This window comes from Hyperoodon ampullatus (assembly GCF_949752795.1).
Source record: "Hyperoodon ampullatus genome assembly, chromosome: 1".
Classification (NCBI taxonomy): Eukaryota; Metazoa; Chordata; class Mammalia; order Artiodactyla; family Ziphiidae; genus Hyperoodon; species Hyperoodon ampullatus.
In genome coordinates this window covers 94147830-94208777 of record NC_136914.1, presented here as the reverse complement: position 1 = coordinate 94208777, position 60948 = coordinate 94147830, and the positions used below count along the sequence as shown (strand labels likewise).

The 60948-nt window shown below is 41.4% G+C and overlaps 1 protein-coding gene across 2 annotated transcripts; it reads right to left on the bottom strand.

Annotated features, from left to right (window-relative positions):
* Window positions 1-7277: 7277 nt before the first annotated feature.
* On the bottom strand, window positions 7278-22567 carry SRD5A3 (steroid 5 alpha-reductase 3; the record flags this gene model as incomplete). 2 transcript variants are annotated; one of them, XM_079703966.1, is made up of 5 exons in its annotated part: window positions 7278-7855; window positions 8951-9085; window positions 12460-12657; window positions 14900-15042; window positions 22347-22567. In XM_079703966.1, 5 exons carry the CDS (start codon window positions 22565-22567, stop codon window positions 7596-7598), a joined length of 957 nt encoding a protein of 318 aa, XP_079560092.1. In that variant the 3' UTR covers window positions 7278-7595. The 2 variants fall into 2 exon arrangements, with proteins under 2 accessions (XP_079560092.1, XP_079560093.1); XM_079703967.1 differs by lacking the exon at window positions 8951-9085.
* Window positions 22568-60948: the final 38381 nt, after the last annotated feature.

Below are 60948 nucleotides of genomic sequence, written 5' to 3'. Positions count from 1 at the left end.
TTCAATTACCAAACACGAGTTCAAAAATAAAATTATTAAGAAGTTCAAGACAGAAACAGCAGAGGATTAAACCATGCATGGGGTCCTTCTGAGAGAAGGGCCCTGTGAGACTGCACAGCTCATATGCTCATGAAGCTGCATATGGTTGCATAGTCTGTCAAGTGTCAGGATTTGAACTGGAAGGAGAACATGAGGTGGCAGGGAAATGATGAAACTGACGGATTCCCTCCATGACTTTAACTTAAGGAAATAGGTTGTTGATAAATCTGTCATCCTCATACTGAAATGCGTGCTTATTGAGAGCAAGAATCGTGTCTTATATAACCCGGTACACACCACAGAGCCTACCTCCATGCTTTGGATATAGCAGATGTTAAATGAATTTGGTTGAACAGATAAATTGCTATTCTTCTGTTTTCAGAGGGGTAACATCTAAAGACCTGGTCACAGATAGATGATCTTTTTATGTAAGTCACTAAACTGATCAAAGTCGGTGTAAAAAAACTCTGATCTGATTGTCTGATCCAGGAGGAGGAATACTGTTAGTAAGCATTGTGTTTCCTGTACCGATTCTCTAAATGTGCCTGTATGTAAACTTCCTGAGTTTGGTGGGAACCTTTCTGCCTTTCCCTGGACTTAAAGAGAATCTCATAATTGATTTCCACTTTTTTTCTCCTTTGCTTCCTGAGGGGACTTAATTCTTTTCCAGACCCAAGATTAGGATGGCATTATTCTTTACCCAGAGTTTCCAAAGGTGGTTTTGTAAATATTGTCTTACACCTAACAATGAAAGACTGCTGACTAGGGAAACCTAATCAGCAAGTGGGAGATGAAGGGAAGGAGCAAAGTCTATAATTCTGCCTGTAACTTTTTATTAAAAATTGTCTTCTATAGTAGGCAAATCAGGGTGCTGCTCCATCAAGTAGCACAAGTACTTGGCTTGGGGGCTTCCTTGTTTCACTTACTGTATAAAAGTTTGAATTTAGGGTAATAAAAACAGACCTCGTTGAGGCATGAAAATGGAAGATAGGCCTGGATTCTGCCAGGCAGTTGCAATAAGTGCTCAGTCTACAGGCAGCCAGGCCCTTTGCCAATCTCTACTAACCAGTGTTAAGGTCTATCCACAGCACAAAATTCCTGTCGATCTTGATAAGTCTACACTCTATGAATAAGCAAAATTTATTAGTATGCATGCCAAAATGGCATACTCAGATGTTACTTATTCATACTGACACACCCTGATACTATCAGGCACTTCCAATTCTAAATTACCACACATTCCAGAGCATGCGCTCCAGGGAGTACAAATAACATTCATCTGGGTTAATAAAAGCCTATGTCCCTCTTATATAAAACAACAAGAACAACAATAAAACTTACTGATGGGACCTCAGCCCTGGTGACATCTTGGCTGCAGTGAATTCTTGAGGCAGAGGCACCCAGCTAAGTTGTACCTGAAATCCTGACCCACAGAAACTACGAGAGATGTTTGCTGTTTTATGCTGCTAAGATTTGGAGTACGTCATTACACAGCAGTAGATGATACAACTTAAAGGAGGTGCGGGAGTCAGCCACGTGGCTCTCTGGAGGAGAAGCACTCTAGGCAGAAGAAACGGCCAGTGCAAAGGCCCTAAAATAGGAGCACGACGGATATGTATACGAACAGCAAGGAGGCCAGTGTGTAGGAAGAGGGAATGAGGGTAAGAATAGGAGATGAGGTAAGGGAGATGACTGGGGGTCAGATCATATGGGAAGCTAGTAGGTTATCAGAGTAACTTGGGCCTTAATCTGAGAGAAATTAGGAGCTGTTGCAGGGTTTTGAGAGTAGTGGCATGATCTACGTTTTTGAAAGATCACTCTGGCTTGTGCTGAGAAGCAGCCATAGAGAATAAGGGAGAAAGCTAGGACACCAATTATGAGTCTGGGCAGTAAATTAGGCAAGAAATGATGGCGGCTAAAATCAAGATGGTAGCTCATAGAGTTAATGTAACAGGGATGACTTCTGGATGTAGAACCACTGATTGGTCTGCGGGGCATGAGAGAAAGAGAAGAGTCAAGGAAGACCTCATCATTTTCAGTCTGAGTAATAAAGAAATGGGAAGACTGTAGGAGGATCAGGTGTGGGGATGAGGAAAATCAGAAATTCACATTTAATCACATCTATCAAGGTATCTACTACACACCAAGTAGAGACATTAAGCAGGAAATTGGACATGTGAGTCTAGAGTTCGGGAATGATGTTTAGGCTGGATATATATATTTAGAAGTTGTCAGTATACAAAGAGTATTTAAAGTCATGAGACTGTATGAGATCACCATCTAAAGATAGAGGCGCCAAGGGACCAAGAACTGGGAATTGGCAAATTCCTACATTCAGAAGTCAGGATAGAGAGAAGGAATCGTAGAGAAATCTGGGAAGGAATAGCCAGAGAGGTAGGGGGGAAAACAGTGTGTGTGGAGTCTTGGAGTCAATTAAAGGAAGTGTATCAAGGTGAAGTGGCAGACCACCACTGCTGTGCTGGTATGAATACTGAGAAGTGACCGCTGGATTTAGCTTGGACTTTCAAGAGCAGTGTCAGTTGAGTCGTGAGGTCTGGAGAGTGACCGGAATGGGTTTAGCAGTGAGAGAAAAAGAACTGGAGCTAGTAAGAACAAAGTAACTCTTTCTAGTTTTGCTGCAAAGCCACCAGAAAAATCAGGTGGTATCTGGTGAGGGCAATGGGGTTAGGTTTTAAAAAGGTATTTTTCTGTTGATGGGAAAGTTGAGAAATGGCAAAACTTTGCTGATTTAGTAGGAGGAAGAATGGCTAACCAATGTCCTTAGGTAGACTCTAGTGCCCAAGTAGAGGGCCTAGCTTTGAGTAGAAACCCAGAGATTGTTTAGTCTCAGGAAAAAACTGTAAATGACTTTGAAATGAGCAAAAAATATTACTGGTGCCCTGTCTAGCACACTCCTCAGGTTATCTGCACCTCGTCTTTGAGCTATTTTGCAACTTTGTAACAAAGTTGCAAAGTCTTACAAAGTCAACTTTGTAAGACTCTCGGTACTGGTTCTAACATCTTACTAGTTCCTTCATTATGAGTTCAATAAAATCTTTGGCACGCATTCATTTTATATTTGTGTGAGAATCATGATTACACACCCTCTTTTAAAAAGAAAGTATCCTTCAATAGTAACGAGGGCAGACAACATAAATGCGCAAATGCTTAGGTGGGTGGGTGTAGTGGTGGTAACGGTGGAAGCTGTCTTCCAGCAGCTTCATTTTCCTGAGGACAGGGATGTGACAGTCAGCAGAGTGGGAGAGTGAATGGACTGGGGAAGTTTAGTATGACTGCAGCAGTGAACACCACTTGAGGTTAACGGCCATGAATTCGAAGGGGGATGTTGGTGGACAGGACAGTATTTCTCCAGCCACAGTTCGGTTGCATAGGTGCACACACCAAGGAGGGAGGGTTGAATTTAACCAGGGGTGTGCCTTGGTTAAACCACCAGGAAGAAGCAAAATGTGGGGAGGCAAGAGAGTTGGGAATATATACAAAGAATGATTAGAGTGATTCACTTAAGCAGGGTAAGGAGATATGACTTAGAAAAGGTGAAGGACGACGTTCTATCGACAGACTGGAGGTCCCAATGGGGTGGAAAGACTTGGAGCTGCTGTACTAGAACAATAAGCTGGGAAGACAGGAGCTGGTAATCAGAGAAGCAAAATGGTCTCTCTACTTGGGGCCAGCATCCTAGCATCTGGACATTCTACTGTTTGAGGGTCACTTACCTGTTAACCACCAGACTCCTCTTTTAGTGTGTGGAAGCAGAGATGTTTTGCATGGAGTGCTTACTTCCCCTTCTCCTAGTTTAATTCTTATGGTCTTTCTCAGTGAGATGATTCCATGAAATCAAGTTTTGTTTTCTTCAAGAGTGAACAGAATCTGCAGACAGACAGGCAGCACAATGAGCAGGGTCTCTCTGGAAGGTTGTGCAGTCTGTGCACTGCACAAAGGACCACAGGCTGAAGGGTGAGTGGGCTGAGATCCAGCTCAAGCTCTGCTCACTGAGCTGCAGCCCTAACATCAGCTGCCTTTTGTGTCCACAAAGGTTCATGCTCTGCTCTTGTGGGGATGTTCTAGAGTAACGACTTATCTAATTCACAGGAAGATGCTATGTAGACCAAGGAGCCCTGATAAAAACTGCACATGTGCTATGAGGCTTTACCCAGAGGGCTAGGCTCAGGAGGCAGATTTGTCTTTCTGTAGAGAATCTCGTGTTCTTTTGTCCTCTAAGCATTTCAAGTGTTCAGAGTCTTTTTGAAGGAAGAGACCTGATGATATGGGCATAGAGTAGCTCTCTGTTTCCCCAAAACCAATATATGGCTTTCTAGATCATTGGTACTTGAGAAGAATGATGAAGTATGCATCACGTGAATTACTTAGGGGTCACTGCCACCTCCACTGTTTCTTGTCCATTTATCAGAAAAATCTTAGAAAGTTAGACTAATGTAAGACACTGATAAAAATCAGCTGAATATTTTTTTTTCTGATAAGCAATGTAAGCAAGTGGACAGAAATTGCTTACATAGGTGTAAAAAATTTCTACTTGCTTATTTACTATTTTTCTTTTTTTTTTTTTTGCGGTACGCGGGCCTCTCACTCTTGTGGCCTTTCCCGTTGCGGAGCACAGGCTCCGGACGCGCAGGCTCAGCAGCCATGGCTCACGGGCCCAGCCGCTCCGCGGCATCTGGGATCTTCCCGGACCGGGGCACGAACCTGTGTCCCCTGCATTGGCAGGCGGACTCTCAACCACTGTGCCACCAGGGAAGCCCTCTACTTGCTCATTTACTATTTTAAGACCTTTAATACAAGTTCATTTTGAGATATGTTACTTATCAATGGTCTTTGAATTTTCAGGTAACTTCAGTTATGCAAATGTTTACAGTCTCCTTAAACTATCCATTAAGCTTCATATAAAAGTACCAGCAAAGGCTTTTTTTTGGGATAGGAATTCTAGCAATAACCACTCATTGAATTAAAAACATAATACAGAACAAAGCTTTGTGGAGACAAAATAATCCATGCTACTGAAAGCAAATGTAGTATAGAGGATGAGCTACAACTTGGAGACTTAAAAATAAAGGCTATTTTCAGCACACTTTTTTTTTTTTTTTTTGCGGTACGCAAGCCTCTCACTGTTGTGGCCTCTCCCGTTGCAGGGCACAGGCTCTTGACGCGCAGGCTTAGTGGCCGTGGCTCATGGGCCCAGCTGCTCTGAGGCATGTGGGATCTTCCCGGACCAGGGCACGAACCCGCGTCCCCTGCATTGGCAGGTGGACTCTCAACCACTGTGCCACCAGGGAAGCCCTCAGCACACTTTTACAGTCAGTAGCTAATCCAGAGAATGCTGTCATGAGGTAGTTCAGTATCATTTTCCCGAACTTAATAGTAACAGAGAATTAAAGGGTAAAGCTATTCAACTAAGCCAATAGGAAAATCAAGAATCTCCAGCCCCAAGCTATTTCTGGATTATCCATGTGAAGAATCTGCAGACTCTCTCTGGTGTTCTCCCTTTAGGCACATGGGCTATTTTTACCAGCACAAAGAGCAACGTTGACGGTGATCTTGCAAGCACAATTCTCAATTATTCTCCACGGCTGAGCTTTCTTCAAAGACCACACAACTTTGTTCGGAGACCCGCTGAGGACATCACTACTTCCTTTTCTGTCTTCACCTAGAAATGCAATGTTTGGGCAAGGAAGGGGGAGGGAGAGTAGAAGACAGGAGAAGCATGAGAAGGATGGCAAGAACATGGGGAGCACAGAGCTGACTGGGAACCCTCTCTCATGGCCCGACAGGCTTCTTCACAGGGAATACTCATTATTTTACTTAAAAGTACAATGAAATTTCAGAAGAGCAGACAAATTCCTAGTCTAACCCAGTATAAAACCATATGCTAAAGCAAAATACATTTTTCTCCCCAAATAATATGCTAAAATTATTTATGCCATTTGTGTGGAAATTAAGACCAAAATGCAATATGCTTTACATTTCTGGTGTAGAAAGTTTTGTTCCCGAGTCCCGGTCCTGAGGATGGCAAATCTAAATGATAAATGAAATGAATATGTCATTTATTAGATGGAACAGCTGATGGAAGTAGTATTTGACTATTGGGGAGAAAATGCTACTTCAGAAATCTAAGAACTTTAGAAAATGTGCTGATATACATATATTGAAAGTTGGGTTAAAAAGAATCTGTTTACCAGCTTCGGTTTACTACTTCAGAGATGCAGGTGGGGAGGATATTCTTAGACTGTGCCTTCCATGCGTGTCTGGTTAATAATGAGGTGCTTTCCCCCATAGCATGGTACATCTTAGTGCAAAACTTTAGTACCTAGTAGACTATAAGAAGATATCTGTATAGAAGGAAAAAAGTTAATACCTCAGCCAATAAGCCAGTAAATCTGACGCTGCATGAATGTGCAGTTTTTTACTGCGTTGCTCAGGCTATAGTATTTTTTTCTACTTTCACACCATGCAGTTATAGCCACTTGATTTAATCATGGATATTTTCTTTAACATAAGCTATCTTAAGTGTAAACTTCATTTTTAAATATCTTCAGATTCATTCTATTAGTTAAAATACACTCAGGCAGACATTAATCCAATTTGAATAACTACATATGAATGAGGCTACAGCACTATCCAATACCGAGTGTAAGTCAGTTCCATTCATGAAGGCTTTTTATGCACAAATATAAAAATATTTTATTTCACATGCTTACACTTTTAAGGTACTCCCTATAAAAGGATGTCAAAAAATATTAAATAAAAGAGGTTTCAAACTTTGTTAGGCTATGATTTGAGAGGGAAATGACTATTGATGGTTACATAGCCGGAAATCTTTGTGGTAATAAGTATAAGCTAACTTCAATAAACTCACTTTTCCCAGAATCCATTGGTGTGAAATTATACATTGTTGTTATTTTCAGAGGCTATTCAGCTTGGACTGATATGCAACAAGCAGTTACTGAGAATCTGCTATATTGCTTATTGTGTAGTCTAGTTCATTTGTCTGTAGCAAAAACAAAGCCACAGATGACCTTATCTCTTCCATTGTGTGTGTAAGTGTTTGTTTGAAGCTGTTTGTATATTCTTGATTAGTTTGTTTCTGAAGCAGCTTGGAAAAGTCTCATCTACTTTTTAGCACTTGGTTGCTTTTATATAGCATCTTAGAAAGCAGACATAGCACTCCCAGGTCTGCCAGAAGTATTTCTTCTCTGAAGACTCAATTTCTTCCATCGTTTAAAAAAATTTTATTTATTTTGCCATGCTGAGCAGCAAGTGAGATCTTAGTTCCCCAACCAGGGATCGAACCCATGCCCCCCACAGTGGAAGTGCAGAGCCTTAACCATTGGACTGCCAGGGAAGTCCCAAGACTCATTTTCTTGAGCGTATTGCTTTGCTCATGCACTGAAGACTTCTGGTAACAGAAATGGACCAGAGAGTTTCAAACAGTTCTACAGAAATTGTACTTTGGTTCCTAGACTTCACTGTCCTTGGGAATTGGAACTGTCACCTGGTGTGCATTCCTCATAACTGAGATTATCTTAAAACAGAAATGGAAGGAAAGCTTTCCTGTGCTTCGGGTAGGAGACGAATTTGCTTTTGTAGAATTTGTGGCTGAGGAAAGCAGACAGAGCCTGGTTGAAGAAGACGTATGTTACCACGAGCCACCAAGTTAAGTTGTGGAAACCAAAGGTGACAGCCATGGAAATGTAGATCATCAGCTCTGCCAAGTAGTTAGGGGAAGAAACATATTCAAACCAGTCTCCAAAAGGGATTCGGTGGTTACAGTGAATGACCATTCCTGAAATGGAAAAAGAAGATACCCTGAACATTTGAAGTTGCCAAAACAAAGTTTTATCACTTCACCCTCCAAATAATTTATAAAACTTATTTAGGAAAAGGTGTCACAGACCTGTACAAACCACCATCCTGTCACACCTCCATTGTCATTCTACTACATATTAAAAAGTCACATGCTGAGGTTATACTAACAACTGTAAATAAGTTTCTCCAACAATCCTCCAAGCTATTAAGAGCTCAGACTCCAGAGTCAGACTGCATGAGTTCAAATCCTAGCTCTGCCACTTACAAGCTGTGTAACTTTAGATAAGTTGCTTAACCTCTCTGTGCCTCTCTTTCCTCATCTATAAAATGAGGATAAGACTGTACCTGCCTAAAGCGAGTACTGTGAAGTTACATATAAAGCACTCAGAACAGGGCCGGCACAAAGTAAGCACTTGATAAATGGTGCATAGTACTATTCCATTTTTAATATTTCAAAAAGTCTAATAAAAACTGTACCTGTGATAAGTCAACACAAGTTAACTAAAGAGTCAAGGTTTTTTTGCTTTAGCTGGAATGATACTGACTTGGCACAGTAATACTAGGGCTCACATACTGGTTAGACACATATATGCAGTGTAGGCCCCAAAACGTGGGCACAGAATAGAGTCATAGAATGTCAGGGCTAGATGGTGCCAGGGAGGTCTTTCAGTAAAATGCTCTCATTTTACAGATGGGAAGATCAAGACCCAGAGAGTCTTGTCAAAAATGAGCATTTGAGGGCTTCCCTGGTGGCGCAGTGGTTGAGAGTCCGCCTGCTGATGCAGGGCACACGGGTTCGTGCCCCGGTCTGGGAAGATCCCACATGCCACGGAGCGGCTAGGCCCGTGAGCCATGGCCGCTGACCCTGTGCGTCCAGAGCCTGTGCTCCACAACGGGAGAGGCCACAATGGTGAGAGGCCCGTGTACCGCAAGAAAAAAAAAGAAAAAAAAAAAAAGAGCATTTGATACATTAGTCAACTAATTAGGGCAGGAAAGAAAAGAGAGAAGGAATATGTACACCTAACTTCTGAGGGCTAAAATGCACATGCAGTGGTTCTAAAAGGTATCTCACCTGCTTTATTTTTCCTGAGATTGCCGAGAATGACATGACACTTATACTGATGGACAGATGACCAGATGAACATCATCATTCCGAGGATATGGAACCACCGAGCTTGCATCAAGAGATTTTTCCCTATCACATAGACTACAGAAATAAGAATTATCTTATTAGCCAACTCTGCAAAATTTCAGAGGCTCAGAGCATTAAAAAAATCATATAATCAGTAGAACACCATTACCTACTTATTCTGTTCTTCACGACTAGAAAATCATCCTGCTATAATTTCCCAAGTACAGAGGGGAGAACAGCATCCCTGTGGATGAGGGAGGTGTGCTGCTCAGCCAGGGGCAGATTCAGGGGCCCCTGGCAGAGAATTCCATATCAACACATTCTCCTGCTCCTTCTTCAAGTGCTTCAAGCACAGGGGTCAGCTCTGTCTCCCACTCTTGTGATGTACTCTTGTGTAGTGAGACTACTTCACATTTTTATTTCTAAGCCTAGTTTTATGTCCTCTTTCTTACAGTCTGTCAGAAAAACACTTCCTAAAGGATCTCATCCCGAGCCATTTCTAAGGAAACCTTTAATGCTGACTTGACTGGCTCTGGCCAATGAAGAAAATCACTGGAAGTAAAGGCTAACAGTGGAACTTCTCAAAAAGAGGAGAAATGGAAACTGCAAGATAAAGACCAAAACAGTATCCCTTTCTGATTAGAGAGAACCTAGTCAGAGAGATTCCGTTTCAGGAGTAGAAACACTCAAAAGTTTCATCTTCTTTCTTCTCCAGCTACCAAGAAGACGGGAAGAATGCAGGTTTTCTAAGGACTGGCATTAGAAAAACAAATTAAGGACTTCTCTATGTTGAGCAGGAAGCAGTGAGGCTAGTCAGGGATTTGACTCTAAAAACAAAGCTGTCCACTGACAACGGGGAAGAGCCGGAGGCTCTGCAGCCAAGAGGGAGCCCCTACAAATTTGATTCAGGTAGGAGAACCAAGGATCAAGCTATTCCATATGGGTACCTGGAGGCAGGACTCAGCTGATGACAGCTAATGACTAATGACAATCCACCAAAATCTAATTGTGTTAATTTCTTTTAAAAATTTGCTTTCTCTAAATAATCTACCATAGTCTCTTAATGTTGACTAAGTTTAGCCATTTAACTAAGTAGCTATAATTTTATAAGTTAAAAATAAACAGAATATGAAAAATAGTTTTAAATCAGAGGGCTATAAGAGCAAGTCACCACAGGATTAAAAGTTGAAGCAAGTGTCTGAGAGTTCATGTTACAGCCAAGTCACCTACTCTAAAGGCAGAGAAAAAAAAATTTTAAGAGTAAGTTATGATACAGGAAAGGGGAGGCAGGAGGAAGGCTTTTTACTGAGGGTCTAATCTGTGTAGTATTTAATTATTCATTTATTCATTCGTTCCTTATTGAGTGTCTACTGAGCGTGGCATCTCTCACGAGGGATAAAGCAGTGGGTAAGTCAGGTCAGATGCCAGTCCTCATGAACTCACACTCTAGTAGCAAGAGATGAAACAAGTAAAAAAATCAATAACCAAGATAATTTAAGGTACAGATGGTACTCTGAAGAAAAAACAACAGAACAATGTAATGGAGAGGGACTGCGGGTGGACCCTCTAGATTCTGAAGGCAAGGAGATGTGAAGATCTGGGTAGTTTACAGATACACTTTCTTTCCACTTTCACAAGAACCCTCTGAAATCAGTATATGTCCCTAATTCCAGATGAAGGTTCTGAGGCTCTGAGAAGTTAATAAGCCGGAATTCAGACTCAGGCCCATCTGAAGCCAAAGCCCCTGTCATTTCTATCAGACTCTGCAGCTGGCAAATGCCCCAGTGCGTTCTCTTCCAATGAATTCCTGAAACAAGCCCTCCCCATACTGTCCCAGATGACCTCTTGAAGGACAGGTAGGTGAAACACAAGTTTCAGAAAACTTCAGAAAGGAGTGTCCAGAAGCTATTTTGTGGGTGTCTCAGCAGCCTTTCCTTGACTTATACAGGAAGGAAGGTGGAAGTTGGGGTCCAGCCAGCAGAGGAAACTCCAGGAGAGATATGTAATGCTAACAGACTGCAATCTAATGGGTTACCAAAGTGCTTTGGAAAGCTCCTTTGGGTAAAAACCTCGGACTGTTCTCCAGGAATGACGGCTCAAACCGTGACATGGGATGCACAAGGATGCCACAGCCGAAAGCTCAGGGAGGAAAAACTGACTTACGTTCAGAAAAATTAGATGGAGAGATGCTAACTGAGTGGCTGGAGCCAATAAACAACTCAGGAATTGAGAAAGAGTGTCAATAAGTCATACTTTAAAATCGTTCCTTGCGCCATGGAGGCCACGGGCTGTCCTACAGCAACAGAGAGGCAGGCCAATCAAGGGGCACTTGACACTGAAATCAAACCTGAGGAGAGAGCTCACTCACTGAGTACTGGAAATATCCAGACCATGGGCTCAATTTACAAGGAGGGATAGGGCAGCTTTAGGAAACAGGGAGACTTGGGCTTAGAGAAAACAGCTGTGAAGGACCTACTCTAGAGCGTGTGGGCTGACGGATACCAAGGGTGCGAGATGAAGTTAAGCTCAGCACTAGAAAACTCATTTCCATCACCCAAAATGACTTGAATTCTTTATGATAAGCATGCACTGTTTTTACAAAAACGATGGTCAGATATGTCAGATATCCAATCCTCCCTCTCCCCCATCCCCCAAATCACATTTCATTTCCTCCTCATAAACAAAGTCATGATTTTGCTTCCCTCTTCCTGGCTAGTGAGAGCTCAGAAGTGTTAAGGCACAATTTTGATTTACCACAGTACTCTTTTGTCCTCTCCGCTCAGGCTGCCTCACTTGAAATAAGCTTTGTTACAACGGGAACAATCACAAGAACAAAATGGCAACAAAATGGCTCCCTACCTCTTCTTCAAATCCCAACTACTCACCATGAGCTCAGGCCACCCTTTCCTCCTCTGGTATGCCATGATTTCACCCTGCACAACAACTTTCCCTTCCCCACCCTCATCCCTCACCCCTCCACCCCTGGATGATGAGGCTTTGGTGAGGCAGCTTGGCTTGCTGACCCTTTCTCCTGTTCCAGTGTGTTCCCCTGCTTCCTGTTCTACTCTTGACCACACTGCCTCTTTCCCGACTAACTCCGCAGAAGTTCACTGACTTCAATCCCATTGATGGAAACCCCACATCCCACTTCTTCATCCCTAAACCAGGCCTCCTGAAGACTTTGCACTTTCTTCTCTTTACTGAAGGCATTGCTGCTTATGTTGGTATCTCTCAGGTTTTAGCAGTTATGGTTAATGTGATGTGCATCTCCTAGACACCCTTGGGCATGTTGACTTTTTAAAGCTACAATCAGAGCCCAAACTCCTCAAATGCAAAGTGAACTGGGCAGGCCTCCTACTTTCTAACTTCCATAATGCTTGGTGGAATGCTTCACCCAGAGTTCCTCATATACCCAGTGACTCAGCTGACAGACCCCAGCAACCACTCACCATTCCTGCCGTCCATTGGCACTTGGCTCAACACAGTTAGGCCAACAAGGACATAGTAGACAAGTCCAAAACAGTATTGCACGACGTGAATCATGGCATTGGAGAAGACACTGACATAGAAGCACTCGAAGAGTCTTCGTAGGCTGTGTAGCCACAGAAATACTAGTACTAAGAACGCAGACAGCACGAGCTCATCCCCTACAATTCAGAATGGAACACACTCAGCATCTCTCTCTCCAGGACTAATCCAAAGTTATGATTTCCCCTACTGTTAAACAGGGTATTAAACAAGATCAGAGCTAGGAAAGGGCCGTAGATATCATCCAGTCTAACACCTCCTTTTTTCTGGCAATGAGGGAGTGAGCCAGGTGAAGTCAAGGCATTTGGCTCAAAGTTACACAGTAAGCTAGTGACAGAGCTGAGACAGACTCAGGTCTCCTGACTCTACTCTGTGATGTGAAAGCCTTCTGGGTTACGTGGCTGTGAAGGGATCCGTGCTCTCAGAACCCAAACTCCATGGTCTCTGGTCCCTGGCACTAATTTCCATTTGAAGATAGTCAGGAAGAGTTCCTGGATGACCTCTGAGCAAGGACTCCTGGTGGGATCCCTGAGGTCGGCAGGGGAGAAGAGACACAGGCATATACAGAAGCAGAAAGGGGGATGGGAACAGAGACAGGAAGAGTTATCCATTTCTTTCCATATTAAAAAAAAAAAGAGAGATTATGGGGCTTCCCTGGTGGCGCAGAGGTTGGGAGTCCGCCTGCCGATGCAGGGGACACGGGTTCGTGCCCCGGTCTGGGAGGCACGCGGCTGGGCCCGTGAGCCATGGCCGCTAAGCCTGCGCGTCCGGAGCCTGTGCTCCGCAACGGGAGAGGCCACAACAGTGAGAGGCCCGCGTACCGCAAAAAAAAAAAAAAAAAAAAAAAAAAAAGAGAGATTATACTTTTGGGGGACTGTGAGCCTTGAGATCTATCTTCCTATCTGCCTCTCACCCCTCTGCCTCAAGAGAAGTCAGAAGAAATGCTGGTTTTTAAAATGACATAAAATCTAGAATTTTTAAAAAAATGTTATCACACACATCATAAAAATACAGTAAGGACACAGCCTAATGAATTTTTGCAAAGTACACCGGCCCATCCCACCCGTACGACCAGCCCCTACATCAAGAAACGGAGCACAACCAGCACCTCGTGCTCCCCTCTAGGCACTGCCCCTCCCCGCACCCTCCCACGGGTACGCTCTATGGAGACTTCTATCACACAGATTGGCTTTGCCTGCTTTTCTCTTTTAAATATAGTGAAACCTAGTTCTAACTCTTCAGGAATAGGATAAAACAAACAACCAAATACAACTCCTCACAACCACCCTTCAAATATTAGAACCCCAGCCAGCCCCCCAGTAAGCAAATGAAGAGGTAAAGCTTTAATGGGTGAAGTGGGATTCGCCGAGGTATCTTCCCCTCCCAAGTAGGATCTGCATAGCTTTTTCTTTCTGTCATCTTTTGCAACAAGTTCCTCTGGTTATACAGAAAAGGACTGTTCCTAGGAAGCCAGCGGTTTGGCTGCTGGAACGAAGGACAGAGATAGCACCAGAACAATTTGTTTCTAATCCTGCCCCTCTGCTGATGCCTGACATTAACTGAGGCCACCTTATGGGTTTCACCTTCAATTCCTTACCTTTTAAATTGTTCTATGTATCCTTTATTCAAGGCACAGTAAGGCAAATTTAAATGCTATTTTGTAATCATCTGATCAACAGCTATTTACAGTCAATTTTTTTATATAACCAAAGCCTCACAGCCTAACAAACATTTTTAACCTGTGATCAAAAAGTAATTTTCTGGGCTTCCCTGGTGGCGCAGTGGTTGAGAGTCCGCCTGCCGATGCAGGGGACACGGGTTCGTGCCCCGGTCCGGGAAGATCCCACATGCCGCGGAGCGGCTGGGCCCGTGAGCCATGGCTGCTGGGCCTGCGCGTCCGGAGTCTGTGCTCCGCAACGGGAGAGGCCACAACAATGAGAGGCCCACGTACCACCAAAAAAAAAAAAAAAAAAAAGTAATTTTCTATCAAATTTCTGGAGTCCAGAGGCATGATTGTGGTTGGAACTATATATATGATAAATGTTTCAAGGCAAACCTGAGGGATCCTAAAGTACTAAAAATATCAGAGGGAGAACAGCCAGTCCTGTTCAGCACAGCACTAGCTGGGAAATCAGGGATGAAGCGCTGACTCTCAGCTCTGCCATGATCTCAGTGAAGGGCCTGGGGCCTTCCCCTTGGCCATCTGGCTGTGATCCACGCGGAACCCTTTCTGCCCCACCCTTCACTTCCCAGTCCCGCCAAGAAGCTGAGAGTGGCTATGAAATACCGAGAACACCTTCCCGCAGGCAGGACAGACAGGAACAGGACGCAATGGTTGGTATTAGCCAGAGGAGCTGTTACCTCGGAATTGCGCAGCCCCAAGAATTCTGAGTAAATGATGAAGCCAGTTTGGAAAAGGTGCTCCCACAAACAGAGACCGAGTAAGGCTCCAGAGCAGGAAGCCATTCCACAGCACTGAGATGATATAGAAGTGAGAAAAATACCTGCGAAGGGAAAACAAGTTAGGTAATGATCAGAGTGGATCCACTTTAAGCCTTTATACAGGAAGACTATTTTTAGTTTCCCTATCCTCTTTCCTCCATCCCGCAAGTATAGCTTTGCTTTTTTAATAGAACCTGAATCCTACAGATGTTCAGATTTTTGAAATTTCCTTTCAAATGATGGGACTGGTTAACTAATAAGAAAAAGAGGCTTCCTAAGGTTAACAAGAACATGAATGACCTTGTTAAACTTAGATGTAGGGTTAATTAGCTCTCTCTCTTATCTCCAGGTAGCAGGATTGGGCTCAAACTCAAAAATAGGGGGCCCCAGGGCCTGGCAGAGACAGCCTAGGTTGTGCTAACACTAGCCAAATCTGTGGAAGATTTCTAAATCTCGAGTGATATTGCTGCAATAGCCATACAACCGTTACATAAGATTTGCACAGTCACAGGCTCTCAGGGTTGCAAGAAACCTTAAAGGTCTTCTGATTCAGTGTTTTCTTAAATTATGTTGACCTAAATTACTTTTATAATAACATGACAAATATTAACTCATAAAACTAGCTATCAACTCCTGATGGTTACCGCTCTCACACAAATACAATACATATTTTGCAATCAACATAGTAATGGATGAAATTAATAAAACCACAAAACCAATAAAAGTTGAAATTAGCAATTAGCAATGTCAATTTAACGTGAAAGATTATGCTGGTTTGCTGCAAAGGAATCACCTAATATGGCACCAGGGCCTAACATGTTTTTTGAGGTCTCTTTACCTATACCTCTACAATTTTTCTCTAATCAAATCGATGCAAAATCTTTCTGACTCTGCAGGGTGCCTGGAGGTCACCTGGCCTTCCCTGGTCTTCAATGCATCACATCTATATTAAGCCCTCCTTGTCTCATTAATCTGTGATGCAGTAAGACAGCCTGGAGTCAATAGGATTACACGTAGATTCAGGGACTCTTCCAGTTGATTCAGAATATGCTTGTATGTACCAGACCCCACAGTCCCCCAGACTATGCCCACAACCCGTCTGACAAACACCGATCTAAGCTGACCATTCCACAGCAACCCACTTATTCTCCCCACTACTGTTACAAATTCTATCACCGGATCTGTCCTCTCTGAGATGTCCTGTTATTCTGGATTCATCTTCTCTAGGCTCAAGAGCTTAGTTTCCTACAAAGTTCATGCATGAGTGTCAAGTCTACCCCCTTGTCCCCACCCCCGGGCCCCTGGCCTTTGGTTGCCTCCCAGGGTCTTCCGTAAGACACACTTCCTAGAACTGAGCCCAGTTCTGGTCTGAGCCAGCAGAGCAGAATGGCAGCTGCAAGGTGCTCTGCAGGCTCCCATGGAAAGAGGAGGGGCCAGCTTCTGAGGAGCAACTTTAAGCCGCTTTACCTACTTCATGTTTTCAAAAAAATTTACTGCGCACTTAGAACGTGCTAGGTGATGTTCTTGGAGCTGGAGACGCAGCAGGGAGCAAACCGAGCAGGTGACTGCCATGATGAAGTTTATCTTTCGGCAGACAGTCAGCAAATGAACCTGTAGACATCTAGCCCAGTGCTGGGTGAGGGGGCAGAGACGGTGCAGAGGGGAGGCCATTCTGGGTGAGTGGTCAAGGATGGCCTCTCTGGAAGTGACACCTGGCTAGAATGAGTAACCTTTGTGAATTTCTGAGGAAAGAATGTTCTAGGCAGAGGAAACAACCACCACGAAGGCCCTGAGGCACAACAAAGGACACGTGTGTGGAGGGTGCTAAGGCATGAAAAGGAAGGGCAGACCCTACAGGGCCCTGTAAGGACACTGGCTTTTAAGTGGGATGGGAAGGCATCTGAACACAGCAACCTGAAGTAATACTTTATGTTTTAAAAATCCTTCTGGCTGATGGAAAAGTTCTGGAGATGATGACGGTGGTGATGGTTGCACAACAATGTGAATGTACTTAAAGCCACTGAGCTGTACACGCAAAAAGGGTTAAAGTGGAAAATGGTATGTCATGTATTTGATTTTATCACAATCAAAAAAAAAAAAGAGAGAGAGAGCATTGTTCATTCATTTTGGTCTTTTTTAAGTTAAAAGAAAATCCCCCTGGTAAGGAAAGAGAATCGTCCAGTTGTGGGGAGACCAGTTAAAGAGTATTTCATTTCATCTTCCCAACAATACTGTCAAGTTTGCATTATATTTACATGCGGCAGCTGAGAAAACTAAGGCTCAGAGGGTTAAGTTACTTATCCAAGGTCATGCAGTAAGTGGTAGTGTTTGGCTCCACACTCAGCCCTGATGACTCTGAAGTTAAATCACATGGCTGTGCTCCTATTCATGTGATCTAAACTTGCCTGAACCTGCTTTTCCAGCCCTATGTTACATGTATCAATTTATACCAAACCATAAATCAACCAAATTACTCAAGAATGTTTGATATAAGATGCTAAGCCACATTTTGCTGTGCGATGGGGTTTTGATTCACAGGCAGATTGTTTTTCTTATTCCTACATTTTGCACATTCTATCTCTTGTTTTGCTTGCCTGATTTCCTGCTACAGGAAACGTGTCCTACTCTTTATTCGTGGTTATATCTGTTTTTTGAAAAGACCCAGCTCTAGCCTCAAAAGCAGATCTGAAAACTCTACTTCCTTCTCTTCTAGACGCTCTCCCTCTTTTTCCTCCCTTGGCACTTTGCTTAACTGAAGTGAACCCCCGGGAGCAGGGATATGGGGACCCTTATGGTAGCTCAGGGCTGGGCACCGAGCAAGCACTCCTCTGACTTAACAAACATTTTGGTGCTTAGTATAAGCCAGGGACTGCTCTAGGCTCTGGGGATATAGCAATGAACACAAAAGACAACAGTTCCTGTCCCCATGGAGCTTATACTCACAGTTACACACAGAAGTAAAATTTACACCATGTCAGTAGGTGATAATTGCTAACAAGAAAACGAAAGCTGGGAAGAGATGAAGGAGTGCTGGGGATGGTAGTAGTATACTTTTCAACAGGGTGGATAGGGCAGGCCTCGTTGAGGAGGTTATACCTGAGCAGAATTATAGGAACTGAGGGCATAAACCATCTAGCTATTTGGGGGAAGAGCTTTCCAGGTAGAGGAAAGGCCTCTACAGGGCGAAGGCCCTGAGGGGACAGAAAACAAGCAGAGAGACCCAGAAAACTGGATTGGAGCCACAAAAGGGGCAAACGATAGGATCCCAGTGAGGTGGTGGGGACAAGACTGTACAGGGTCTTGGGCTCTTCCTGGGAGTGAGCTGGAAGCCACTAGATGGTTCTGAGACAGGAGATATCTGATCTAACACTACTTGCTGATTGCAAGAACTGATCCCAGGACCAGTAAGGGGAGTTATAGGTTTTAACTAAGGAAGGAAACCAATGGTTCCTGAGTTCTGACGAGGGGCCTGGCCCTGTGCCAAGTGCTTTAATGTCATCACCACCTGTATGAGGAACAGGTGCTATTATGCTAACACTCTAATCCATACCACCACCTCTTGCCTGGAGCACCATTAACGGCCTCTTACCCAGTCTTCTCCACACAATGCCTAGTCATCCTCTCAAACATAAATCACATAATGCCATGCCCCCTTCCCCATCCTAAAGCTGCTTTCCATACACTCAGAATAAAATCTAACCCCCACTATGGTCTGTAAGGCCCGCTGTCTGTCCTGGCCTCCCAAAATGAACTCATCTCCTGCCCTGCCCCTTTCTGATCATCCTTTCCAGTGTTGTCATTGGCTACCCCATCTTGCTCATGATCAAGTAACCAGGCTGGATTTCCTCTGAAGCACTTATTACCATCTGAAATTATTTTGCTTGTTTTACAAGATTTGTTTACATATTTATCTTTTTACAAAAACAAAGGCTCCAAGGAACCTAGAATAGCTCCTGGCAATAGTAAGTACTCTATAAACAATGGTTAAATAAATGAATGAAAGAGAAGGTACCACATCCAAAGTTACTCTCAGAGAAAGCAGTCAAGTTAATCAACAAACCAATTAAACCTAAAACCTTTTTTTTTTGATTCATTCAAAACATTGATCGAGGACCTTATTATTATCAGGCATTGAGCCCAGGATATGGCAACAAACAAGACAAATGTAAACATATGGAGTTTACAGTCTAGAGCAGGGATTCCTGACATTTTTCTTCCATGGACTCCTTTGGCAGTCTGGTGAAGGCTACATGCCTAAAAAACATAGGGATAAACGAAACCAATTATGCTGAAATATAGGTAACACAACCACTAAGAAACATTTGTGATATATGTGCTTCTTAATTAATGTATTAAATAACAAGATAGAGTGGAGGATAATACAGTATTCTTATAGTGATGAAAATAATGTTTTGAGGTCTCCTCAATATTTTTAATATAACATTAAAAAACTTGCCACAAAATTGAAGGAATTGCTAATTCTACTGTGGCTTGTTGATTACATTCATCATTAAGAAAGTGCCGAATTTCAGCTAGAGGTTAGTGAAATAGACGTAATTTTTTCCAATCCAATTTGCCCCAAATTCTATCCACAGATCCCCTGGACTGCTGGTTAGGACCCCTGAACCCTAGTAGGGAAAGTCTGGATGGTTCTCTCTGTCTCTACAGCTCAATTCAACTGCAATGTTTCTATAACATTTTGAAATATTAGAAACAGAAGTACTTCCGTATACACTATGCAAGTCAAGAGCATTGTGACTCACGTTCGAGGTCATGTATTTATTCAGACTTACTGGGAAATCAAAACTCCAGGAAGGGCTTCCTTGCTAGCACAGGGGTTAAGAATCCACCTGCCAATGCAGGGAACATGGGTTCAAGCCCTGGTCCGGGAAGATTCCACATGCCACGGAGCAACTAAGCCCGTATGCCACAACTACTGAGCCTGTGCTCTAGAGCCTGCAAGCGACAACTACTGAACCCGCGTGCCACAACTACTGAAGCCCGCAGGCCTAGAGACCGTGCTCCGCAACGAGAAGCCATCGCAGTGAGAAGCCTGTGCACCTCAACGAAGAGTAGCCGCAACTAGAGAAAGCCCGCCCACAGCAACGAAGACCCAATGCAGCAAAAAATAATTTAAAAAATGAATTTTTAAAAAAAATTAAAACAAAAAACAAAACTCCAGGAACCAAAAGAAAACGAGAAAAGCAACTATCACCTTAATTAAAAAAAAAAAAGAAATCTACCAGGCAGAGGTAATGGAATCAAACATTCCATGAACTCAATAAAGGTTTAATTCTTTCCTCTTTAGGAAAAAATAATCCCAAACAAATTCACCTAAGCTCTTGGGTGCAGAAACGTGATATACAGCTGCCTATTTCTAAGTGTAAAAATTACAGGTTATTTTCACCTTTAAGAATACTACTGAATTCTGAACAAGGAAAAATATTTAAATATAGCATCTAGACATTTTTGCCTTTCATGACTGGTCTGGATTTGCTTCACCTCTAGTATGAAAAGAAATTTTAGCTTAAATTTAGAAAAAAGACCAAACAAAACACCATGGGAGGGTCCGTTCTAGAATTCTGGAAGAAGAAAAACACATAAATTATTTCATAATATAGTAGAAATTACAAGGAGCCCAAAGAGTACCAATTTTGTAGTAAAGAGTAAGGGAAAGGTACAAAATCTGTTTCTTGGCTGTCAAATATAATGACAGACCGGAGTAGTAACAGCTAGTGTATGGGAGCCAAAGAAACAGGTAAGTGCAGGGAATGATTTGGAATGTGCCCTCTACTCCAGAAACCTGTTTTAAAATTTAGAAAATAAATTGTTAGAACTCACACTCTCAAAAGAATTTTTTTCTTCACCTTGTAACACTAAAAAAATGACAATCTGGGGCTTCCCTGGTGGCGCAGTGGTTGAGAGTCCGCCTGCCGATGCAGGGGACACGGGTTCGTGCCCCGGTCCGGGAAGATCCCACATGCCGTGGAGCGGCTGGGCCCGTGAGCCATGGTCGCTGACCCTGTGCGTCCGGAGCCTGTGCTCCACAACGGGAGAGGCCACAACAGTGAGAGGCCCGTGTACCGCAAAAAAAAAAAAAAAAAATCTAGGAATGTCCCTGCTATGAATTAGAAAAGTACTACACTCAAAACCTGATTAAAAATAGGATGACCAGAAATTTTAGCTTACAAAGAGCTTCTAAGAAATAGGAGGCTTAATCACTGTGTGTGAATCGTCTACTTCTTCCCAGAGCCTCATTCCCGTTACCTCTCCTCAGAATGACCTAGTGCTCGCTTCTCAGTGTTAATACCTGATGAATATTTCTCCAACAGTCAAAAGTGGGAAGCCAAGTTTATTTAGACCCTTTCTTGTCTGCAGACCTGGGGCACCGCCTATGCGAGGTTTGAGAACCAAGGTGTTTTAATACATCAGAAACCCTATCACATTTCTCCAGATTCCTTCCTAAACGCCAACTTAGGCTATATCTCCAAGAAAAGCCACTGCTATATTCCTACCGTCTAGCAGTGTTTGGCTGACTCTTCCCGGTAATGTTCTGAATTTAAAGAAAAGCAAACAAAAAAACGAAACTATAACAAGCCTTACAATTTCTGAAAGAATTCTATTGAAGTCCTAACGATTTAATATCTCGTTGAACTTAGTTATGAAATCTGCTGAAAGTCAAATGGGGCTTAGGGACCAAGCTTGCCTAAAATGTGCCATCTTGGGCAACATTTCTCCAGGGGCACCTGCCGAGATGCGGGTAAGGAGCGTCAGTGCGATCGAAGGAGGTGGGCGCCAGTTGGTGACCCGCGTCTCACCCTTCATCCTAACTGTTGAGAGTTGGGAAACAAACAGGGGACACAGAGGCGCGAAAGGAGGGCCTGCCTTCATTTCTAGTGAGTTCCGGCGACCTCAAGTTAGCTTATGAGCCCCTAGAGTGCAGGAGAGGGGAAGGAGGAGAATTTTGGGACAAAGGAAACTTTAATTTACCGCCTGGTGACCGGGCCTAAACTGGGAAGCGCTGCCATTTCCCCCGAAGGAAAGGCTACGTGCGGCCAGAAGTTCACGTTCCTGGGGCGAGAAGTTCACGTTTCTGCGCCCCCGAAGGTGCGCGAGGCTCAGCACCCTCGGTGTCGGCGGACACTCGCGGCATTCAGCCCCCAGGGCCACGCAGCGGACGCGGGCAGAGCCGGAGGGCTGGCCGGCGTTGCGCCGCGTCGAGGAACCCGCCTGGGCCTCCCGGGCCGGTCCGCGCCGGCCCCGCCGGCCCCGCGCCCGCCTCTGCTGCCCCCTGCCGGCTGCACGAGCGGGGCGCCCCCGGCTCTCCGCGCCTAGGCAGCCAGGACTCGCGCCCGGGCGCGGTTACCTCTTGGGGACATCAAAGGCCCGACAGGCGGCCGGTCGCGACGGCCCCCCTTCCTTGGTTTTTCCATAGCGGATCAGGTCCTGGAAGAGCGCGCAGCCCGGAAGCAGGCCGGACGGCACGAGCTGCAGCAGTAGGGTCAGCAAGAAGGCCGCGGCCAGCGTGAGCCACACGGCACGCAGCGGATTCAGCGCCGAGAGTTCGGCCTCCGCCCAGGGAGCCATGGCCGGCGCGCCCGGCGTCCGCGATCCCCGGGCCCTCGGCACCCGCCGGCGGAGGAACGGCCGCTCGAGCGCGGCGCGCCGGGCTCAGCCGGGCGGGACGTGCGTGACGTGCGTGACGCAGCGCAGGGCTGGGACGCGCTCGGCCCCGCCCAGGACACGCCTCCCGGGAGGAGGCACCGCTTCGCCGCGCGGGATTCTTGGTCTGGGTCTTGCTGGAGCTTGGTGGTCGCTCTATCACTAGTCTGGGTCGGGGGTTCCTATATGGAACCCCAGAAATACGACTCAACAGTATGATTCAAGCAGCGGAACGAGCAAGACCATGTCTGCAAGTCTTCACTGCAGCACTGTTTTCATTGGAAAAGTGGAAACGATCCAGAATGTTCCACGTTAAGGTATCTAGCTAAATTATGGTACAATAACATTGGAGTATCATGAATCCATTAACATAATTATGAAGACGGTCGAAACACGGAAAACTGTTTATGATAACTGAAACTGTAGGTTAAGCGAAAAAAAACACTAAAATATATAGCTATGATTGCGAACAACTATATTAATATGAATGTATGAATATATGGATGAAGAAGGCGGGTCATACAAGAAAATGAATAGTTGTATTAGGATGTTAGGAATGTGTATGATTTAAACACGTAAAGTAGAAAGTCAAGGCAATTGCACATACAAAAATGAAAGTGGTAAGAATTCTATTTTAAAAACTGCAGTCCTCTCCCTACTAGAGTTCCACTTCTTAGAGGCAAAGTTTTTAACACCATCTGCCGTTTCTTTGATATTTACTCCGTGTAGTGACTGCTATTTTTATTGACTCATCAATTTTAAACAACATTGGTGTTCAGTTAGGACAAATGTAAATTTAACTCTTTTAGGTAATTTTTTTTAAAGCCTTGAAAATGTCAGTGCCAGAAAATATTGTATGCCTATTATATGATAGGCATTGTTTTGCACACCGAGGACAGAGACGTTTACAGGACAATGTCCCTGCCCTTCTGGAGCTTGGGTTCTTGAGGTTGGGTGGCAGGTGAGGGGTAGGAGAGGGGAGAGGTCGTCCTTACCCCAGTGTGATACCCTACATTTGTGTTGAATGAGCCACAGGGAACTGGGTGGGAAGGTTACTGAGGTTGAACAGTCCTTTGGAATGTTAAATGTGCCAGCTTCTTAAGAGTTTTGGTTCTTTGTTCAAGGACACTTCAGCCTTTACCAGTGACTTGAGAAACACATGATAAAGGTTAGTCAAATTGGCCTTCCAGCTGGGACAGTGAGGTCTCTTTGTATGACCCAGGGTTTCATCTGCAGGGGTCACCTCTTCATTGTCTCTTCACTGTTCTTAGGTTAACCCCATAGAAATGGTGCTGGACTTTCTAGAACATCTTTCCAGACAAGCTATCTGGAAGTTCATTGCAGGGATCTTCCTGAGTGGGAGGTTCTCTTCTAGTTACCTGATCTGGGGAAGGATCACAAAACAAGATGTGGTGTGTGTGTGTGTGTGTGTGTGTGTGTGTAGTGGAAACAGGAAAGACTGAAGCTGGAGGGAAAAATTATCCCATAATTTCTGGCTTAAATTTTAGTTAGAGTTCACAGCTCATATTCAGACAAGCCCCCTGTAGAGGGCAGTGGCTGAACAGGAAGCCACAAGTCAAACCCGACTGTAAGCATTTGTAAATGTTTAAATCCTTACTGGAGTGAGTTATTTCAAAAGTGGAAAACCAGGCTAAAGCCTGTTAGATCATCGCCAAGAAGTATCAATCAGTTTTTGTCTTTCTTCATTTAATTACCTGCACTGTATAATCAACAAACCTCTGGCTTGGCCTGCAGTAAATGACAATGCTGTTTTTCCAGTTGTTCAGGCCAAAAACCTTGAACTCAGCCTTGATTCCTCTCTTGCTAAATACAATCTGTCAGTAAATCCTGTTGGCTCTACCTTCAAAATATGAAACCAAAATTCAATCACCTTTGGAGTCAGTGCTTTCCTGAAGGCCCTAGCTAGCTCAATAAATAGGAGAAAGAGATAACAGGTCTACAGACTACAAAGTAAGAAACGAGCTGTTATTATTTGAAGGTAATATGAAACTCCAAGAGAGTCTGCAGATAACATATTAGAACTAATAGAGTTTGGTAAGGTTGGATACAAAAATCAGTTTCTAAATATTGATCATTTCTATTTCTGAGCAACAAACAGAAAATAAATGCTTTAAAGATAACATTTTCAGTGACATAAACTTATGTGTCTAGGAATAAATCTAATAAAAGGTATATAAATCTTCAAAGAAAATAAAATGTTACTGGTATTAAAGAAGACATATTTAAAGGGAGAGATATACTAAACTCACAGATCAGAAGACTCAGTATAGTTAAAATGACAATTCTCCCCAAGCTGATTATGGAATAAATGTAGTACCAATCAGACCCCAGCTTTTTATGGAACTTAAGAAGCTGATTCTAAAATTTACATGAAAGTAGGAAGGGCTAAAGATAGCTAAGGTACTCTCGAAAATAAAAAGAGGACTTGCTTCATGAGATAACAAGACTAATACAGAGTTGTAGTAATTATGTCAGTGTGGTGTGGAAGCAGGGATAGACAAAAAGACAGTGGAGCATATTGGAGTGTCCAGAAACAGAACCTCCCCCCGCTTCCCACGCTCCCTTTATATTTCTCCATAGCCTTTGCCATGCCATGCCATGCCATGCTATATGCATTCATTTCTTAATTTAGGAAGCACATTTGTACCTCCTGGTACATAGGGTATGCTCAGTAATTATCTGTGGAATGATTGAATGAATGAACAAACTTACTGAGCCTCCACCATGCATAACGTTTTATACAGTAAACTATGGGGTGGGGTGCACAGGGCCATGATCATAGGCTCCTTGAACCGCATATCAGAGTGAAAACCTGGGGGCTTTGGAGCAGACACACTTGCATTAGACTGACTGCTCCATTACTTACAATCAGCTGTGTAACTTACAGTCACCTCTAAAATAGAAGCACAGGGTTGTTGTGCAGGTTGAGTGAAATTATGTATGGAAAGCTTTGTACACAGAATAGGTCCTCAACAAGCGTTAACACCTCTCTGCATTCTCCTCATCTGTACGTTGGGCACGATTCAATCTTCCTTAAGGAGATCCAATAAGATTCTTCCAAATGAAAACACCCCACGCACCACCTGTCACACAGATGTTCAAAAATGCTAATTTCACATACATTTGAAAAAATAACCACAATGAAGAAGAGAAAAAGGGCTAAATGGGTGGAGGGGTCATTTCTAACTGCTGTGGTCAGTGAAGTCTTCCTGAAGGAAGCTAGATCTTGAAGAATGGTGAGAGTTCCTAATAATTGAAGAGCCAAAAGGGAAAGAGAACCTTTTAGACTAAGGAAATGGCATCAACAAAGTCCTGTTTTGGTGGTGGTGGTGCATCAAATCCCAGTGAAAAAAGTTACCTTTTTGTTCAACCTTTGCAAGCAGATGCAGTGTTGACATCAGCTGCAAGTGTCTCTGATTTGGTGCCACCGCTTCTTTGACTACATGATTTGGCTTCCCCTGCTGAACAGAAGACCTAGGTGTACAGCACACTATGTCTGCTGTATTTAGTCAGCGGACAGTGACTGAATTTTAAACAAAGGAGTTACATGATTAGACCTTTCAGTTCATTCTGGCAGCAGGGTGGAGAATGGATGGGGATAGGCTAGGGGCAAGGGTGGGTGAGATGAAAGGCAGGAGAGCAGGTAGAAGCCTTTGTAAAAGTTTTGTTGTGGCCTAAAGGAAAACTGTGCCCGTGGGGTGTGAGGAGTGAATGCTTCTGAGACATGTATGCTTTGCTGCTTTTCCTTCCTAGCCTGAATTCATGCTCTATTGGTGCTTTTTTCTTTTTTTAAAAATAAATTTATTTATTTTATGTGTTTATTTTTGGCCGTGTTGGGTCTTCACTGCTGCACGCGGCCCTCTCCAGTTGCGCAGAACGGGGATGACTACTCGCTGTGGTGCGCGGGCCTCTCACCATGGTGGCCTCTCCCGTTGCGGAGCCCGGGCTCCAGGCACGCAGGCCTCAGCAGTCGTGGCACGTGAGCTCTAGAGCTCAGGCTCAGTAGCTGTGGCGCACGGACTTGGCTGCTCCGCGGCATGTGGGATCCTCCCGGACCAGGGCTTGAACCCCGTGTCCCCTGCATTGGCAGGTGGATTCTTAACCATTGCACCACCAGGGAAGCCCCTATTGGTGCTTTTTTTCTACTTCGTATTACACACACACACACACACACACACATCAGTTCTCATTCCTGTTCTCTTGCAGTGGCCCTGCAAATCCCCAACCCTGTGTGGACCCAATCACCCACTTTGTATCAGAGCTACTGAGCAGGATAGGCTCATTATAGGATTATGACCTGAACTCATGGGACAACCTGAGCCACCTGACGGTCCTTTCATTTGCTTTTTGTCAAATTCCAAGCCCATCATCCTGCACTGAGTCTTCACAACCTTCTCCATCCAAATCACCTGGCACTTTGCCGTATCACCCTTTACTCTCAGAAGGTTATCTGAATACCTACTTCACAAAAAAGGTCTTTGGGTTGCACTTTATGCACCTGTGGTTATATTGATGGCCACACCTGTCTTTACCTCCTTTCTGCCAATCGGGCCTGAGCAGGTGACTATAATCTGACTGCCTGAATCGTGGCACAGCTGCTGGGCTTGCTCCTTTACCTCTTATCAGCATTCTGCCAGAGTCTTGAAGGTCTCTGGCTTTATTTCCCAGTAACTGAGCCTGGGGCCCATGGCTTCCCATTCCCTCAGCCTGTTTGCTCTCAGCTGTTCTAGGTCAATGCCTTTCCTGCCCTAATGTCCAGTTTTGTCTTATGCCTTCCATTCCATCCCATGTTATGGGTTGAATTGTGTCCCACAAAAAATTTGTATGTTGAAGTCCTAGCCTTCAGTACCTCAGAATGTAACATTATTTGGAGATCATATTTATTCATTCAATATATTTTTCAAGCACAAGCACTTTTTGTTACCATATGCCCTCTTCCCCATCCATTAAGAATAATCTTCTTCTCCCCACCCTTCCGTGCTCAACCCTGCTAATGGGACATGCCTCAGGGTTTTTTTTCTTAATTAATAGACTTGACTTTAGAGCAGTTTTAGGTTTATAGAGTAATGAGCAAAGTATAGACAACTCCCGTATACTCCTTTATTATCCTTTTAATGTCCATGGGATCTGTAGTGATGTCCCCTCTTTAATTTCTGATATTAGTAATTTGTGTTCTCTTTCTTCTTTTCTTAGTTAGCCTGGATAGAGGCTTATCAGTTTTATTAATTTTTTCAAAGAACCAGCTTTCGATTTTGTTAATTTTCTCTATTGATTTCCTGTTTTCAATTTCATTGATTTCTGCTTTAATTCTTATTATTTCTTTTCTTCTGCTTACTTTGGGCTTAATTTGCTATTCTTTTTCTAGTTTCCTAAGGTTGGAACTTAGATTATTGATTTAATTTTTTAATTTTTTAATTTTTTTTTTTTTTTTTTTTTTTTTTTTGCGGTACGTGGGCCTCTCACTGTTGTGGCCTCTCCCGCTGCGGAGCACAGGCTCCGGACGCGCAGGCTCAGCTGCCATGGCTCACGGGCCCAGCCGCTCCGCGGCATGTGGGATCTTCCCGGTCCGGGGCACGAACCCGTGTCCCCTGCATCGGCAGGCGGACTCTCAACCACTGCGCCACCAGGGAAGCCCTAATTTTTTAATTTTTTAATAAATTTATTTATTTAATTTTGGCTGCACTGGGTCTTCATTGCTGCACGGGGGCTTTCTCTAGTTGCGGAGAGCAGGGGCTACTCATCGTCGCGGTGTGTGGGCTTCTCATTGTGGTGGCTTCTCTTGTTGCAGAACATGGGCTCTAAGTGCATGGGCTTCAGTAGTTGTGGCTCGCTGGCTCTAGAGTGCAAGCTCAGTAGTTGTGGCGCATGGGTTTAGTTGCTCCACAGCATGTGGGATCTTCCCAGACCAGGGCTCAAACCCATGTCCCCTGCATTGGCAGGTGGATTCTTAACCACTGCACCACCAGGGGAGTCCTGATTATTGATTTTAGATCTTTCTTTTTTTCTAATATATGCATTCAATGCTATAAATTTCCTTCTAAGTACTGCTTTTGCTGCTTCCAACAAATTTTGATAAGTTGTGTTTTCATTTTTGTTTAGTTCAAAATATTTTTAAACTTCCCTTGAGATTTCATGTTTGACCCATGTATTATTTAGAAGTGTGTTGTTTAATATCCATGTATTTTGAAATTTTCCAGTTTTCTTTCTGTTATTGACTGCTAGCTTAATTCCATTGTGATCTGAGAGCAGACATTATATAATTCCTATTTTTAAAAATTTGTTAAGGGGTGTTTTATGGCCCAGAATGCAGTTTATTTTAGTGAATGTTCCATGTGAGCTTGAGATAAACAAATATGACATGATAAATGGAGAGATAGATCATGTTCCTGTTTTTGAAGATTCAGTGTTGTTAAGATGTTAATTCTTCCTTTATTGATCTAATTATTCAACATAACTACAATTGAAATCCCAGCAAGAATTTTGCGGAAACTGACAAGATGAATCTAAAATGTCTATGGAAAACAAAGGATCTAAAATAGTCCAAGATAAGATCAAAGAAGAAAAAAGGTAGAGGATTTAAGTGATCATATTTCAAGACTTAATATAAAGCTATAGTAATTAAGATAGTGTAGTATTGGTGTAAGGATACATAGATTTATGTAATAAAAATTATTCCATAAATAGACCAACATATATTGGTTACTTGATTTATGATGAAGGCCGCTTGCAATACAGTGAAGAAAAAGGTCTTTTCAGTAAATGGTGCTGGAGCAATTGGCCATCCACATAGGAAAACATATACTCTTGACCTTTACCTAATAACCATACACAAAATTTCATTCAAATGATTCATGGACTTATTGTTCAAGAGTAAGGGGAAATAAAGACTTTCTGGGACAAACAAAAATGGAGAGAATTCGCCACCAGTAGACCTACCTGGCAAGAAATGTTAAAAAAATTCTTTAAAAAGAAGGAAAACAATGTAAGTCAGAAACTTGGATCTACATAAAGAAGTGAAGAGCATCTAAAAAGGATTAAGCGAAGGTAAAATAAAAACTTTTGTTCTTGCAAAACTTAGTTATTCCAAGAGTTTGTAGCTACCTTAGAATTTTCCATTTGTGTTATCTGTGAATGAGGAGAGTTTTACTTCTTCCTTTCTCATCTGGTTGCTCTTATTTATTTTTATTGCCTTATGCACTGGGTGAAGCCTCTAGTATGTTGAATAGAAGTGGTGAGAGGAAACATCTTTGTCTTGTTGCCAGACATTCTTGCCTTATTCCTGACTTTAAGGGCAAAGGATTCAGTCTTGCATCATTAAACATGATGTTAATAGTAGGTTTTACATAAATACCTTTTGTTAGGTTGAAAAAGTTCCTTTTATTTCAAGTTTTATTAGAATTTTTTTAAGTCATGAAAGGTGCTGAATATTATATAATTTTTAAGCACTTATTGAGATAATCATATGTTTTTTCCATTTACAGTTGACCCTTGAACAACACGGGGGATTAGGGATGCCAACCCTCTGTGAGGTTGAAAATCCACGTATAATTTATAGTCAACCCATCTGTATTCAGGGTTCCTCTGTATCTGCTGTTCCTCCATATCAGAGGATTCAACCAATCGCAGATTGTGTAGTACTGTACTGTTTGCTGTTGAAAACTATCTGAGTATAAGTGGACCCTTGCAGTTCAAACCCATGTTTGAAGGTCAATTGTATTCTCTTAATGTAATTAATGTCACTGATTTATGAAAAATATAGCAACTTCACATACTTGGGATAAATCTTGCTTGGTTACAATTTGGCATACTTTTATATTTAATTGGATTTGATTTGTTAATATTTTGAAAAGGATTTTTTTTGATGTCTTTTCTCATGAGGGATACTAGTCCACAAATTTCTTTTCTTGTAATGTCCTTGCCAAATTTTAGTACCAGTGTCCTGTTAGTTCATAAAACAAGTTGGAAATCGTTCCTTCTTCCTCTTTTCTCTAAAAGAATTTGTATAGGAATGGTTTATTTTTTCATTAAATGTTAACAGAATTTACCAGTGACACCATCTGGGCCTGGAGTTTTCCTTGGGACTGAGAATTATGTTTATTTTTGTATCAGTTTAGGAAATAAATTTGTCCATGTCTTCTAAGTTGTATAGTTATTCAGAATAATTATATTTACTAATTATAATTATTTATAATAATCTTGTATTCTTTTTAACATCAATAGGGATCTATAGTGATGTCCTCTTTTTCTTTTCTAATATTGATAATTTGTATTTTCTTTCTTTACCAGTCTTGTTAGAGTTTTATCAATTTTAGTAATGTTTTCAAAGAATGAACTGTTGGGTTTGTTGATTTTCCCTATTTTATGCTTGTCTTCTATTTCATTGATTTTTTTTTTTACATCTTTATTGGAGTATAATTGCTTTACAATGGTGTGTTAGTTTCTGCTTTATAACAAAGTGAATCAGTTATACATATACATATGTTCCCATATCTCTTCCCTCTTGCATCTCCCTCCCTCCCACCCTCCCTATCCCACCCCTCTAGGTGGTCACAAAGCACCAAGCTGATCTCCCTGTGCTATGCGGCTGCTTCCCACTAGCTATCTATTTTACATTTGGTAGTGTATATATGTCCATGCCACTCTCTCACTTTGTCACAGCTTACCCTTCCCCCTCCCCATATCCTCAAGTCCATTCTCTAGTAGCTCTGTGTCTTTATTCCCGTCTTACCCCTAGGTTCTTCATGACATTTTTTTTTCTTAGATTCCATATATATGTGTCAGCATACAGTATTTGTCTTTCTCTTTCTGACTTACTTCACTCTGTATGACAGACTCTAGTTCCATCCACCTCACTACAAATAACTCAATTTCGTTTCTTTTTATGGCTGAGTAATATTCCATTGTATATATGTGCCACATCTTCTTTATCCATTCATCCGATGATGGACACTTCGGTTGCTTCCATCTCCTGGCTACTGTAAATAGAGCTACAGTGAACATTTTGGTACATGACTCTTTTTGAATTATGGTTTTCTCAGGGTATATGCCCAGTAGTGGGATTGCTGGGTCATATGGTAGTTCTATTTGTAGTTTTTTAAGGAACCTCCATAGTGTTCTCCATAGTGGCTGTACCAATTCACATTCCCACCAGCAGTGCAAGAGGGTTCCCTTTTCTCCACACCCTCTCCAGCATTTATTGTTTGTAGATTTTTTGATGATGGCCATTCTGACTGGTGTGAGATGATATCTCATTGTAGTTTTGATTTGCATTTCTCTAATGATTAATGATGTTGAGCATTCTTTCATGTGTTTGTTGGCAATCCGTATATCTTCTTTGGAGAAATGTCTATTTAGGTCCTCTGCCCATTTTTGGATTGGGTTGTTTGTTTTTCTGATATTGAGCTGCATGAGCTGCTTATAAATTTTGGAGATTAATCCTTTGTCAGTTGCTTCATTTGCAAATATTTTCTCCCATTCTGAGGGTTGTCTTTTGGTCTTGTTTATGGTTTCCTTTGCTGTGCAAAAGCTTTTAAGTTTTGTTAGGTCCCATTTGTTTATTTTTGTTTTTATTTCCATTTCTCTAGGAGGTGGGTCCAAAAGGATCTTGCTGTGATTTATGTCATAGAGTGTTCTGCCTATGTTTTCCTCTAAGAGTTTGATAGTCTCTGGCCTTACATTTAGGTCTTTAATCCATTTTGAGTTTATTTTTGTGTATGGTGTTAGGGAGTGTTCTAATCTCATACTTTTACATGTCCCCGTCCAGTTTTCCCAGCACCACTTATTGAAGAGGCTGTCCTTTCTCCATTGTACATTCCTGCCTCCTTTATCAAAGATAAGGTGACCATATGTGCATGGGTTTATCTCTGGGCTTTCTATCCTGTTCCATTGATCTATCTTTCTGTTTTTTGTGCCAGTACCATACTGTCTTGATTACTGTAGCCTTGTAGTATAGTCTGAAGTCAGGGAGCCTGATTCCTCCAGCTCCGTTTTTCGTTTCCAAGATTGCTTTGACTATTCGGGGTCTTTTGTGTTTCCATACAAATTGTGAAATTTTTTGTTCTAGTTCTGTGAAAAATGCCAGTGGTAGTTTGATAGGCATTGCATTGAATCTGTAGATTGCTTTGGGTAGTAGAGTCATTTTCACAATGTTGATTCTTCCAATCTAAGAACATGGTATATCTCTCCATCTATTTGTATCATCTTTAATTTCTTTCATCAGTGTCTTATAATTTTCTGCATACAGGTCTTTTGTCTCCTTAGGTAGGTTTACTCCTAGATATTTTATTCTTTTTGTTGCAGTGGTAAATGGGAGAGTTTTCTTAATTTCACTTTCAGATTTTTCATCATTAGTGTATAGGAATGCCAGAGATTTCTGTGCATTAATTTTGTATCCTGGTACTTAACCAGATTCATTGATTAGCTCTAGTAGTTTTCTGGTAGCATCTTTAGGATTCTCTATGTATAGTATGTCATCTGCAAACAGTGACAGCTTTACTTCTTCTTTTCCGATTTGGATTCCTTTTATTTCCTTTTCTTCTCTGATTTCTGAGGCTAAAACTTCCAAAACTATGTTGAATAAGAGTGGTGAGAGTGGGCAACCTTGTCTTCTTCCTGATCTTAGTGGAAATGGTTTCAGTTTTTCACCATTGAGGACGACGTTGGCTGTGGGTTTGTCATATATGGCCTTTATTATGTTGAGGAAAGTTCCCTCTATTCCTACTTTCTTCAGGGTTTTTTATCATAAATGGGTGTTGAATTTTGTCGAAAGCTTTCTCTGCATCTATTGAGATGATCATATGGTTTTTCTTCTTCAATTTGTTAATATGGTGTATCACATTGATTGATTTGCATATATTGAAAAATCCTTGCATTCCTGGAATAAACTCCACTTGATCATGGTGTATGATCCTTTTAATGTGCTGTTGGATTCTGTTTGCTAGTATTTTGTTGAGGATTTTTGCATCTATGTTCATCAGTGATATTGGCCTGTAGTTTTCTTTCTTTGTGACATCCTTGTCTGGTTTTGGTATCAAGGTGATGGTGGCCTCGTAGAATGAGTTTGGGAGTGCTCCTCCCTCTGCTATATTTTGGAAGAGTTTGAGAAGGATAGGTGTTAACTCTTCTCTAAATGTTTGTTAGAATTTGCCTGTGAAGCCATCTGGTCCTGGGCTTTTGTTTGTTGGAAGATTTTTAATCACAGTTTCAATTTCAGTGCTTGTGATTGGTCTGTTCATATTTTCTATTTCTTCCTGATTCAGTCTTGGCACGTTGTGCTTTTCTAAGAATTTGTCCATTTCTTCCAGGTTGTCCATTTTATTGGCATAGAGTTGCTTGTAGTAATCTCTCATGGTCTTTTGTATTTCTGCAGTGTCAGTTGTTACTTCTTCTTTTTCATTTCTAATTCTATTGATTTGAGTCTTCTCCCTTTTTTCTTGATGAGTATGGCTAATGGCTTATCAATTTTGTGGATCTTCTCAAAGAACCAGCTTTTAGTTTTATTGATCTTTGCTATCGTTTCCTTCATTTCTTTTTCATTTATTTCTGATGTGATCTTTATGATTTCTTTCCTTCTGCTAACTTTGGGGTTTTTTTGTTCTTCTTTCTCTAATTGCTTTAGGTGCAAGGTTAGGTTGTTTATTCGAGATGTTTCCTGTTTCTTAAGGTAGGATTGTATTGCTATAAACTTCTCCCTTAGAACTGCTTTTGTTCCATCCCATAGGTTTTGGGTCGTCGTGTCTCCATTGTCATTTGTTTCTAGGTATTTTTTAATTTCCGCTTTGATTTCTTCAGTGATCACTTCGTTAGTAAGTAGTGTATTGTTTAGCCTCCATGTGTTTGTATTTTTTACAGATCTTTTCCTGTAATTGATATCTAGTCTCATAGCATTGTGGTCGGAAAAGATACTTGTTACAATTTCAATTTTCTTAAATTTACCAAGGCTTGATTTGTGACCCAAGATATGATCTATCCTGGAGAATGTTCCATGAGCACTTGAGAAAAGTGTGTATTCTGTTGTTTTTGGATGGAATGTCCTATAAATATCAATTAAGTCCATCTTGTTTAATGTATCATTTAAAGCTTGTGTTTCCTTATTTATTTTCATTTTGGATGATCTGTCCATTGGTGAAAGTGGAGTGTTAAAGTCCCCTACTATGAATGTGTTACTGTCAATTTCCCCTTTTATGGCTGTTAGTATTTGCCTTATGTATTGAGGTGCTCCTATGTTGGGTGCATAAATATTTACAATTGTTATATCTTCTTCTTGGATCAATCCCTTGATCATTATATAGTGTCCTTCTTTGTCTCTTGTAATAGTCTTTATTTTAAAGTCTATTTTGTCTGATATGAGAATTGCTACTCCAGCTTTCTTTTGATTTCCATTTGCATGGAATATCTTTTTCCATCCCCTCACTTTCAGTCTGTATGTGTCTCTAGGTCTGAAGTGGGTCTCTTGTAGACAGCATATATATGGGTCTTGTTTTTGTATCCATTCAGCCAGTCTATGTCTTTTGGTGGGAGCATTTAATCCATTTACGTTTAAGGTAATTATCGATATGTATGTTCCTGTCCCCATTTTCTTAATTGTTTTGGGTTTGTTATTGTAGATCTTTTCCTTCTCTTGTTTTTCTTGCCTAGAGAAGTTCCTTTAGCATTTGTTGTAAAGCTGGTTTTGTGGTGGTGAACTCTCTCAGCTTTTGCTTGTCTGTAAAGGTTTTAATTTCTCCATCAAATCTGAATGAGATCCTTGCTGGGTAGAGTAATCTTGGTTGTAGATTTTTCCCCTTCATCACTTTAAATATGTCCTGCCAGTCCCTTCTGGCTTGCAGAGTTTCTGCTGAAAGATCAGCTTTTAACCTTATGGGGATTCCCTTGTGTGTTATTTGTTGTTTTTCCCTTGCTGCTTTTATTTTTTTTATTTTTTATTTATTTTTTGGGCGTAGGCGGGCCTCTCACTGTTGTGGCCTCTCCCGTTGTGGAGCACAGGCTCCGGACACGCAGGCTCAGCGGCCATGGCTCACGGGCCCAGCCGCTCTGTGGCATGTGGGATCCTCCCAGACCGGGGCTCGAACCCTTGTCCCCTGCATCGGCAGGTGGACTCTCAACCACTGTGCCACCAGGGAAGCCCACCTTGCTGCTTTTAATATGTTTTCTTTGTATTTAATTTTTGACAGTTTGATTAATATGTGTCTTGGCATGTTTCTCCTTGGATTTATCCTGTATGGGACTCTCTGTGCTTCCTGGACTTGATTAACTATTTCCTTTCCCATATTAAGGAAGTTTTCAACTATAATCTCTTCAAATATTTTCTCAGTCCCTTTCTTTTTCTCTTCTTCTTCTGGGACCCCTATAATTCGAATGTTGGTGCGTTTAATGTTGTCCCAGAGGTCTCTGAGAGTGTCCTCAATTCTTTTCATTCTTTTTTCTTTATTCTGTTTTGCAGTAGTTATTTCCACTGTTTTATCTTCCAGGTCACTTATCCGTTCTTCTGCCTCAGTTATTCTGCTATTGATCCCTTCTATTTTTAATTTCATTTATTGTGTTGTTCATCGTTGCTTGTTTCCTCTTTAGTTCTTCTAGGTCCTTGTTAAATGTTTCTTGCATTTTCTCTATTCTATTTCCAAGATTTTGGATCATCTTTACTATCATTATTCTGAATTCTTTTTCAGGTAGACTGCCTATTTCCTCTTCATTTGTTAGGTCTGGTGGGTTTTTATCTTGCTCCTTCATCTGCTGTGTGTTTTTCTGTCTTCTCATTTTGCTTATCTTACTGTGTTTGGGGTCTCCTTTTTGCAGGCTGCAGGTTCGTAGTTCCCGTTGTTTTTGGTGTCTGTCCCCAGTGGCTAAAGTTGGTTCAGTGGGTTGTATAGGCTTCCTGGTGGAGGGGACTAGTGCCTGTGTTCTGGTGGATGAGGCTGGATCTTGTCTTTCTGGTGGGCAGGTCCACGTCTGGTGGTGTGTTTTGGGGTGTCTGTGGCCTTATGATTTTAGGCAGCCTCTCTGCTAATGGGTGGGGTTGTGTTCCTGTCTTGCTAGTTGTTTTGCATAGGGTGTCCAGCACTGTAGCTTGCTGGTCGTTGAGTGAAGCTGGGTGTTGGTGTTGAGATGGAGATCTCTGGGAGATTTTAGCCATTTGATATTACGTGGAGCTAGGAGGTCTCTTGTGGACCAGTGTCCTGAAGTTGGCTCTCCCACGTCAGAGGCACAGCACTGACTCCTGGCTGCAGCACCAAGAGCCTTTCATCCACACGGCTCAGAATAAAAGAGAGAAAAAGTAGAAAGAAGGCAAGAAAGAGTATAAAATAAAATAAAATAAAGTAAGTTAAAATAAAATAAAGTTATTAAAATAAAAAATAATTACTAAGAAAAAAAAATTTTTTAAGTAAAAAGAACAGACGGACAGGACCCTAGGACAAATGGTGAAAGCAAAGCTATATAGAGAAAATCTGACACAGAAGCATACACATACACACTCAAAAAAAGAGGAAAAGGGGAAAAAAATAATAAATCTTGCTTTCAAAGTCCATCTCCTCAATTTGGGATGATTCGTTGTCTATTCAGGTATTCCACAGATGCAGGGTACATGAAGTTGATTGTGGAGATTTAATCCGCTGCTCCTGAGGCTGCTGGGAGAGATTTCCCTTTCTCTTTTTTGTTCGCACAGCTCCCGGGGTTCAGCTTTGGATTTGGTTCCCGCCTCTGTGTGTAGGTCGCCGGAGGGCGTCTGTTCTTCGCTCAGACAGGACGGGGTTAAAGGAGCCGCCAATTCGGGGGCTCTGGCTCACTCAGGCCAGGGAGAGGGAGGGGTACGGAGTGCGGGTCAAGCCTGCGCGGCAGAGGCCGGCGTGACGTTGCACCAGCCTGAGGCGCGCCGTGCGTTCTCCCGAGGAAGTTGTCCCTGGATCACGGGACCCTGGCAGTGGCGGGCTGCACAGACTCCCGGGAGGGGAGATGTGGATAGTGACCTGTGCTCGCACACCGGCTTCTTGGTGGCGGCAGCAGCAGCCTTAGCGTCTCATGCCCGTCTCTGGGGTCCGCCCTGTTAGCCGCGGCTCACGCCCGTCTCTGGAGCTCCTTTAAGCAGCGCTCTTAATCCCCTCTCCTCGAGCACCAGGTAACAAAGAGGGAAGAAAAAGTCTCTTGCCTCTTCGGCAGCTCCAGACTTTTCCCCGGACTCCCTCCCGGCTAGCGTTGGCGCACTAACCCCTTCAGGCTGTGTTCACGCCGCCAGTCCTCTCCCTGCGATCCGACCGAAGCCCGAGCCTCAGCTCCCAGCCCCCGCCCATCCCGGCGGGTGAACAGACAAGCCTCTCGGGCTGGTGAGTGCCGGTCGGCACCAATCCTCTGTGCGGGAATCTCTCCGCTTTGCCCTCCGCACCCGTGTTGCTGTGCTCTCCTCCACGGCTCCGAAGCTTCCCCCCTCTGCCACCCGCAGTCTCTGCCCACGAAGGGGCTTCCTAGTGTGTGGAAACCTTTCCTCCTTCACGGCTCCCTCCCACCGGTGCAGGTACCGTCCCTAGTCTTTTGTCTCTGTGTTTTCTTTTTTCTTTTGCCCTACCCAGGTACGTGGGGGAGTTTCTTGCCTTTTGAGAAGTCTGAGGTCTTCTGCCAGCGTTCAGTAGGGGTTCTGTAGGAGTTGTTCCACATGTAGGTGTATTTCTGATGTATTTGTGGGGAGGAAGGTGATCTCCGCGTCTTACTCTTCTGCATCTTCGGCAGGCCTATTTCATTGATTTTTTGTTCTTATCTTTATTCCCTTCTTTCTAATTTCTTGGATGTAACTGCTAATTTTTTTTTGGCTTTTTGAGATGGAAACTTAGATCTTAATTTAAAATTTTTTTTCCTAATGAGCATTTAAACTGTCACTTTGCCTCTACACACTGCTTTAGCTGCATCCCACAAATTTTGATACATTATTATTTATTATTGTTTAGTTAAAAATGTTTTCCGATTTCCATTATGACTTCTTCCCTCAATTCTTTGGTTATCTCTCTGTCATTTATTTCTAGTTTAATTCTGCTGTGGCTAGTGAACATTGTTGTGTGGTTTCAATTTTTGGAATGTGTTGAGGCTTACTTTATGTTCCAGTACATGGTATTTTGTAAATGTTTAAGTGTACTTGTGAAGAAAGTGTGTTCTATAGTAGTTGAGCATAGTATTTTATAAATATCAATTAGGTCAAATTGGTTGGCAGTATTTGAATATTTTATATGTCCTTGTCTACTTGCTCTATCATTTCCTGAAGGAGATGTGTTAATATATAGGGGCATTTATGGATTTGCCTGTATTTCCCTTTATTTCTTTATTTTTAGTCAATTTTCTTTCTGTATTTTAAAGCTATGTTATTAGGTATGTACCCATTAAGGATTATTGTGTCTTTCTATTTAACTGGGTCATCTGTGTGTCTGCTTCTATTGTATATTTTTCTTTTGATTGTAGTTCACATTTTATGTGCTTTACACTTTACAATTTTTAATTATATATCAGACTTTTTTTAAAAGTGCATTCTGGTTTAATCAGCACCATGACTCTATGAAGTGGTGTTAGCACCCATCCTGTGTATGAGAGAGCAACTCCTTAGGATGCCTGGCTTGTCCTTGGCAGAGTGGGTGACCTGGGTGTGCCTATAAAAGGGCCATAGATATTGAAGTCAGTGTTTTCCCTCAGAGAAACCCTGCCCTTTATTCGATCATGACAGGAGAGAAACGACTGCCTGGATGGACTTTTCCTTCTCTGGAATTAAACTCATCTAGACTTTGTTTCTACAACCTTTCAGTGTCTGAAATATGTCTAAAATGAGATATTTGTTTTGTTTCCATTTTTTCTATTTGTTGTGGCAGGAGTAATAGCCTGCTGCTATCGTTTACAACCTAACCAACAACAAGTAGCTTATAAAGTTTCTCTGTAGCTTTTTATGGTGAAAATGTATAAAGATGAATTAGACAAAAAAATCTACCCACTGGCAGAAATAGATGAAAAAAAGCTTGTATGTAGTAGTTTGGGTTTTGGATGGGAGGAAAAATGTCAACCTGTCTGCTTTCTAGGTGTTCTGTCTTACCTTTAGCTGTCTTTCTTAGGTGAGCAAGTAATATAAAAATTGATCTAAGCTTTTGATACTTCTGCCTGGCATAGCAAATGCCAAAACACTTGGAAGAAATTGTCAGAGAAAAAGAACTCACACTAAAGATTCCCTAAAAGAAGACAGAGCTCATTTGGAAGCAATCTACTATGAGTGGCAAAAGTCAGGAATACAGAACAATAAGAAATTGAGATAATTGAACTGCAGTCTGAAAGATATAAAATAAATATGTTTGCAGTGGTCAAAGACACAATAGAAGGGCTTAAATCCTAGAAAAGAATGCACTGTTAGGGAAAGACCAGGCAAGTTTTATAGAACCAAATAGAACTTCTAGAAAAGGAAAGAAAAGTGATAAATAGCTAGTTAGAGATAGCTGACAAGAAACCTGGAAGGTAAATCTAGGGAAGATACTCAGAAAGCAGCAAAAATTGATAGAGATGGGAAATGAAAGAAAAGAACAAGGCAGAAGAAAGAGAGCCAACATATAACCAAGGATGCCAGAAGGAAAGAAAAGAGGAAATGCAGAAGAGATAAAGTTTGAAAAGGTAGTGTTTGAAAAAATTTCCATTTTGATTAAAATTTTGCATCTTTATGTTTAAGAAACATAATGAAACTTGAGCAGAATAAATAAAAATAGACATTTAGACACAGGTAAAAATGAATATCAGAGGCAAACCACACACACACAGAATCTTAAATGCAATTAGAGAAGTGATGGAAGAAATTTTCACATATTGAGGTATGGGGAAGTCACTCTGGTCTATATGTGATTTAACTTAAACTTTATGGTATCCTCAACAGGCTGTTTCGTGGCTTGTCAGGTATGCATTGCTCATCTGCTTTAACCATTAAAGAAAAGAATGCATTAAAAAAATCAAAATGGAGTAACTGTGGTTCAGGCATTCAGAATGGAGCTGGGTGGCCATTGTGGATGTGGTTTCAGACATGTTCTGTGTCACCAAGAACCTGAATTTTCTGAGCTGTATCAGACTCAAGGACACCACCAACTATTCTCAAAACAATATCTGCTAGCAGGGCTTCCCTGGTGGCACAGTGGTTGAGAGTCCGCCTGCCGATGCAGGGGACACGGGTTCGTGCCCCGGTCCAGGAAGATCGCACATGCCGCGGAGCGGCTAGGCTCGTGAGCCATGGCCACTGAGCCTGTGCGTCTGGAGCCTGTGCTCCGCAGCGGGAGAGGCCACAACAGTGAGAGGCCTGCGTACCACAAAAAAAAAGAAAAAAAAAAAATCTGCTAGCAGCTGCCAGCTGCACCCTTATGGTCTGAAGGTCTCCGCTTGTAACTATGCAACCATTTTGCACCCAATTGATCCTTACTCAACAAGTACCCTTATTTTTTGCCAGCTACAGTTATAATTCTTGACCAACACATTACGTAATTTTGTGGGTTTTGCCTTTATAAGCCTCCCCCATTTGGTAGTCCAGTGGAACATAATTCACGTGCTTCTTGAATCTGTGTCTCCTGGGCTATAGTTCTCAGTTTGGCTCAAATAGAATTCTTTTATATTCCTATTATAGATTGGTTTATTGATTATTTCCATAGACAGAAGGAAGACATTTATCTAGAGGAGTAATAACTAGACCAACAACAGCAATTATAGAGTCTAGAAATCAATGGAATCGTATTTTAAAATATTAAAGCAAAGTAGCTGTCAATTAGAAACTATACAAAATAAACTATTATCTAAAAATAAGAAAATAAAAAAACTGAAGAAATATAATTTAATACTCATAGGGTCTTTTTGAAAAAAGTACTTGAGCATGTCCTTTAGGAAGAAGGAAATTGAACCCAGAAGGAAAGAGTGAGATGCAGTAAACAATGGTAAACAATGTAATTAGCAAATTTGAGTGTTTAGTTAGATTACCAAGTAAGCACTGACTTCATAAAATAATAATAATGACAAATTTGTAAGGTATAAGAAATAAAGTTGGAGTAAGATACTATATAACAGTGAAAATGGGATGAAGTGGTAAATTATTTTAAGGTCTTTGTGTTTGGGAGAAGGATAAGAGCTGTTATATTTGACTTAAAGGCTCAAAAAGAAAAAAAAATGTAAGGTTAACCAGTACAATAGAAATAGGATCCAAACCAGTCTGTGTGGTGAGGAAAGAATAAAGAAGAATATACAAATGGCCAATAAGCACATCAAGAGATGCTCAACATTGTGATCCATCAGGGAAATGCAAATCCAAACCTCAATGAGATACCACTTCATACCCAGTGGGACCACTGTGATCAAGTAACAAGTGTTGGGGAGAGATCAGAACCCTCATACACTACTGGTGGGAATGTACAAGTGAGCATGTAGCTTGAAAAACACTCTGGAAGCTCCTCAAAAAGTTAAACATAGAGGTACTCTTTGATCTAGCAATTTTACTCCTAGGAATATGCCCAAAAGAATTGAAAATATATATCTACACAAAAACTTGTACACAAGTGTTCATAGCAGCATTATTCATAATTGCCAAAGGTGGAAACAATCCACATGTCTGTCAGCTTATGAATGGATAAACAAAATTCAGTACATCCTTACAATGGGATAATGTTTGGCCATAAGAAGGAATGAAAGACTGATACATTCTACAGTATGGATGGGCCTTGAAAAAAGTATGTATGCTAAGTGAAAGAAACCAATCACAAAAGACCATATAGCAATACACTGAGATTTGAAGAGGGATAATTTAGCATTCCCCTCTCCCTCTCCTAGCCCCCAAATGGTAATCTTACAACTTGAGAACTCTCCGTGGAAAAGTAAGAGCCCAGAAACTGCTGAGCCTCCCAGTCTCAATTTCCTTTCCCAGATTCATCAAGTAGGTAAGTCATTCTTTCCCCCATGGGGAGGAGTGAGTGATGGGGACTGGAGAAATATGCCAGATATGGTCCTCCTATACTTTTTCTTCCTTTGTCTTGGCAACCCCTCTAAACATTGCATGGTACATTCATTTATTCATTCATTCACCAGGTATTTATTGAGCACCCACCATAGGCAAAGTGCATAATGAAAAATGTAAAGACTGGGCTGCAGCCTCAGGGAGCTAGCATTTTGTTTGGGGGATGACAACACTAAACATCTTAACAGTTAAGCAGCAGTCAGCCCCTTTCAGTATTGGGTATTCCAAAGCTCAGTTCTGAAATTCTTGTTGGCTCCATTTCCGCTCTCTTCTTTGTTGATCCCATATCTCGGGACTGAAATAATGCCAAGGACTCCGGCCTCAACCTTTCCCTTGAATTCTGTTCTAGTCTGTCTAATTTTTTAAAATGAATATTTAAAAGTCATCTTAAATTCATCTCTAAAATCAATCTCTGATCTCCCTCCCTCCGCCTCTCCCCAACCAAATTTGCTCACTTCTCAGTTTTCCCAGGAACTGGTATCTCCATTGGTCAAAAAACTTGAGGTCTTATCTTGTCTTTTCATGCACCATGTCTAATCCACCTGAAAATCCTGCTAGTTTTACCTTCAAAATATGTCTAGAATTTTATACCATTTCACTATCATCCTGGACCAAGTCATCATCATCTCTTGCCTGGATTATTATTATAATCTTCTAATTCCCACTTCTACCTTGACCCCTAAGGTCTATTTCCAGCACAGCAGCTAGAGTGAGTCCTTCTAAAGGTTAAGTCAGATCATGTCATGTCATGATAAACCCTCTACTTGTTTTTCCTCATTCTTAGAGGAATATCCAGAGTGCTTACGATGGTGTACAGTGTCCTACCTGATCTGGCCCTTGCTCCCTCTCTGACTTCATCTCCTCCTAGTCTTGCTCATGTCCACTCCTCTCCCCTCACATTGGCCTCCACATTGCTCCTCAACCCACTAAGCATGCTCCTGCCTTATGGCCTTTGTACTTTGTTCCGTTTGATCAGGCAGCTCTCCCCCAGATATCTGCATGACCTCCTCCCTCGCTTCTTACAGGTTCCCACCCAAAATTAAGAGAGACCACCCTTAATGATCCCCGCATCACTCATTACAGTATGATGTACCATGTATTTCATTACTTGTGTGTTTGAGAACAAATGCTCCAGGAGGGCAATGATTATTTTATTCCCTGTGTATATTGTTGAATGAATGAATCATTCTATATCTGTTCAAGACTTCAGTAAAAGAAATGTTGTAAGGCAGTGCACATCGCAGTGCCAAATACATGATATATACATTTTTTGGATATTAATGATATGTAATTTAATGGTTTATATACTATTTTTGCCTATTATTATATATATATTCTTTTTCAGATTCTTTTCCATTATAGGTCATTACAAGACATTGAATATAGCTCTCTGTGTGTATATACTGTCCTATATACAGTAGGACCTTGTTGTTTACTTTATATAAAGAAGTGTGTATCTGTTATTCTCAAGCTCCTAATTTATCCCTCCCCCAGTTTCCCCTCTGGTAACCATAAGTTTATTTTCTGTGTCTGTGAGTCTGTTTATGTTTTGTAAATAAGTTCATTTGTATCATTTCTTTAGGTTCCACATATAAGTGATATCATATGGTATTTGTCTTTCTCTGTCTGACTTCATTTAGTATGATCATCTCTAGGTCCATCCATGTTGCTGCAAATTCCTATTATTTTTATTGTTATTACCATTCCAATAATTATATGCAACAGTCATCTGTTCATTATTATATATAACAGGCAAGATTGATGTCCTATTATTTTATTTAGGTTAATAACAAAACCTGACATGAGTAATGGATAAAACATGAGGAAATGGGACAATTGAAAGGAAGAGAGTGGGAGTTAAACTTTCCTTCCTATATGACTTACATCATTAAAAAAAATCATTTCATTAATGTGCTTCCTATTCTAGTTAGTATAGTCAATTCGTATAGCACCGAAGTTCATTTCCTTAGTTAAATCTACAGTTTCCAGTTGGCATACACAAAAAGTAATTTCTTATGAGAGAAAACATTTTGGTCATACACACGGTACACTGGAAATTGATTAGGTTTGATTAATCTGTCTTACAAAAATCTTTACAAAAATGAGTGAAAATATTTTAACAACTTCTGCTCCTTGGAATTCCTTACCAATATTATCTTGTTTTACCTGGAACCTCCTCTTTCTATATGATGAATTACATTTTCATGACAAAAGTTAGTATCTATTTGAATTTTTTCTTAACAATGTGCTTAATTACAAAGGGATTTTGGCATAAAAGCACGACTGATTTTAGCTACCGTTCCTACTTAAGTGTTTTCCTAAATTTCTTTACATTGTTGTTAGACAATGTAAAGAAAGGAACATTTCCTGAGGTATAGAACCTAAGCAACAGAAATGAATGTGTTCCTTCAACACATTTATTCAAAGCTATGAGCTAAACATATTGTGAGGAGCTGGACATTCAAAGAATGAATAAGACCCTCCTGCAAGGAGGTGGGTTACAAAACTGACTCAGTGATTGGAATGCACATTATTGATTTTAAACTCTGACCCTTTTTCATGGTCATGGATGTTATTTGTAGGAATAGTTAAGAAAGCACAGGTTTTCTACAATCTTATGTAGTGACTTATAGTGACTGACTTGCTCAAGGACTGAATACCCTAGAATATTCCTGAGATCACCATCTGTTTTTTATATATTTGCAATAATATGTTTTGTTTTTTGCTAGTGAAGCAGCAGTCTGTTTTATTTTTACTCTACAAGATAGAAGGGTCTTCAGGATGATGCAGTGTGGGGTGCGGTATTTGGCAGTTTCAATACCGCTGGAGAATCAGGCTTTAGGTAACCAGCTAGGTAACCATGAACAAGCCACTCTGGGTCTCAGTTTGCCCAGTTGGATTACAGCAGCAAGTCTCAAAGTTAATATAAATAACAGTCACCTGGGGATTTTGCTAAAATGCAGATTCCTATTCAGCACGTGGGGATGGGGCCTGAGATTCTGCATTTCTAACAAGCTCTCAGGTAATGAACACCCCTGCTGCTGGTCCATGGCCCACATACTGAGTGGTAAGGGTGAGAGCAGCATCGTCCAATACAAAGATAAAGTGAGCTATGTATGTAATTTTAAACATCTAGAAGCCACATTAGAAAGGTAAAAATAAATAGGTGAGATTAGTTTTAATAACATTTTATTTAATCTCATATAATAAAAAATATTTTAACATGTCATCAATATAAAAATTATGAACAAGATATTTTGCATTATTTTTTCCATATTGTCTTTAATATCAGGTGTGTATTTTACACTTATGGCACATCTCAATTTGGACTAGCCACAGTTCAACTGCTCAATAGCCACACATGTGCTACCGTTTAGGACCATGCAAGGCTAGACCATCTCTGCTGCCAGTTTAAGTGCTGATAAAGTTATGTTCCTTACGTTTCAAATTGACTCTTGCCTCCAGGTGGCGCTAACGTTCTTTGTTTCATCCCTGGGGAAAAAATTATTTTTTTCCACTTGGGTGAGAGCTCTACGAAAGGTCACTTAATATATTTACTTATTTACTCATCTAGTCCCTTCTCTTAATTCATTCATCCTATAATATATATTTACAGGCTGTACTAATGGTTAGTATATTATATTCTCTGTAACTTTGTCCAATAACTTTGTCCAATAAAGTGCAATAAATTATCATTAATTATGCCAAAGTAAATTACAGAAGGAATGCTTAAAGTCATTTTTAGGAATGTGATCCATTCTTGGGGGGAGGTGCTGTATGAAGTTGATCCCTGATTATATAATATTTTTAGACACAGGGTGGTGACCAGCTATTTAACAGAGCAAACGCAGAAACAGGAAAATTGCTGACTAGTATATAAAAGCTTTAAATAATAACTTTGTGACATGGTTGTTTTATGAAAAGGAGGAAAATATTTCTCCTCCTTCAGTTTTACCTAATACAGGATGACTGGCGCTCTGTACGGTGATTTAGGTGTTTAATTTTCTGGAAGGGAAATGATGAATATAAAAATCTCTATTTCAACTCTAATTTTGCCTATACTCCAGGCATACTATATACTTAGAGATTACATTTTCTAGAAGAATAATTTTAACACTCAGACTTAGTTTTAAGAAGGTATGTCCAAAGCCCAAGTTTTTTAAAAGCTTGGTATTATTTCTTTTGTCTGCTTGTGGCTCTAATAACTAAAATGTCAGGTATATCACAAACAAGTAGCGTAAATGTGTTAACCCATCCTCACAGTAAACTAATGAGGTAGATACTTTTATTACCCCCACATTTCAAATGAGGAAATGGATGCTCTAGAGATTAAATAATCTGTCCTGGGCACATGACCATTAAGAAGAGACAGAGTGTGAACTCACATCTGGTCTGTTGGACCCTCAAGTTCATTCCCTTGCCTACCATACTTATTGGGGAGGCTCTCTTCCTCTGTCTTAAGCTGAGTTTGCTGATCAGTCAATAAAAAGTACAGTCTACAATATCCAAATCTATAATATCTGTGAGGTTGTCTTTTATAATGAGGTTGTGTTTTATAATGATAAGCCATTAAAGTTTAAAACAAGGTCAGAGAGCCAAAAGCTCAGGTATCTTTGGTCTTAGTTCTCATTTGACTTGTGATTCTCTATACCACGTCACCTAAACTCTATTTTCTATAAGACAGAATGAATGGCGAGTCTCTTTCACGGATATATAGGTTGAATTCATTACATGATTTCATGACAACTCATGTAACAAATATAAACTCCTCCCACTTAATCATTGTAAAAATATACTCATTATATTGTTTCATACATAGATTTCCCAACAGTTATGTGCTTTTTTTTTTTTTTTTTTTTTTGCGGTACGCGGGCCTCTCACTGTTGTGGCCTCTCCCGTTGCGGAGCACAGGCTCTGGATGCACAGGCTCAGCAGCCATGGCTCACGGGCCCAGCTGCTCCGCGGCATGTGGGATCTTCCCGGACCGGGGCATGAACCCGTGTCCCCTGCATCGGCAGGCGGACTCTCAACCACTGTGCCACCAGGGAAGCCCTGTGCTTTCTTTTTGATTCATATAATACAAAATGGCATGTGTGCACACACTCATGTGTGTGTGGGTGTGTGTGAGAGAGAGAGATCATAATTGAGTTCAAACCTTTCTTTGCCACGCTCTGGCTCTGTTGTCTTGGGCAACTTAGTGAAGCTCTCTGGGAACATCAGTTTCCCCAACTGAAAATCAGGGTTGATGTATTTTTTTTTTCTGAGGATGTGTCATGAGAATTAAGTGAGATGGTATATGCAAAGTCTCTAGCATATATGGCATATAGCATGTATAGCATATAGTCTAGTTAATACTCAACAATGTTAATTTTATAGAATGATGAGATAGAAATATTGGCAAGCTACATCCATACCTGCTTACTTTACTTTTTAGAGGAACTTGATATCTGCTAACAAATGGAGCAGCAAAGTGAGGCTACTCCCCAGGCAAAGAAAGTCTACTCCCCCCAATTCCCCAAATTCTCAACTTTTTATGAAATTGGGCCAAGTTCATCTAATTTATGCAGCAAACTGCTTTAGTTCTTTACATTGCCTTGGCAATGAAAACCACTCTCTTAAGTCATCTTGTTGAAGGGCTTATGAAGACATTATGGTATTTGGCTCCCTATCTTATCCAAGTTGCCTGGATGAAAAATTGGTCTTTCCTTCCCATCTTTCAGACAAAGGATTTATAACTACTTTAGCATATTATTGAAGCAAAGAGACACTACAGAAACGTTACTCTGGGCTGACTTTTTAGGTTCTGATTTGGATGCAGTGCTTAAAGTTCACAGGTGGAAAAAATACATTGTTTTAAAAATGTCAGCATTTCCTTTTATAAAAGGAATTATTTTCTTTTTGTTTTTTTTCTTTTCTTTATTCTCTTTCTTCTTCTTCTTCCTCCTCCTCCTTCGTGTGTATGACTGCATCTAAGAACATACAAATCTTGAAACATTACACTGGATTCTTGAAAACAGGCTCAAATGATTTTCCTCCTTAAATACCCTCTTCTGTTGCTGGTCAGGAACAAAGCCACCTAAGCCAAGTGGTCACAGTTCACTTCACACATAAGGAGAAGAAAAATCTGTTTTAATCCCCTGAAGATTCAGAGACAATCTACTTCTTACACTAGAAGGGGATCTTGGAAAAAACGATTCACGGATAGAACGGATGATCTCAGAATATCCTCCAAGGACTCAGAAGGTGCCCAAACAAATATGGAGTATAAAAGTTTCCCTGTGTCATGTGTTTGGGAAAGGAGTGGAGAGTTGGAGAAAGAAGGAAAACTTTATCAAGGAGAAAGGCAGACAATGGCCAGACGTGAATGATATCTTAAAATGGATAAGGAAGATTCAAGCATGGTGATTAGAATTGTATACAAGGTTGAACTGAGAGAGAATTTTCCCACAAAGGAAGCTGGGATCTGCTGTCCTTTCTGTGGAACAGCTCTGAAGTAGATAGTGACGTGTGATGAACTGGTGGTGGGAGACAATCCAGAAATGGTCTCCCTTAGCCTCTACCCCACCCCCAACCTTGCATTATTGAACGGCCAAGGGTAAGGTGCAGAGGTGTAGCGCAGTATCAATAGTACAGGCGTTGTAAGCACAAGAAAGTGAGTGTGAATCCCAGCTCTACTCCTGAGTCTGACAAGTCACTCAGCTCTCAGAGCCTCAATTTCCTCCTCTGGAAATGCAAATAATATCTTTCCCAATAACCTAACCAAGTTGTTGTGAGAATCACATTAGGTAATGGAGAGGAAAGTGCTGTGCAAATTATCAAGTGCTGCAAATGTAGTCTAGTGATAACAACAACCCACAGAACTGATGAATCTCATGTCTGTGGGTTTCTGCAGATCTGAGGTTCAGGTTCGCTGATGAAATCTCCTTCCCTTATCTTTGTCAAATAACAGGTGGGAGGACTTGGTCAGCCTCCATCAGATGGAATTAATCATATTCCAACGTGGAAGAGCCAGCCAACACCTTGCCCTCAGGCTCTCTTGCCCTAGAGCCCTGACCAGAAGCATGTTTCCGTACTGCCTACTGTGTACCAGACCCCAAGCCAGACAACTTACCTAGGCTTTATTACTAACTCTCTGGTTTGCGGAAGAGAAAATGGAGGATCCAGTAATGAAGACACTTGCTCAAGTTGACACAGCTGTTAAGTGGGAGGGCCAGGATTCTAAGGCAGGAGCTCTTTTCTCCCCACAGAGCACAGGGACAAGTGTGGTTTTCCCTAGTTTTCCCCATCTTATCTTCCCTCTCCTCCTTATCATCCTCCTCTCTCCTCCCTCTCTTCCTTTTCCCCATGTCTTCTCTTTCTTGAGGTATGAAGCTTTCTTTACTAAATAAACACAGGAAATTTAAAAAGGAATGAAAATACAGGTGAGCAGGAGTAGAAACTCTGCTAAATGTGGCTTTTTCCAGAGTCCTCAGGGAAAGCGCCAAAGAAGTCAACTCTTGAATACATGGAGTTTCTGTGGTGTGTACAGCCTACATGGGTGTATGCCTGTCTCTGTAAGAGCTTCTTACTTTAAAAGTATCATTCCTAGGGATCCCTCCTGCACTGTTGGTGGGAATGTAAATTGATACAGCCACTATGGAGAACAGTATGGAGATTCCTTAAAAAACTAAAAATAGAACTACCATACAGCCCAGCCATCCCACTACTGGGCACATACCCTGAGAAAACCATAATTCGAAAAGAGTCATGTACCACAATGTTCACTGCAGCACTATTTACAATAGCCAGGACATGGAAGCAGTGTAAATGTCCATTGACAGATGAATGGATAAAGAAGATGTGGCACATATATACAATGGAATATTACTCAGCCATTAAAAGGAACAAAACTGAGTTATTTGTAATGAGGTGGATGGACCTAGAGTCTGTCATACAGAGTGAAGTAAGTCAGAAAGTGATAGACAAATACCACATGCTAATGCACATATATGGAATCTAAAAAATCGGTACTGATGAACCTAGTGGCAGGGCAGGAATAAAGATGCAGACGTAGAGAATGGACTTGAGGACACGGGGTGGGAGGGGAAGCTGGACAGAGTGAGAGAGTATCATTGACATATATACACTACCAAATGTAAACTGGATGTCTAGTGGGAAGCTGCTGCATAGCACAGGGAGCTCAGCTTGGTGATTTGTGACGACCTAGAGGGGTGGAATAGGGAGGGTGGGATAGGGAGGCTCAAGAGGGAGGGGATATGGGGATATATGTATACATATAGCTGATTCACTTTGTTGTACAGTAGAAACTAACACAACATCGTAAAGCAATTATACTCCAATAAAGATATAAAAAAAACAGACCAAATCAAACATAACTACATTTAAAAAAAATTGTTCCTATTAATTACACAGGAAATACATGAATACATTTTTATTGTAAATTTAAAAAGTTGAACATTATGGATCAAGTTAAACTCTCTTTTGATGCCTTTTATCCTATTTCCTATCCCAGATGTAACTATTACTATCATTTTAGTATATATTTTTCTAAAACTGATAAAAATTAATTGTATATAAAAATTATATTTAAATTGAATTATTTTTCTTAATTTTATAAAAATTAATTTTATATTTTATATCTTATATATATAATTTTAAATTATATTTTTCTAAAATTAAATTAAAAATTAACTTATGCATATTTAGCCACAAATATTTATGTATTTTATTTTTACATGTGTGGCATCAGTTGTACTTATCATCTTGTGGCTTGTTTTAAAAATTTTTATTCAATAACATATCTTGGAGATAACCTATGTCTGGCATATGTATTTACCTCTTTCTTTTATTGAAGTATAATTAATTTATACTTCAATATTGTGTTAGTTTCAGGAATTGCCTTGTTTCTTTACTGCTTCATAGTATGAAGCCTTGGTAATTTAAATATTCCCCTACTGATGGACTTTTAGGTGGTTTCCATTCTATTGCAAACAGTGTTCCAATGAGCAATCTTGTACTCATATGTGAGTGTTGCTCTAGGGTAGATACTATAATGTGAATCCGAATATAATGAAATTGGTTGATTGGCTTCCATCCTCCATCTAACTCCTGTTCTCAAAAGGCAGTCAACTAAAAACCTCTTAACGATGATCACTTTGCATTTTCTCATTTCAGCAGATTGTCAGTTTCGTATGATATAATTTTCATGATCTTTATTTTTGTGCTTTTGTGATATAACAGACTGACTAGAAACTGTTGTTTGCATCATTCTTACAATAATCAGCTCTGCACTTGACATGGTTGAGTTGTGTGTGTGTTTATGTGTGTGCAGTTAAGGAATTAATAGTGTCATCCAAATTGCTCTCTCAAATGGCTATAATTAACTTATGCTCCTGCTAGCACTGTCCAAGAAAACCCATTTCCTAAATCTTCACCAACACCTGATATTTTCAAACATTAAACATTTTGCCAATCTAATGGGATGGGTGAAAATGACATTTTATTATTGTTTTAATTTGCATTTTTGACCTAATTTTCTTGTATGGCAGAAATGTCCTCCTTAGGGAATTCTTACATCCTCATTAAGCAGTGGGGAGTCCCTTCCCCAGATCTGTTCCATCCCAGCACCCCTAGGTATGGACTAGAGAAAGTGCCTGGAGCAGTGGTGAGGTCCAGAGTTCCACACACAACCTCCTCTCTCCCAGGGCTCTGGATTCTATATTGGAAATTCTCATAGCATCCCAGTCCAGCTCTGGACTATTAGGCTGTGTTTAGAAGTTCTTCAGAGATGCTCACATGTAAGATGATCACATGCTCAGTTTCTCCGTGTTGTTTGTTTACCTATTGTAGGTGTTATATTTTATACCTAATACGTCAGTTGTTTTTAAACATGGGGACATGCACTGTGGCATTTTAACAGTACGCATATATTTTCTGATTATGAAAATACTGCGTGTGCATTATTTAACACCTGAAAAAGTTTTAAAGAAGTATAAAACTATCTTTCACTCAAAGGCAACGATGGTTAAGGTGAAAATACATGTTTTGAAGAAAATAAGTTTTCAGATAGAAGCATATCAGTCTTCTATCCAGATTTTACAAGTGTCTCCTATACTCATTTTTTTCACCACTCAGGTCATTTTCTCTTTATTTCCTCTGTTATTTTGTTTATGAGTGTATTCCTGTGTCACTCATTTGGAATATATCTTTTTAAAAAAAATTTATTTTATTCACTTACTTTTGGCTGTGTTGGGTCTTCATTGCTCTATGCAGGCTTTCTCTAGTTGCGGCGAGCGGGGGCTACTCTTTGTTGTGGTGCGCGGGCTTCGCACTGTGGTGGCTTCCCTTTGCTGTGGAGCACGGGCTCTAGGGCGCACGGGCTTCAGTAGTTGTGGCACGTGAGCTCCGTAGTTGTGGCTCGCAGGCGCTAGAGTGCAGGCTCAATAGTTGTGGTGCATGGGCTTAGTTGCTCCGTGGCATGTGGGATCTTCCTGGACCAGGGCTTGAACCCGTGTCCCCTGCATTGGCAGATGGATTCTTAACCACTGCACCACCAGGGAAGCCCCCTGGAATATATCTTTATACCTACCATTTAAAGCTGGCATGAGGTGATTACTCCTCTCATATGTCTACTGAAAGCTCATCAATCTTATGAGGCTCTCTTGGTTGAGTGGGACTTCAGACCCTGAGGGTCTGTGTGTGTCCTCAGGGTAGACAGGCCTCTTAAACTACCCTGAGTGATAAGGTAACTTCATTACTATCTCACAGTTTGCTCAGGGACAACACCTAATTTGCACAAGGGCCGAGAACCCCAACTGGCAAGAACGCGAACCCTTTCCACAACTGGTGTTGGAGAGCATGACCTAAGCAGAAGCCCGAGGCCCTGGGAAGAAGTCTAGCATGTGGCCAGATGGGATGTAGGAGAGCAGTGTCTCCAAGTTTCACAGGAGCCTGAGCCTGCCCGGTGTCCCAGCTCTTCTGCTGAGCTCCCAGACTGTGCCAGCTGGGGAGACAAAGACTCCTTCTTGCCCCCCACTCCCCAGTGCAGCCAAAGGGAGAGTCAACTGGCTGTTAATTATGCACACCGAATTCTTGGGGAGAGTTCTTCTTCCATAAACACAGAAGCTTATTCTTCATATTATGGCTAAGGTAAATGCACGAGGCTGCATAATTTTTCACAGTTGGATAGGAGGAATGTTGAATTAAATGCTCTGATTCATTTCAGTTCTATTGTGAAAATTATTTGTTGGCTGCTACTTATTTCCTTTCTTGATCCTTGGTTTATTTAATTGACTCTGAACACACAGCGATGATTGAAATGGTTTGCTTCAGAACAGATGGTTTCATGCTATTATATAGAAAGTGCTCTGAAAGCTCCAGCTTTATGAACTGGCGCTGTGATTCCTGGCAGCAATTATTTTAACAATTAAGACTTATTTCCCAATATTTGTTGGCACTTAAAAGTGCCATTATATCTTTGGATCAGTTGGCTGAAAGCAGTGGTTCCCAATCAGTGCATCAAGAATGGAGGTGGATTGTACAGGCCAGGGGCTAGCTTTTAGGAGAGCCGGTGAAGATTCTTATTTTGCTTATAATTTTGGCAGCATTCTCAAGGGAGGACTCAATGTTTGAGACTAAGATGCTTGTGCTCGGATTACCACCCTCAGAAGAAAGCTCTAAATTCCAGGGTGAGCATGGTAGATAAAGGTCAGAGAGACAACTGGATGTCACGCCTACCTGTGGCCTTGGAAGGACCACCCTAAAGTAGATGGGGGAGTAGGAAGGGAAACAATGAGAGAGGAGAAAGGGAAAGAATATGAAAGGAAGGAGGAAGAGAATGAAAGGGGCTCAGGGTGGTGAAGTTCAATGTCAAGGCTGCCTAGCACTAGCAAAGACTTCTGGCTGGGGCACGTGGGGCCTGAGGTCACCCTGCTTTTACTCACCAGCTAAGTAGACCAGTACACAGGGCACCTCAAGTCCCTGAGAGCCTTCCTAATTCTCAGGAAAGTTCCATTTACGCTAGTGTGGCCCTGGAGGGATGAGCAATGAAGGCCCCTTGGCTTCATTGCTGAGCTCCTTTGTGGAACCAGAAAGTGACCAGAGGTTCAAAGATCTTATTATTTTCTGTTACGGGCAGTTATGCAAGCACATGTAATACTCGAATTGAGGGTTGTTATACTTGAGGTGGTATCAAGGGGCTCCCTTAAAAGGTAAGGATCACATTCTGTTCTCTTGGATCAGTACTTCCTCCAACCAGTCCAAGGATCTTTTGGCTTCAGAAGATTTTGGTTCAGACTCCAGAGCTGATGTTTTTTAGTTGAGGGGGCTGGGAGTATTCCTTGAACTTTCTGAGCCTCGTTTTCCTTGCTTGAAAATGGAAAATGTGAGGATTAAAATAAAGTTTGAGGGTATGGAAGCTTTGTCAAGTGTAAAGTGCTATGTAAATATTAATTCTTTTGGAAGGAATCATCTTTAAAGAGATGTGGCTAGCAGCAGACATCAAAACTATGTGGTATGCACCCCAGTGTTCATTGCAGCACTATTTACCATAGCCAGATCATGGAAGCAACCTAAATGCCCATCGATAGATGAATGGATAAAGAAGATGTAGTACATATATACAATGGAATATTACTCAGTCATAAAAAGAAACGAAACTGGGTCATTTGTTGAGATGTGGATGGATCTAGAGACTGTCATACAGAGTGAAGTAAGTCAGAAAGAGAAAAACAAATATTGTATATTAATGCATATATGTGGAACCTAGAAAAATGGTACAGATGAACTGGTTTGCAGGGCAGAAATAGAGACACAGATGTAGAGAACAAACGTATGGACACCAATGGGGGAAAGCCGTGGGGTGGTGGTGGTGGTGGTGGGATGAATTGGGAGATTGGGATTGACATGTATACCCTGATGTGTATAAAACTGATGACTAATAAGAACCTGCTGTATAAAAAAAATAAATACAATAGGGCTTCCCTGGTGGCACAGTGGTTGAGAGTCCGCCTGCCGATGCAGGGGACACGGGTTCATGCCCTGGTCCGGGAAGATCCCACATGCCACGGAGCGACTAGGCCCGTGAGCCATGGCCACTGAGCCTGCGCGTCCGGAGCCTGTGCTCCGCAATGGGAGAGGCCACAACAGTGAGAGGCCCACGTATGGCAAAAAAATAAATAAATAAATACAATAAAATTCTAAAATTCAAAAAAGAAAAACTATGTGGTAGTACATGCACACACACACACAAATATATGGCATATAAAAGTATACACACACACACGAATTCAAGGATATGAATGAAATAGTAACCATATTGTAAAACTTTACGTATGTACTTTATTATGTACTGCAGGTTAGGGCAATATAAGATATTTTTTCAGGTCACTTTTACCCTATATGATTTATCCATTATACCCTGTATAAGTCAACATTCTCCAGATAAGCAGAACCAATAGGAAATTGGGGGACTTTCCTGGTGGTCTAGTGGTTAAGACTCCTCGCTTCCACTGCAGAACCAATAGGAGATATATATATATACCAATTTCTTATAACAGATCTCTTGATTTCGTATACATATATCGTTTCATATATTGTATCAAATCACATTTTGTATGTATGTGATTAAGGAGTCTGAGCAGTCTCGACCCAGGAGATCCAAACAGATGTCCCAGCTTGAAGCCAGTGAGGCAGAGAGAGAGAATTCTTTCTCACTCAGCCTTTTATTCTATTCAGGCCTTGAATGAATTGGATGAGGCCCAGTCACATTGGAGAGAGCAATATTTATTCAGTCCACCAATTCAAATGTTAATCTCATCCAGAAACACTTTCCTAGACATACCCCCAAATTTAATGTTTAACCATATATCTGGGCACCCCATGGCCCAATTAAGTTGACACAAAAGATTAACCATTACATACTCTATTTAGGATTCCACTCTAAATAGAAGATGGGGAAAAGAATGTAGGGAAAAGACCATATCCAGGAAAAAGCATGTAAATATGCATACTTACTATAAGGATTACTATAGATGCTGGAATAGGACTTGAGCTTTGTGAGCTTTCTGGCAGCCAAAGCAAAAAGGGAAACACCATCAGTGACATAAACCTCATTATCAGAATGGTGGGAGCATACCAGTCCTTTAAGGGGAAATAAAAAAGGTTTTTCTAGTACTTATATAATAAATTCTTCAAATGAGCTTTATGTAGGGAATACTCAAATGGGTAGTACATAATGATCCTAACAATGTTTTTGTGGTAAAAGCAGTAATAGATATTTCTTCATAAAAGTTAAGGACATGAAAAAAAAAAAAGTTAAGGACATGACCTTAAAACGCAATACAGTGAAGGTAAATTGTGAAAGGGCCTAAGGTGATATGGTCCAACTAAGAAATGTTCTGTGGATTTGGCTTTATTTAAGCCTAGAGTTTTAGAGATTCTAACAGAATGGAAGAACTAGAGCTCTTCAAATGGTCTCTTGTACTTCAATTTTTGGCTATTTCGATATGAGTTGGGGAGCAAAGAGTGTAAGGGAATAACACTGGTGATGATACTGTTGTCTGCCACATTGTTTGAGGGTGGAGCCATATGTGTAGTCATTACTATACTTGCTAAGTATGAGCAAAATACACCCTACAAAACATGACTTATGGAGTCAGAAGTAGGTTTGAGTCACATTATGATATCTTAAATTTTGTGCTTGTGATGCTTGTCGTATTTCATCTCTTTGAAAAGTTTCCTCATATGTATGTAATGAGATAGAGAAAAATTATCATCTTAATGGCTGTTATGGGAATTCATTTTAATGACCAGCTGTGTCATTTAAGTTTTTCTCCTGCAAGTGACAAAAAAAGCTCAACTTAAAATGGCCTAAGGGGGCTTCCGTGGTGTCGCAGTGGTTGAGAGTCCGCCTGCCGATGCAGGGGACACGGGTCCGTGCCCTTGTCCGGGAAGATCCCACATGCCGCGGAGCGGCTGGGCCCGTGAGCCATGGCCGCTGAGCCTGCGCGTCCGGAGCCTGTGCTCTGCAACGGGAGAGGCCACAACAGTGAGAGGCCCGCGTGCCACAAAAAAAAAAAAAAAAAAAAAGCCTAAGGAAAAAAGGGAGGGTTCTTTTGACTCAGTAAATGAAAAGTCCAGTGATATGGCTCATGAATTAGTTTCCTAATTGCTGCAACCTTGATGGTTTAAAATAACAGAAGTTTATTGTCTCATAGTTCTGGAGGGCAGAAGCCCAAATTAAGGTGTTGGCAGGGCTGCACTCCTTCCAGACACGCTGGGAGACCTTACCTCTTCTAGCCTCTGATGGCTACCTGGCATTCCTTGGTGTTCCTTGGAACCACAACTAGAACCACAGTTGGAGTGATTATGGTGGTGTCACTCCAATCTCTGCCTTCATCTTCATACCAACTTCGCCTCTTTGTGTCTGCTTTCTCTTTTTCTGTCTGCATTTACTCTCTCTCTCTCTTGCAGTAATGCGTGGGCTTACACTTAGGGCCTGGATAATCCAGGATAAACTCCTTTCAAGATTCTTAACGACAGGTTTTTTTTTGCCTCATAAAGTAATATTAATTTTTTGCCATATAAGGTATCATTTACATGTTCCAGAGAATAGAAGGTGGATATATCTTTGTGGCCACCATTCAGCCCATTGGAGTTGGCTTCAGACATTGCTGACATCAGGCCCAAATTACATCATCAAGACTTGGTTTCGTACCATCGTTCAGCTATCTTTGGTGTGTGGCTTCGGTCTCAGGCTCCATTTATTGCAAGATGATTGCAACAGCTCTAGATTTTATATCCTCTCTGCTTCATATCTGTTGAAATCAAATCCTTTCTCCCAGAAGTGTCAGTGAAAGTCTCATGGGGCATCCTTGTATCTGAGGAGTCACTCATCTGTTCCCAAACCTGTCACTGTGACCAGGGGAATGTGAGGCTCTAATTGGTTTGGCCTGAGTCATATGATTATGGTGTCAGCTCTTCTGGGACCACATGCACTGGGAATTGGGGAGAAATGGCTCCCCAAATTAAAATAAAGGCTAGTCCCACAAGAAAGGGAAGTGGATGCTGGGTGGCAAGATAAGGAAACAAAACAAAACAAATTTTAAAACTCCACAAATATCTACTACTTTAGCTTTGTTGATAAGTTGCTTTAATAAGCCTGTTATTCATGTAAAAGAAGGAAGCTATTCTATGTAATACAGGAGGGAAAGGAAAGTTTCCAGGGGGAAGATCTGATGAGTGGAGCATGAGGTGAGACTCAGGAGAGGTCTAACTGAGATTTTGCAGAGCTGTGTACTGTGTAAGATGACCCTTGAGGGGCTTCATGAATCTGATAATTCTAGAAATATGATATGTTTGGTTAAATCAACTGGATTTCTGTTTGGAATGGTGAAGGAATTGTGTTTGTATCAAGCTTGGGGTTTGGCCAAAGTATAGTCAGCTCTTGTAGATGAAGTTGAGAGTAGAGACCACCATTATATATAAAACAGAGCTAATGACCTTATCTTCATAGGACTGTTGGGCGTCAGTTGAGATCTAGGGTATGAAAAGACTTTCTAACTGTAAAGGGATATACCCCTAAGAGGTACCCTTGTGGTGTTCTCATGACTTTCCTCATGAGTTCATATCCGTGTAGGCCTGTTAGTTTTCCTCTGCATCACGCCCAGGCACTTATCAGGGAATCAGTCAAGAATGTAGATATATCTGCTGAAATTCCTCTTCCCACCAACAAAAGACCTCAGAGCACATCTCTACTGATGGTAAGGCATCTTGGTAATCAACACCGCCATCCACAGTTTATTGTGTGGACAACGATGCAAGGGTTGGAGCAGAGTTTCAACAAAGTGGACTTCTTATGTTACCTTACGTTAGGGACCCTTTACCTGGGACACACCCATAGGCATGTTGCATCTGTCGATCTACTAAAATTGTGTGCAGAATGTGTGCACACAATTTTTTTTAAAAAATGTAACCAGTGGCTGTTTTGAAATGCTAGGACTTTTTTCAGTGTTTCCATATTTTATTTATTTATTTGGTTCCATTGGGTCTTTGTTGCTGCACGCGGCTTTCTCTAGCTGCGGCGAGCGGGGGCTACTCTTCGTTGCAGTGCGAGGGCTTCTCATTGCGGTGGCTTCTTTTGTTGCGGAGCACAGGCTCTAGGCGCACGGGCTTCAGTAGTTGTGGCACATGGGCTCAGTAGTTGTGGCTCCTGGGCTCTAGAGCGCAAGCTCAGTAGTTGTGGCACACAGGCTTAGTTGCTCCGTGGCATGTGGGACCTTCCCGGACCAGGGCTCCTACATTGACAGGCAGATTCTTAACCACTGCACCACCAGGGAAGCCCTGGTGTGTGCAGATGCATGCACATGGTTTTCACATTGTCCTGGGAAGAGGGTCCACAGCTTTCAGCAGATTCTCAGAGGAGTCATGACCCCTCAAAGGTGGAGTACTATTGACTCTCCTTGTTTATGGTAATGGGACTTTGGTGAAAGGTGAATGAAGAAACTTGAGAATTCTGACCCCACTCAGTTTTCAGCTCACTTATCCTGGCTCTTCTTTGAGGCTCTGCAGTGCCACTCAAACAGTCCATTTTAGGAAGAAGCAAAACGTTTTGTTTGTGTTTGGGTGCTTGTTCCTTTTTTGAAAAAATTAAGTATTACATATGTATGTTTGCAGTTAGAAAGATAATACTGCTTTTAGAGAATTCAGAAATGAAAGAAAAGCAGAAAGATGCTTTAAAAATTATTTTAAAACCTCGTGAAGAAGTTTGCAGGCAAGAGGGATAATGAGCATGGCCTTTGGTGTCAGATACACTGGAGTTTGTGTTCTGTGAAATTCGGGGAGAGTTGCTTAATCTCATCAAGTCTGTCTTCTCATTAATAAAATTGAAATAATAATTGTACTTACCTCATAGGTCCTTGGGGATTACATGAGAAAATGCATGTAAAGTGCTTAGCAGAGTGCCTGGAAGGCAGTAAGTGCTTAACACATGATAGTATTCTGTTGTGACTATTATTTTCTTTTCAGTCTTTTTTACATATTTGGGATCATACTGTGTTTACAGTTTCATATCCTGTCTTTTATCTCTTTTCATTGTACCATTACACACTCTTTGTAAATGTTAGTTTTAATGGCTACATTGTATTAAACACAGGAAATATACAGACATTCTTTGACTTACAATGGGGTTATGTCCCCATAAACCCATCTTAAGTTAAAAATATTGTAAGTTGAAAACACATTTAATACCCCTAACCGACCAGACATCATCACTGAGCCTAGTCTGCCTTAAATGTGCTCA